The sequence below is a fragment of the Helianthus annuus genome, chromosome 2, assembly GCF_002127325.2.
Source record: "Helianthus annuus cultivar XRQ/B chromosome 2, HanXRQr2.0-SUNRISE, whole genome shotgun sequence".
Classification (NCBI taxonomy): domain Eukaryota; kingdom Viridiplantae; phylum Streptophyta; class Magnoliopsida; order Asterales; family Asteraceae; genus Helianthus; species Helianthus annuus.
In genome coordinates, this window is record NC_035434.2 from 161,127,971 (window position 1) to 161,200,059 (window position 72,089).

Consider the following 72,089-nt stretch of genomic DNA (forward strand, 5'->3'; position numbering starts at 1 on the left):
GGATCAAAGATTCAATGCCCGACCAAGCGGTATTTTATATATCGTACCCCAAGCCCGTATAGGGAAAATGAGTTAAAAGTATTTACCTGAGCAAGTACTGTCACAATAAGTAAGTGCAAATAGCTTTTACTGGATCTCCTATTCTGGAACGAAGGTTTATAATAACCTATTAGAATCCTAACGGGTCTTTAATTTAGCCTAAGCTTAGACCGGTTAGTTATAAAGAAAAAAAAGTACGGTTCAATCGCATGGAAGGCGAAGACCGGATTAGAATGTGGTTTTGACCCGACAAGCTTGCATGCTTGTTTAATGTGGGTAACTTAAACACATTCTGGATTTTGAGACAATAATGATATGGTTTGACCCGTTTCGGCTAAAATGTGTAAACTAGTTACATAAACCGATCCGAACGTGGAAAGTGCGTAAGGAGTAACCATATGAATCATATACAAGTTCCCTGAGTTAATACGCACTAAATATGTTGTGATATCAGTAATATATCTCCTATTATGCCCAAAGCGATTTTAAACACAAACTATGCCTCGTAAGGGCAATTTGGTCATTTAAGAGGGTATAAAAGAGTTTAATTTGTAATCTGAGTTATAGGTCTGATTTATTTAATAAATATACTTAATTTAATAAGTTATAACAGTAGGGTATTACATATATGTGAAATTTATTAATTATAACCATACTATGCACCGAGGGGCATTCTGGTAATTTCACATAAGCCTAAAAGGTCAAAACTGGAAATATGAGTTTAAAACTTTTCTTTACTGTTATAGTATAAAAATTTACTGAATAAATCAGTAGGTATTAAACCTTATATATATAAACTAGTTTTTATACATACTATGTCGTAAAAATGCCTAAAAAGGCGATTTGGAGCCATTTCCGGGTTTTTAAAGAAAAGCTGGTATTTTTAGTGTTCCAAAAGGCTCAAAATAATTTATTTATCATAACAAATCAGTAGAAAAAGGTTTGAGCTCAAAAGGATTTATAAAACTCATTTTATAGCCCAAAAGGGCAAAACCGACAATAACCGAATTAAGCTTAAAACTCTAAGTTATGCTCAGCCTAAAAATAAATAAAAATCTCTAAAAATCCCAAAATATTATTATATATCAGTGGGTATAAAGTTTGATATAAAAAATTGGGTTTAGATAGGTTATATGCTAATTGGGGAAGGTTCAAATGAAAACCACTAGTTATTCTGAAAACTCGAAAACTAATTAAAAAAAGCCAAAAAAACATACAAATTTTTTTTTATTTTTTTTTTTGCAAACCAAATTTCGCAAGTTCTTTTATATAAACAAAAAAAATTTTCAAAAAAAAAAAAAAAATTGTGTAGTGCACATGTGTAATACTGCACATATGTATTTGTACTACACATGTGTATTATTACACATGTGTACTACAATTTTTTTTTTTGAAAAAAAGTTTTTTTATATATAAAAACCAGCGATTTTTATAAAAAAAATTGAAAAAAAAAATTTTGTGTGTTTTTTAGGCTTTTTTTAGTTAGTTTTCGAGTTTTCACAATAAAAGTGGTTTTCATTTGAACCTTCCCCTATGCTAATTACGCCAATTAATTACTAAGAATGCTTTTAATTACGCTAATGAGCATAACTCTTAATCTAGACCTCAAACTGGTGTCAAATTTTAGGTATAAATCAGTAACTAAGATGTCTACTCTTTTACATTTTCAAAAATCACATTTTAAGGTCATTTGGGCATAATGGTCAACATAAGAGCATTTAACGGAAACTTGCATAGTAATTAGATCACTAGTGAACCAAGTCGTATAATCACAGAGGGTTATACTAACATGTAACTAGGTCCAAAAGAAGCTCTAAGGCAATCCTAAACTTGGCTTAAACGGGTCAGAACTGAAAGTCAAAGCGAAAGTCAAACTATGCGACTTTCGGTTCCAAACCGGGTCTAAACTGAAAATTGTCGAGTTGAACATGTTTAGACACGTTCTTACATTAATTACCCAGCTATATTAATGATAAAACAGGTTACATAGATCCTACATTGCTAATTATGTATTAATTTGAAGTAAAGCTTTTTGTTGACTTTTTAAAGTAAGCTTTGACTCGACAATTTACATAATTAGAGTGGGAATCTGAAAATACCCTTTTAAGGGTTTATTACCCACATAATTACCTACTTATAGGTATTTTTAATTCGAGATTTGACTGAGTAATTATTGTTTAATCTCGAAGTCAAACCTTAATTACGACGGTTTGACTTTTAGCTAATTAAGTAAGCTAAACTGAATTGTAAAGGATTAAGGACACTTACAAGAGTCCTAAGTATGATTAGGAACCTAAGGGAAGTTGGTTGTTGTCCAAGGAGCTCCAGAGATCAAATGAGAAGAGCTTGAATGAAGTGAACAAAATGTTACAACTTGACTTCTTTATATAGTGAACTAGAATGCTCAAGATCAAGACAAGGAAGTCTATGATTGTTACAAGATCATCCCAGGTGTCTCTATGATGCTATATACTGCCTATCATGCCCCTGATTTCGAAAACCACACTTCTAAGGCGGTGCAACAGGCTGAACAGGCAGCTGTCCAAACCTGCTGCCAACGACAGGCTTACGGACCGTAAGCCTAAGCTCTTGCGGTCCGTATGTTAGTCTTACGGACCGTATGCTTAAACGGTTGCGGTCCGTAACCGACCCTTGCTCAAATCGTCCAGTTACCATCTTACGGACCGTAAGCCCTTGGCTTTGCGGTCCGTATCCGATGACCAGAGGACAAAAATTTGAGATTTCATAGGCTTTGACCATGCACTTCTTTCCAATCCGAATCTTGTGCATTTCCTTTCAGCTGAGGGCCCCTCCTTTGCTCAGATATTGCATGCCTTGCATGCCTTTACACTCCTTTGGCACTTAGTGGCAAGTTTAAAGTGACAGATATTTCAAGAATTCATGCTTGGACATATTTTAGCTCAAGATTAATTCTTTCAATGAGAATTGTAAATTCCTAATTATTGTAGTAACATTGTAAAGAACCCATTTTCCATATAGGGATGGAATTTATTCATTTAGGAACAACCGGTTAACATATTAGATGTTTATCATAACGATTTAAGGTCTTGGGATTTATAACTTGGGTCGCTCAGAGGTATTTTAATAACATGTCGCCCTTGGGTCTTTCAGATGTATTTTAATAACATGACGCCCTTTTTAAATCCTACCATACATCCTTTATTTGATCCGGGTTCCTGACACGTTTGTCTTACATGACACGTGTCTTAATTTTATTGGGTACGTTTTTACGAGGTGTTACAAGCACAATCCCCTAATCGCACACCATGGCCAAGCATCCCTAGTCGCACACCCTTAGTCTGGTCGCACAATGTGTTGGGCCACACACTAGTTTGGGTCGGGCAGTGTCATGGACCGCACAACGGAAAACATGTCGCACACTCAGGTTGGGGTCGCACACTTGAATTATGTCGCACAGTCCATTGGGCTTTATGTACACTTGGGCTTTACAGGCTAGTGGACCGCACATTAGTCGGTGGGCCACAAACATAAAATCTGAACCGCGCAATGCAAGCAGGTCGCACACATAAGTGTGGACCACACACTCACTTTGGGCCTTGGACTGAATGGGTCGTACACTGTTAAGAATGACGAAACAAACTGTTAAGTTATTGTGTGGAACGTGGATTTGTGTTACGAACCCGTATGTGGCCTAAATGTCTAATATGTGTTACGTGATGATGTGTATAGCATGCAATATGTTAAATATGTGTTTTAATTGTATACGAATCTGATTGTCATTGGTAACCGTATTAGGACTTGGTTGATCAACTGTGAACAACGTAACATAACATATCGAGCAAAACTAAGGTTAGTTCACTATTCTTTTCCGAGCATGCGTCCCGGGGAGGGACAAACAAACTGATATTCCGGGGAGGAATATGTTTTACTGGGTTTAAATTCGATGTTGGATAACACACTCAAATCTATCACTTTAAGTCACATTTTACTACCGAACTAGTTGCCGGGGAGGCAACGTGTATTAGTTGATAGCGCTATTAGGCTTGGCAACCTCACACCGTACCAGGGAGGACGGGCGTGAACTAATGACCTTAACCACATGACCAATGATGATAGGCATTGGGGAAGGGCAAACAAACTGGCGCCATCTTGCAGTATCGAGTTATTATCAACATGCTTTTAAACTAAACATTTGGCAACTAAACGTTTTACAAAACTGTGAACTCGCCAGCTTTATGCTCATACACTTGTCTGCGTGCTTGCAGGTTGTTAGATACGAGGATGTGGAACTTGCTGTTTGGGATTGTTGGAGTGGTCATGGGTTGTGATACTTGGGAACACGAGACGGGTCTATTAGTTTCATGTATTTAAATTTTGAAATGTTTAAACAATGAATTATGCTTCCGCTGAACATATTGGGTTTTAAACTAATGTTTTGAGATAAATCATTTTCAAAGTATGGAAACATTTATTTAATATCCTATTATTAGTTCAATGTGATTAGTGGCTGGATCTTGGTACGTCACACGCTTCACGGGGGTTTCCGCATGTGGTATTTTGGGGGTGTGACACAACTATTCCATAATCAAATGTACAATCGGAGGCGAAATACCCAACTATTCCAGAATCTAAAGTACGATCAGAGTCGTCGACAACTACGGTGTTAAATCTGTCGCCGCCATAGACGGCCAAACCATCCAGCAACGACGTACCAAACCCATATTTATCTCAGTTTATCTCTCTTGATTCGTTACCATGGGAACGACACAGTTTCCAGAAAAGAGTAGATAGAACAAGCACGTGATGTATAGAGGTAGAGTAAGAAATTGAATACGAGAGAAATATTTAGAGAGCTGGATCAACCACGTGGGGACAAAGTCGGAGATGACATACTGCCATGGTTCCACCTGTTGTTGGGGGTCTGGCCTTTTTCTCTCTGGTTCGTCTATCTCTGTCATATGTTACATATTTGGGTTTTGTGAGGTAATGGTGGGTGAAAAGGACCGGTAAAAGGCCACAACAACACGTGGCTAAAGAATAGATAAAATGAAAGACACGTATAGTCACAGGCATCTTAGGCTGGAGGGTGTGGGGGCGCCACCCAAGCCAGCTGGGCTTCTATAGCGCCCACGACACTATCCGACCACACCCCTGGCGCTATGCCGGGGCGACATTGAAGGCTCGCGACGATGGTAACGGGCTTCATTCGCTTGGACCGAGAAGAATTTAAAGATTTGACCGTTTTATTTATAAATTAACACTATAAATACCCACTATTCTTTAACTTTTTCACCTCATTCCACTCACTTTCTCCCTCACTTTTTATACAATTCTCTTCATATTTTTAAAAAATTCTCAACAATGTTTCCCAACAACCCCAACAACCCATGGGACCCGACCAATCCGTTTTGGCAAAATATGCAAAACCCGACCAATCCAAATATATGTAGTTTTTTTAAGTATGTTGTCTTTTTTTTTTCTAGTATGTTATGTTTTTTTTATGACTTCGTAGTGTTTTTTTTAATGAAATTATGTTTTTTTTTTTAATTTTGTAGTTATTAAAATTGCCATTTAATTTTAAAAAATAAATATTTAAAATAAATAATTTGTTAATCATGACACGAGCTCCATCCACACCCTCCAAATTAAAGGGGGGCATGATAAAGCCCCCATGCTGACATGACAATGACGTGGATCTTAGTTGGCATGATAAAGCCCAAGGGGACTCCAACCACACCCCATAGCCTTAGTATACCAAGGTACAAAGACTAAACACAAAAGTACTACACCTATTTACACATGAAACCTTTGATACAGAGGTTACAGCCACTTTAACGCCAAGTGTATTACTAATTTATGGTTATATAATATAATATAATTATGCAACAGTGATGTTTTATAATAAAAATGGTGGACACACATGATATTGGAATTTAATTCCTTGTTACATTTTTGTTCTTGGTTGGTAACTAGGTGTTCACCCGCCGCTACGCGGCGGAAGTTTGGTAGTTTTTCCTCGCGTTACGCAACGTAATGGTTCTAGATGCCATGGTTACCTTTCTTGTGGTTGATTGCCTTGCATTAAAAACTAAATAAATATTACCCAACCTCAATGCTATTAAATTCAAATGAATAACAGAAAGTTGCAACTTGTTATTTTTTATGCATCAGGTAGTATGTGAAGCCAATGTTTAAGAAAAGGGTTCAAATGTTACATACAACTTAATTTGAATGGCAATTGATCTAAAAAAACTAAGAAATTAGCTTAAAGAAATAATGCATATTAACATAAAGAAACGATTCATATTTTAAATGCGTCATATTCAAATGTTTGTTGAAATGTAACATATCTAAGTAAATAGAGCAACTAAAGTCACAAAACTGAACTCAGTACCGGAATCTTAGAGAAAGTCTGGCTGATGCGTGTTGCCGGCGCCGGTCACCTATCCGGCTAGTTACGGAAGAGGACAGGACACGCGCCGGAAGGGATTGTCGCCAGAACACCGTCGTTCCTCTTTTGTACGTCGCCGAAACTTGATCGTACCCGCATCAGTTTTGAGATTAAAATCCTTACTTAAAATAAGAGTTTTGTTCCCATACTGAACTGATTCAGGCATAGGCATATGTAAACATTCTTCTCATAATTATTACTACCACCAAACACAAAAATCAATTGAAACAGTACACCTAAAAATATAGTTTGCCATATCATCTTTTCGTCTCAGCAATTTCTGCAACAAAACAACCAAAATTTTTTCTTAATTTGTACACAATCATTGTATAAAAATAATAATAAGCATATACCGATTTACACCACGATTTCGACTTGAGTTTCGATTTCTTCCATAGCACAGGCACTGAACCATCAACTCCGGGTCGGGTCGGATTTTGTCGCTGAAAACTCCTGCTTCTTATCCATATACGCTTTAGAAGCTTCCTCAGCGGTATTAAATGTTCCTAACCATATCCGTTTTCTACTAAACGGGTCACGAATCTCCGACGCCCATTTCCCCCCATTTTCTTAACCTAACTCCCGCCAATTTCTTCCTTTGCATCAGCGTTGTGAAAAGCTTCTTGCAGGGCATTTTTAATTCCAATAAAGTCTTTGTTATCCAATAATTGGCCCCCTTGTAGAGCCTTCACACACTCCTTGTACAACTTCTCCCTGTGGTTGTATTTCACAAAATGAACAAAGATATATTCAGTGAGACGTAAACACAAACAGCTGGTGTGCAGTGCAGTGCAAAATACGAACCTGAGAAAGTTGAAAGAAGAGAAACCCGCGTGGCCATAAAAAACAGCAGCAAAATAGAAACCTTGAAGGTCGTCGGTGTTATTAGCGACTATTACAGCATCGACTTCCATCTCGTCACGAGCACCCTGTAATTTGGCGGAACCCCATCTGATCCCAGAAGCGAGACCATAAGAAGGAGCGTCAATAGCAATCGCTGAGCAACGGCGGCGGTTTCTGGTAATGAAATTCGTGTTGGTCTTCTTGAAGTCGATCTTACTAAGGTTGGTGTTGGAGGTGTTGTTGAGAAGAAATCTTTGCAATCGTGGACTCCATAAAGCCATGGATGAGAGTGAGTTTAAGGAGAAAGGGGTATGTATGTATTGTTAAGAAGAAGTATCACAGGGAAGGAAGGATAAAATAACGGTGGTCTGTCATGGCTGTTGAGGTGTTAGGGTTTGATGAGATGTTGCATAGATTTTCCCTTTACTTTCGTATATGTGGGGAAAAAATCAAAGAAAACAAACTTCAGTGGTGAAAAGCCAAAACCCACAGAAATCCCTAGCGCAAACCAACGATGTTAATTGATATATATAACAATGTTGGTCTTAGTCGAGTGTCAAAATTGTTAACATGTTTAGATGCATAGTACATGTAAAAGGGTGAAGGGTATCTATCAAATTTTTGTGAATACGTACGTCAAGTGTACTTAAACGTCAAAATAGATAACATGTTCAAGCGTGAGAAAATACTTTCCGGGTACTTTGACATTGTATTATTCAAATCTTTCTATTTAGAATACACTTGACTTACAGTTTAGTCGTTTGTCCCTAAATGTAAACGAAATTGTTGTACATACAAGATTATAAAAACAAATAACGTTCGTTATATAACATGTTTAGGTGTGACCAGGAAAATATGATAACTATTTTATATGTTATCATTTATTAGTAACTAGTTGGATATGTTTATGTTTACACTTGTAGGGTGTCCACGCAATGCGGTGGGAACAACACTTTGTATTGTGGTACTTGTTTTGGTAGTTTTCTTATTTGTATAATATTTATTGTAGCATTATTGTGGTGGATATATATCATAAGCGAAGTCATGGGTTAGTCAATTTCATTGTGGTGTGCATGGTTACATCTGTTCAGTTATAGTTATTATCTTGAACCGAAGTCATTAATTAGTGTATTTTATTAACCAATCAAGATTGATGGCTTTTTATTTGGTTCGGTGTAATTTCAATTAATAGCCAAAACTAAACTTGGGCTACAATTTTTGCTTAGAAATACATGAAATTGAGACGTAGATACATGAAATGGATTTATAAATACATGAAATGGAAATATAAATATATTAAATGGAGGTATAAGATAAGAAATACATGAACTGGGGGTATAAAAGGTATAAATATATAAAAATGTGAATAACTAGTTCTGTTCAATAAATTTTGGTTAATCGTGGCTACACAAAACTGATAACCGGCTTTTGGTAAATTAAGTATTCGACTAATCGGTTTTCGGCTAATTGGTTATCAGTTTTGGTTGATTTCGGTTCGGTATCGTCTGTTTCGGTTAACAATTTAGTTATCGCTCACTCGTATACATTGTTAATCACATAACACGTGAATTTAAAAAAAAATATAGTTATGATATACTCAAATTAAATAGAATAAAATACTTATTTTTTTGTGTATTTAAAAAAAAATAAGATTAATGTACGAATAAGTTATGGACGTTTAAAAATACTGTAGGGGTGGTTAGTTTTTATAAGGAGATAAAATGTAAATACTAACTAATCATCTGTGATTTGGTTATATACGAGGGTATTAAAGTTGAAGGGGTAAGGTCCCAAAAACCTCATATCAAGTACTTGGGACCATACCACAACCTCACCTCTTAGCCCCTTTTTGACATTGCGCGGCCGCGCAGCTGGTCCTACAGAAAGAGCTTGGAAGAAAGATATCAGACAACACTTGCGCGCCAAAGGAAGTAAGCAAATCCTTGCGCCATTTCTCTACAGCAAAGGGATAAAAATCCCAGTAAATACTTCCGCTCAAATAATACCCAGACTTGGATATTATTTACTAAACTGATACCACATAGTAAGGAGTCACACTGGATTATGGCAATAATCTTCTAGAAGACTCAATCATGCACCACCAGACGGTTATAACCGTTTGGACACGTGTCATCACCTCAGGCTATCATGGATTCACGATCATGGCATGGAATTGGAGAGAAACCTCTACCTGCCTACTTTCCATGTGGCAATCTCCCAACCTTTGATTAAGATCGCGATCCGTGTGACAACACAATCCGATTAAGAGAGTTAACAGAAGAAAAATAACCGTTTACGGGGTTAGCATCTTCCGTTAATATTTCAGCAACGGGTTTTCCCGCCCAAAACCTCCTGGTTATAAATAAGAGAATAATTCAGGTATGAACCTCAAGTTACACACACTTCGTCAATACTTCTTCTTCATAAACACATACTTATTCTCACGCCGGAGTCGGGTCAAGGAGAGAACCCCTTTCTCCCCTTGACGAGGCTAACGGTGTTCTGTTTTGAAGTGTTCACCGGAGAAGGAGATCTGTTCAAACGAATCAGACGAGAGAGAACCCACCTTTTTATGCAGATCTAAACCCTCTAGATAATTTGATTTCGGTCGTTTATCTAGTGTTTCTTCATTGGCGCCCAATGTTTTTTCTCTCTCATCCGTTTTTTCTCGTTCTCGATTCATTCTCCTTCATCCTCTGTTTCCATATGACAGAGAATTCACCAGTTCACCCATCAAGTCCTCGATCTGAATTCAGGAATTTTGTAGCCCAAGATACTCAGATCGAATGAATCATGGAAATCAAAGAAAACAACAACCAGTTAGTGAAAAATGATCTGTCCGAAAGAACTCCGGCATACTGGTTCAGCAGATTCCAGATCGCTATAAAACAAATTGTCATACAAATCAACAGATCTGAATCATTAAGCATCAGATCTGATATCCTGACAAAGAGCGATAATAAAATCGACACTATAGTATTGGACCCACAGACACCTGGCCAGTGGGACATCCAATCTAACAGTTATACAGCGAAAACCCGAAAATCAGAAAATACCAACTGTCAGATACACATGATGCAAGGAGGTCCTTCACGAATGCCAAATAAACGAAGTCACAATCAACATTGGAGGGAACAGCAAGTTGTGCTTCCTGTTGTTCCTGGAGGTCCCCAGGAAGAGTGACCAGTAATTATTACTTGCATCTTCGGCCACTACAGAATGGATTATATGTTCATAGATCCGGGAAGCTCAATGGACATAATCTATGAAGACAAAGCACGTCTACAGACGGTCGATTTTCCTCTCACCGAATTCTGTAACGAAGCTGTATTTCCATTAGGCCAAATTGCATTTCCTGTGACTCTATCAGACGGCGAACATTCGCGAACAGTCACAGTAAATTTCATGGTCATGCCGGCAACGTCGCGCCACAATGTCTTGTTAGGAAGAAGATCGCAAAGAGAATTCAGTATGATCACTTCTATTCCGCATGCCGCATGCGGATTTCCAACAGAAACAGGAGTTACAATCCTATACTCAAGCAAGGAGGTCATGTACATCGATGATGAGCCACCAGCAAAAGTGGCTAAACCTTCAGCACCAAGTGAGCCGGAGAAATGGGTCCTAAACGAGGAATATCCAGAGCAGACAATCTTATTGGGACACGGCATTTCACCAGCTATACGAACACAATTGAAAGAATTGCTCTTAAACAATAAGGACATATTCGCCTGGTGCCCAGAAGATATGACCGGGGTTCCACGAGAGATAACGCAACATTGTCTAAATGTCAAACCCTCAGCAGAGCCTGTCGCGCAAGGGAGATGTAGTCTTAGCGCAGAAAAAGCAGAAGCAATGAACGAGCAGGTCATAGAATTGCTCGCAACCGGAATCCTGCGCGAAGTAAAGTATCACACCTGCGTCGCGAATCCAGTCATGGTCCAAAAACACAGTGGTGGGTGGCGAATGTGCGTTGACTTTAAAGACTTAAATAAAGCTTGCCCAAAGGATTGCTACGCGCTTCCAGAAATCGACAAGAAAGTTGACTCTTTGGCGTCTTTCCGATGGAAGTGTTTTCTCGACTGTTACAAAGGCTACCATCAGGTCCTAATGAAAGAGGAAGATGAGCATAAAACAGCCTTCAGAACCGAGAAAGGCATCTTTTGCTACACAAAAATGCCCTCAGGTTGCGTAATGTCGGGGCTACCTACCAGAGGTTGATGGATACAGTGTTTGGAGAAGACATCGGGAAAACAGTCGAAGTATACATGGATGACTCGTCATCATGAGCCACGAAGAGGAAACAATGCTCGAAAATATTCAGCGCACGTTCGATTCTTTGCGCCTTGTAAACTTAAAGCTCAACCCAACAAAATGTTCCTTCGGGATGGAGGAAGGAAAATTTATGGGTTTCATGGTAACCAGGGACGGCTTTAAAGTTAACCCAGAAAAGGTGCAAGCCATCCAGTTGATGCCATTGTGACAACCCTCACCAAATCCAGGTATCCGTACAAATTAACTAATATTAATTAATGCTTAATTACTGTGCTTGATTACAATTACGAACAAACTGCTTTTTGTTTTCTGATACATACATGTTCATGCAGCATACTGTATTACTGTCACTTCATTCATGGCATACAAAACTATAGTGACAAACTTGATGCACAAAAGCACAGTTAGCACAATGAGCGGATAACCCAGTAAGCATGCTGACATTGCCAGCACTAGACAGACATTGTCTCTGAGGCCAGTATGACCCGGGAATAGATTACTACACTGGTAGGGAGTGTAGGGAGGTGAGGATTATAAAACTGCATCACTAGGTGATAGTTATAGTGACCGGATGTGCCTAAGACAATGTTGTGGTATTTTATTTTTAAAACTTGAAGTAATGGATGAACATCATGGTTATACTTTCATATAGCTTTGTTGTGATTAAGCTATGGTATTAAGAAGTCACACCAAATAAACCCACGCTTCCGCAAAGCCAGGGTGTGACAGCAATCACATTCAACGATAAAAGAAATGCAAAGACTTGCGGGAAGATTAGCAGCCTTGAACAGATTCTTGGAAAATCATGCTGCGAAGTCTTATCCGTTCATCAGTACGCTACGCAACTGCGCTAAGAAGACTCATTTCCAGTGGACACCCGAAGTGGAAATAGCCTTCAAGCAAATGAAGGAATGTTTAATTGAACTGCCAACATTAACAACGCCTCGAGGAAAAAGAACCGCTAATCTTCTATTTATCCGCTGCGGAAGTTGCGGTTGGTGCAGTACTAATGGTGGAACGAGAAAACATTCATACCCCAATATATTACATCAGCAAGATGCTCACCGGACCAGAAACGCGCTATTCGATGATAGAAAAATTGGTCCTCGCTCTCGTACATGCATCACGACGACTACGTCGGTATTTCTCTGGTCATGTCATTACAGTTCTCACCAATTACCACATAGGGCAGATTCTATCCAAACCTGATATTGCGGGGTGTCTAGCTAAGTGGGTTATTGAATTAGGAGGATACAATATCCTATACAGACCACGGCCAGCATTTAAAGGGCAAATTTTAGCAGATTTTGCTACAGAGGTACCTATAGACAAGGTCCAAGAATGTGAAGCAATCCAAAACCCTGTTTCCCGTTTTTGATGACAGAGCCTGGACTCTGCACACAGATGGAGCTTCTAACGACGACGGAGCGGGAGCAGGTCTCCGATTGATCAGTCCGGATGACCACGAGCTGACATATGCGATACACCTAGATTTCCGAAGCACGAACAACGAAGCAGAATACGAAGCGTTTCTAGCAGGTCTTCGTCTAGCACTTAAGATGGGAGCGAAGAATCTTGAAGCTAGCGTTGATTCAAAATTAGTGGCTGAACAAGTTAATGAGCACTACGATGCGAAAGGTGAAGCTATGGCGCTATACCTATAACAAGCGCGGATGTTAATCAGTCAATTCCAGACATTCAAAATAAATCATATAAACAGAAAAACAAGCATGCGGACGCATTAAGCCAATTGGCCGCCACCAGCTTCAGACACTTAGTAAAAGAGGTGCGCATCGAGGTATTGTCCAATCCTTCCGTCCCGCTTGTTAGGATTGAACCCTACCAGAGGAACAGATAATGTAAAGCCAAAACCGGATCACATCAGTGGACTATCAATAAGCAGCTGCTTACACTTTGCTCTCCCCTTGACAGTGGTTTTCTAACAGCTGATGGACCTTAAGTACTGCTCAACTACAACAACTGATAAACCAAACTCTGATGATACTCCAAAGACTGCTGAAGACAAACTCTGTTGCTCTATCTACTGCTGTGTTCCAAGTACTGCTGAAGACTCAAGCACTGTTCATTCAAAGACTGATCACCTTCTGAAGAAAGCACTGATGTTCAAGTAATCAGTGCTTAGGCTATAACAGTGGAACGTGAAGCAGTAGTTATCTCTAGTATGTATTATGTTGATTATCAGATGTTGTATATCAGTAGTTTGTATAAAACAGTGTTTATAGTTTGTTAGGTCGTTAGATGTCACTATCATGGTGACGTCAGCTGAGGTGCATCAGTAGTTTGGTTTGCCTATAAATGGAGCGGTACTCTGTACTGTTACATTCGATTCGTTTTGAGTGAGTTCTCCTCCTCAATTCAATCCTTTCATCTTGTGCAACCAACTCTGGAGTATCAGGCTGAGGGGGAGTTTAGTCTGTAAGCTTGCTGTAATCATTTGCTTTGTATTGTAATCATTTGACTTAATGTGAAGCAATTGTTTATCAAACTATATTCTACTTTGATTTTGTTTACAAAGTTTGCTACTCATTTCCGCTGCACATACATCATCACATATGTTTTGAATGTTCTTTTTATGCAAACAAACACAATCAAGAAAGCCTCAGATCCTAACAATTGGTATCAGAGCTCGGACAGTCAAATTCGATCTAACAATCAATTTGACATAACAGTTCAGCTCAAAAATTCATTGATACTAAGGGATGGTTGTATTCAGTTGAAAAACAGAGTAACGAGTGAATCATGGTCAAAATGATTATTCAGAAACTCTGTATATCAACCAAGATGTCATATTACACACAAATCTCACACAACAAGTGTTATCATGCACATGTAACTCATAGTTTTCAGATTTGTAAAGTATCTGGTAAATTATGGGTTAGTTCGATTCCGTCCAAAATTGATTTCAATTGTTGTTTTGATATTTGTGATGTTTTGTCAAAATCTCTCATGTGCTCAAAGGCAGGTTGAAAACCTTCAAAAGGACCAAATCAACCGTGTCCAAAACACATTGAGAAAATAAGGTGTCAAAATTGTCCTAATCATAAGTAATGTGAGATCTGAAATAAACCATGCTCAAAAATGGTCAGGTTTCCCAAAACATTACTTCAAAAGTGATATTGGACAAAGTATGTTCAAAATATAATCTCCTAGTGAGTATTTCTGAACATATGAATAAAAGGGGGTAAAGAGGGAATAGGAAAATGAACAAATCTCGAAGTGTAGCTATCTCAAAACTTTTGAAATCAAAAGAAAAGAGTATAAGCATAAAACACTCTTGAGGTTACAGTTGGGTAAAACAATGAATTCTTACAACTGTGTGCATTCATCAATGGAGAAATTGTTCAGGTAACAATGGCATCACCAGTGATAGCTCTTAAAAGTAGGATTTACAATAAATTGTCAAGAAAATGACCCTAAACTATGGTCAAAATAACTTGAGAATGATATGATCATGAACTTAATTGATTAGCTATCAAATCCTTTTATTTTTCAAAATTTCCTTTAAATTTTTCTTAGAGTGTTTGTCTCTAAATAAAACCAGATATGTTTTACTTTTTATAAAATATATTTTGTACTTTTACTCATTTTTTATAGTAAAAGTTCATCTCTGGTTAGGATGTAATTTTCTTATTTTTTTGTGAAATTACTATCCTTAAAACTGATCAAAAGGAAATGACACTCATATCAAGGTCATGTTAAACTCAAGTTTGGTTTTCACTAATCAAAAATTGATTGCAAATTGATTTTGAACTGCTAGACACTCATGTTCTAGTTCAAGTAATTAGAACACAAAATGAGTAGGTCTAGTAGAAAAGTTTGCATCATCTGGGATGCTAAACCATTGTCTAAATAATTGACATTTGGCAAAACCTTGAACAAAATTCCTATAGATAACTGCTGCTAGTTTAATCTTGATAATCTACATCAAAAATGTATTTTGTTAAGAATAGCATCTCAAGTGCTCAACAGATGATAGACAAGATACTGTGCTTTCACAAAGCAAAATCAAGTTCTACATCTGAACAAGCAGATGCTAACATTGTTTGTCAAAAGTTGAAACACTGCTGCACTATCAGTTGTTGAAACAATTTTTTTTACCACTGTTTTTCTTAAAATGCTGTTGTGCCTCAACATCTGTTCTCTAAAGCCTGTCCACTGCTAAGAGTCAACCTCTGCTTCTACAAAACACTGATGTTTAAAATCTTTGTTTCATCCACTGATACATCCACTTTTTCATTTCATTACCGTTGTAACTACTGATGATTGTTCCATCAGTAGTTGTCAAAACAACTATCCTCCATTATTTACCATTTCATCAGGGGTTGGCACGTGGTCAGCTTTTAGCCGTCAGATCATTATAACCGCTCTCACATCAACATTCACCTTTTTCCTCCTAAATAAAACTCTGCCCTAAACACCAAAACAGGGTTTTACCATCGAATTGAATTCCAAAAGTTCTCTTCTCATAGCAGTTTCCCTCTCATAACTCCAAAAATTCTTCTTCAATCTTCCTCATCCAAAATGACGAAACCAAAATCGAATACAAAATCAAAACCATCATCTTCTTCCACAACAGCAGATGCCACTCAAATGGCCGCTGAAACACCGGAGATTCGCTGCAAATCTCCACACAACTATGTAGGTATATTCACAAAACCTACCGATAACCACACCTTCGACTCCATCCTTGACATCCTTTCTGCATCAAAGTACAAAACTTTGATAACAGCAGACGCTCCCATTTACCTTGATACCCAGAGAGAGTTCTGGAAAAATGCCACCCTTGAAAAACAAGGAGATATCATCGCCGCCATCAACTCCTCGATACAGGGTAAGAAGGTACAAATCTCTCCAAAATCCATCTCTGAAATCTTTAAACTCGATGATTTGAATGGAAAAACCTCATTTACTAAAGACGAGTTGATAAATGATTTCATGAACAGGGGCTATGCAGAACAACCAAATAGGGATACCCTACAAAAGGGTTACTTCCCTTTTGCACCCAGATTTTTATTCCACACACTACTCATGTGTGTTTCTAATAAAACAACGTCTTTTAATGAGATACCAACAAAAATCCAATGCCTGGGGTATGCAATTTTAAACGATAAAAACTATAATTACTCCCAGGAATTTTTTGATGATTTGGTAAAGAACGTTGATAATAAGGCATTTCTGCTATTTCCAAGATTTCTAAGCTACTATTTTGAACAAAAATTTGTAGAGAAAGATGCAGAATTACCCAAACAAGGTGTCTGTTTCAAAATAAATGGTTTAACAATAGAAACATTTTCAAGAATGATGGCACCAATAAAATTAAAAACAAAAATGCCTGAGCAGGTTTTAGAAACTGCCACTGATCCTCAGGCAACCTCTGCTGAGCCCACTGCTCCAGGTGATCAAAGCAGCACACCCACTGCTTTGAAACCCACACCTGCCACCACCAAAAAGACCAAAAGAAAAACACCCAGAAAACCAACCAAAACCAAAACAAAGGCAACTCTGGAAGATGAGGTCCCAGAGCAATTGCCAGTGACAGCACAAAAGTCACCAAAAACCACTGCTGCTACTTCCTCACAGCAGTTGGTAGAAAGATCTCAACCCCAGCCTCAAACTCCTCCTGCATCCTCACAAAAGGATCAGGTTGTAAGCACAGGGTCAACACAATATGAAGCTCTAGATCCACTCGGATCTATCTTCCACAGTCCTGATCCTAAGGACATGTCTCTTTCAACACCCATACCCTCACCAATCATATTGCCACCATCAATAATACCCCTGTTGCATGCAGTTGATATGGCACAGACACAAACCAGTTCCTCTCTATCACCCATTACTGAGAGTATACCTCTACAAGTGACTGGGTCTGATGCTCATACCTCTGCTACCCCAGCAACAGATGAGGAGGTTACACCCCCTGAGTTACAAGTAACTCTCGGAGGTAGTTCAAGTGGAGCAGCAACTACAACTGATGGATCAACAGATCTTCAGTTGGACAGTTGTTACATCAATAAGACTCCCTTGAAGGCAATTTCTTCCATGGCAACTTCGGTAACCACCAGTGTGTTAACTTTAAACACTGGAACCATCAAAGGTTTATCAAGTGCTGAAGAAATAAGTCCCCAGTACCAAGAAAAAAGGGCATCAATGGATGATTTTTGGGACTCTGTTCCTAAGTCACACATTGATACAACCACCACTGGTGGGGATTCAGATGATCCTATTAATTCAGGTGATGATTCAAAATATAATGAATTGACGGCCAGAGTTGAAAACTTAGAATCTTCTGTCGTCGAGATAAAAGATATGGTGCAGCAGCTGTTAGAAGCTCAAAAGGCCCAATCAACTGTTCCTCCTGCTCAAGCATCTGCTCCACAGGCATTTGCTGCAAATGAGCTATGGAACATCTTCCAACTAATGCTTGAAAAACAGCAACAAATGGCTGATAAAAAGCATGCTCTTCAAGTACAAATGCTGGCCAACATGGTGGAATCAAGATTCAAAGACACTCAAGCAGATATCAAAGCTATAAAGGCTAGCATCCAAAAGACTGCCCAGAGTGAAAAAGCTCCATCTACCATCTTCTTCATGGATGCACCCCTGGCAGATAATGCCAAAAAGGGGGAGAACATCAAGTTGAGAAAGAAAGGTATAGAAGATGGGCTGTACATTGAACCAGAGGAACCCAAAACCTCAAAAACTTCAACTCAAACAGCTGATACACCAGCAATTACAAAAACTACTGTCAGTAGCCAAACAGCTGTCATATCATCAACACACACCACCTCATCACATACCACCACAACCACTGTTCCACCACCACCACCTGTGTCTAAAGCACAAAAATCACCTTCAAAACCAAAAACTACCAAACCATCATCACCCCCTGCCAAAAGGCAGAAGACAACAGATGTTACAACATCTGTTGTAATGGCAACAGTGGTTGAAGCACTAGTTGTTTCAACTACTGTTTGTCAGCCACTGATCACCACCCAAACAACTGCCACAATAACCCCTGCTCAAAAGCAGAAGACATCTGCTGATACATCAGCAGTTGTAATGATAACAGCAGTTGAGACACCAGTTGTTTCAACAGTTGTTAGCCAGCCATCCACCACTGCTCTATCCTTTCCTATATCTCAACCTAAGCTCTTTAGCAGAAAAAGAAAGCCAATCACTGCCAATGAAGGGATACATGATCCAAATGCTGCACAGTATCTACTGGAACTTGAAGCCATTAAAAATGAGATGAGGCAGTTTTATACAGAAGAAGATCCCTCAAAAAGAAAATTCTCTTCACTCATAGGCTACATAGCACCAGAAGATATTAATGATTATCTCAAGATAAAGGCAAGGCAAGCTAAAGTAAAAGCCAAGGTTGACAATGAAAAAGAAAGTCTAAGCGAAGTAGGCATTGCTAAAAGACTGGAGTTCTACCTTACAAAGGTAAAGCAGATAGAAGAATTTGCACAAGAGCTAGAAAAGGAAAAGGCTGATCAAAAGAAGAAGTTAAGAGAACAACTTCTAGCCTTCATCATGAAAGAAAAGTTCTATCCTGCTGAAGAATCCCAGTTTAAAGAATGGCCATTAGTAGCTTTAAAGCATGAGGCTGAAAGGATCCAAAAAATCAAGAATGATCCTTCAAAGAAGAAAAATGCTCCAAACTGGAGTAAATTCAAAAAGCTCATTGCTGACCTCACTGCTGAATATAAAGGAAAGAAAAAGGAGTTAGTGGATGCTAAGATGGACACTGCTGAAGCCATATCAAAATGGTCTAGGCAACAAACTGATGAAGCCTATGAGAGGCTAAAGAAAAAGAAGAAAACTGCTTCAGATGCTTCAAAGAAAAGAGAACAGATGATGAAGCTTGAACAGAAAACTGAAAACCTCAAGACAATGTTAAAATCAGCAGACAGTCCTACAATTAGGTCAAAACAAGATGAAGGCAAACAGCTGACTGAAGAAGAGGTCTTAGAAAAGGAAGCAGAGTATCTCAAGGACACCATCTTAAAAATGGGTCTAAATGAAGACAACTCATCAAAGCTTCAAAACCTTTTTAAGAAGGTACTCAACAAACCTGCATCTCCAAACACTGCAAAAGACAAGACAGAAGTTGAAAGACAAGAGCTTATTGAACAAGAAACTGCAGATGATATAGCTGCAGACAGAGTCATTGAAGAAGCTTTCAATAGAATGTCTGAAAGTCTGCAGATGTTTTCAAGGCCATCATCCCTCAACTCATCTGAAAATAAGTCTCTCCCAAGAAACCCACTTGGCTTAAAAATACTAAAGTGGATGTCTGATCAAAAGACCCACGTATTGACCCTGGTCAGAGCCAATGGTGAAGTAAAGTACATATCAAGGAAAGAAGCACTAGGCCTTAGTGTTGAAGATTTGCAGGATCTCCTTGAACTTTCACTGTGCAGGGATGAGGATGACCAGAGTGCAAAGGAATTTGAAGCTGTATTCAAAGAACAAGCTAAGGCACTCTTGATGAGTAATAAAGGTCCTGAATAATGAAAGGTTTTGGCATTATATGTTCCAGGGGGAGATTGTTGGGATTGAACCCTACCAGAGGAACAGATAATGTAAAGCCAAAACCGGATCACATCAGTGGACTATCAATAAGCAGCTGCTTACACTTTGCTTTCCCCTTGACAGTGGTTTTCTAACAGGTGGTGGACCTTAAGTACTGCTCAACTACAACAACTGATAAACCAAACTCTGGTGATACTCCAAAGACTGCTGAAGACAAACTCTGTTGCTCTATCTACTGCTGTGTTCTAAGTACTGCTGAAGACTCAAGCACTGTTCATTCAAAGACTGATCACCTTCTGAAGAAAACACTGATGTTCAAGTAATCAGTTCTTAGGCTATAACAGTGGAACGTGAAGCAGTAGTTATCTCTAGTATGTATTATGTTGATTATCAGATGTTGTATATCAGTAGTTTGTATAGAACAGTTTTTATAGTTTGTTAGGTCGTTAGATGTCACTATCCTGGTGACGTCAGCTGAGGTGCATCAGTAGTTTGGTTTGCCTATAAATGGAGCGGTACTCTGTACTGTTACATTCGATTCGTTTTGAGTGAGTTCTCCTCCTCAATTCAATCCTTTCATCTTGTGCAACCAACTTTGGAGTATCAGGCTGAGGGGGAGTTTAGTCTGTAAGCTTGCTGTAATCATTTGCTTTGTATTGTAATCATTTGACTTAATGTGAAGCAATTGTTTATCAAACTATATTCTACTTTGATTGTGTTTACAAAGTTTGCTACTCATTTCCGCTGCACATACATCATCACATATGTTTTGAATGTTCATTTTATGCAAACAAACACAATCAAGAAAGCCTCAGATCCTAACACCTCTCAAACAAGTGAACGTTATAGAGATTGGCAACCCATCCTGGATGTCCCCGATCATCTTGTACTTGCAACACGGAACACTTTCGGAAGGAAAGGCAGAGGCTAGAAAGATCCAGAACAAAGAGATAAACTATGAGATGGCAGATGGGATTCTATATCGAAAATCATTCATGAGACCACTCCTGCGCTGTGTCGACAAAACCGACGCGCAATACTTAGTCAGGGAAATCCATGAAGGCTTATGCGGGATACACGCTGGACCGCGCATGGTAGTGGCAAAAATAATGAGCGCGGGGTACTACTGGCCAGGAATGCACATGGACGCGGTCGAATTACTACGAAAATGCGCAGCTTGCCAGCGCCACGCGCCAAAGACCCTCCGTCCAAAAAATCCGCTCGTACCAGTCACGTCCGCCTGGCCTTTCCAGCAATGGGGCATTGATCTTGTTGGCCCATTCCCTGACGCGTCAGGCGCAATAAAGTTTATTATTGTCGCAATCGATTATTTCTCAAAATGGGTCGAAGCTAAGGCATTAGCTTCAACCCACATCAATGGTAATCCGCAAATTTATATAGGAGCATATCATTTGCAGATTCAGATTACCATTGCGCATTATCTCCGACAACGACACCAATTTCGCATCGGAAGATCTTCAGAAGTGGTTTAAGGAAATGAAGATTGAACACAACTTTGCCTCTGTGGCGCACCCACAAGCAAATGGCCAGGTCGAGAGCGTCAACAAACAGATAGTCAATCCAGGATAATAGTTTCTCTCTCCCCAAATTTCCCCCATTTTTTAAACGTTAATAAATTTTTCATACGACATTTTTTTATAAAAATTGCACCAAAAAAACGAGCGTTTTCAATCTTTAAAACGAGTATATTATTGCTATATTTTCGATTTTTTTTAAAACTCAGTTGCGTAAAACGCAATGAAAAAAAAAACGTAAAAAATGACTTTTTTTCTAAAACGCAATGCACCAAAAAACACAAAAAGAAAGTGTACTTTCTAAAACGCAATGGACTGAAAACACATAAAAATGTGTTTACCTAAAACACAATGGACTAAAAACACTTCAAAAATGTGTTTTCTAAAACGCAATGGCCAAAAAAACACTTCAAAAATGTGTTTTTCTAAAACGTAATGGCCAGAAAAAACATAAAAATGTCTTATCTCTAAAACGCAATTGCCTAAAAACACAAAAAAAAGTGTTCTTTCTAAAACGCAATGGACTGAAAACACAAAAGAAAGTGTTTTTTTTTTCTAAAACGCAATGAACTAAAAACACATAAAAATGTGTTTTACCTAAAACGCAATGAACTAAAAACACATAAAAATGTGTTTATCCTAAAACGCAATGGATAAAAAACACACGAAAAATGAGGTTTTTCATTCTTTTGTAAAACGCAATGGACAAAAAACACGAAAAATGTGTTTTTTTGTTTTGTTATAAAACACAATTATGAAAGCAATAGATTAAAACGTGATAAAACACCATGAATTGGTTTGTTTTATAAAACATAAAATAAAAAAGCAATAAAATTAGAATCATAAAAATATAATTTCCTTTCAATAAACTAACATAAAACGCAACAAAATTTATAAAACACAATAAATGTTTTTCTTTTACCTAGATACTGTTCACACTCGACCCTCATTTTTCTGATCTTTCTTTCTCTCTCTCACACGCAACCACAAATCCCTAAAATCCTTTCTCTCTCCATGGTTTAAAACAAAAATCCTTCTTGAAGATCTGGCATACCTTTTCACTCAGCAGTTTTGGTATCTTTGTCTTGATGGGGATTGGAATGAAGTCTAGTTTTATATTATCATTGTGGAAGAGATCAGATTCCTTTCTCCCTCACATAGTCAAACTTGAACACAAACACAAATCAGTTTATTTCCATAAAACGCAATAAAGAAATTCCGGCAACGCTGCTTCTGTTCTCTCCGTCCAACACTCCTCTCGTATTTCCTCTCTCCGTCTTTCAGATCTCGATCTACGAATTTTTTTTATCAGATCTGATGAAGTTCGATTGAGATTAACGAGTGTGGTGTTCATTGTTGGTGTGTGTCGCCAGTTGTGGATTGGTGGTGAGGTATAGAAAAGAAGATGGTGGTGGTGGTGGCGGCGGTGATGGTGGGGGGGGGGGGGCGAAAATTGGGGTTATGGTGGTGGTGGGTAGTGATGGTGGTGTGGGATGAGATGAACATAAAAGATATACTGGGTGTCTTTAGATATAAGACGAATGTTTGTATTGGACTAAAATACCCTTCTCATTTGTATTCTTACTTTGCCACGTGGATGGTTAAGATTACTTTTTACCATTCCTAGCAAGATTAAACTGCTATTTGATCCTCTCCCTACATATGAATTCAAAGAGCTCATATTTAACACGTTTATTAAATCTAAAGTTTTAATATTATATTTATATTGATTTTTTTCTAAGTTGGTTTTAGTTGAAAATGGATATGATAGTCGCTGTCGTACCAAATCCGACAATGAACAACAATATTAAAAAACATTTTTTAATCATAAACTATATGAGTATCGATATGGACTAACCGAACCGATTTCAACCGAATATTGGTAACAATATTGGTAGTATCATAACCAATATTTTTAATGGTATTTGATTGATATGAAACACGTGTCGATATCCTTTTAGGCATATGATGATTTTTTTTTTAGTTTTTGCTTTCAGTTGTTATAGCGAGTGCCGGTACCGAACCGATACCAACTAAGTTCTTGCCGCATAGCGCGGGGAAAAACCACTAGTTATAATTACTTTTAACTATATTTTGTTTTTTTTCTTATCTATGTTAAAATACGATGTTTGATAAAGTTCGGAGTATGTCATTGCGACACACCTGTCTTTATCTATGTCCACATACAAATTTTACTTAAAACTGAGTTGTGGGTATGTATAAATGCACAAGTGGTCAAAGCACATACGCAAATATTATTAAAATTATGTCACATTAGTTTTTAATAATGTAACAAAACGTTTAAGAAAATTCAGAATATATCGTTGTGGGATGCTTATTTATATTTACGATTCAATTAAAGTTCTATTTTTTGTAGTATAAGGTTTTATAAAATTTCAAATATATCGTTACAAACTTTTATATACGATTCGATAGAAGTTTTATTCAAATGAATCAAATATAGTTGACTTTTTGTGGCTTTTTACCGTGGCAAACCATACCAATATCGTCCAAACAACAATGGTACCAACATCATATAACATCTAACATCGTTTATTTTTATTTCTTTTATAAGATGACGTCGTTTACCATTTTTGTTTTTAGTAATAATATAATATAACGCTTTATAAAATTCCGAAAATATCGTTGCCATTCAATAAAGTTCTATTCGAACATATCAAATGTAGTTGATTTTTTCTTTATCGTCACAAACCGAACATATATCGACCAAAGAACATCAACACCGATACCGTATTCTTTTTTTTACCGTTTTCTCGATGTGATAGTATAAAATTTGTTGAACAATAGTATAAAATTCATTGAACAATAGTTGTATTCACATAATCACAACAAATTATTTTTTAGTATCATAATGCGGTATCGAGTGCCGGTACTGTACCATTACCGTGATGAACCAAACCGGTATTCGTTTTTATGATTTTTAATCGATTAAAAAATACATGTTGATTACTATACCGAGTGCCAGTATCATATTATTATGCTATTTTAATAAACCGAACCGATACCGACCAAAAGCCCGCCGCAACGAGCAAGCAAATACCTAACAACTTTTTTTATGTTCATTCCCTAACCCCCCTGAGATTCACTTCAGTCTATTTCTACTCTCAACTTCACCGGAAAATCCAACACCACCGTGACACCGTCATCACTCATTTCCGGCCGGCGGCCACGGAGGAAACCACCGCAGCTCAAAATCACACAAACATAATCACAAAATCACACATTCTTCGAATCAAATCACAGTTTTCAGACTCTCAAATTCGCCGTTGGTGGATCAATCTAAGGTACGCGTCATCGTAGATCCAACTTCTCGATTATATACAAATTCTAGCTAATATGAACGAATTGATGCGTCGTAAATTAGGTTTACGTAGTTGTAATTCGAGATCGAAGCTTGATTCAGGTGTAATGTAGTCATTAATCGTGTTTGTGAATACTTCACGACGTACTGTTGTGTTAATTGTGTAGGAGTTGATACTCAATATACGTTAGGTCAAAATTTTACAGACAGAATCACATAATTACACATTATTTGGATTGCATCACGGTATTCTGACTCTCTTCTTCGTATATTATACAAATTCTAGTTCAGAAAAATGAATAGCTGCATCGTAAATTAGGATTAAGTAGTTGTAATTTGAGATCTAAGCTTGATTCATGTATTGAATTTAATTTCGATATATGCAGTTTTGAATCACGCAGTAGTTGTAAATAGTGTTTGTGATAAATTTCATGACGTACTGTGACGTTGATTATTCCGATTTTTGTTGCTCATAGTTCCAGAAGTGTAATAGTATACGTTAGGTTTAATAATATTATACAGAGGTGATGATAAGATTCGACACAAGAAGCTCAGAACTAGTGTTTTTTAGCATAAATGTTTGCATTGATTAATTGAAAACGTCACTATTGAATTCGATGAACACTAGTGAAGTCTGAAACAGATTTATATCGGTTGTAACAAACATGATTTGTAACTATAACAGTATAGGAGCTGATAGTCTGATACTTGATGCAGGATAGGTTTAAAAATTAGGTAAAGAGGGGATCATCATCATCATACTCAGTATATCCCACCAATAGCAAAAGCTAAGGTAGGGTCTGAGGAGGGTGAGATGTAGACAACCTACCTCTACTCCATAGGAATAGAGAGGCTGCTTCCAATGAGACCCCCGGCTCGATAGGTAAAGAGGGGATGATAATTTAAATTGATAAGATTCGACACAAGGAGCTCTGAACGAGTGTTTTTGTAGCATAAATGTCTGCATTTGTTGATTTCAAAACATCACTATTGTATTTGATAAACACTACTGAAACATATGTATACTGTTTATAACTAACATGATCTATAACTATAACAGTATAGGATTTGATAGTCTGATACTCAATAAGATTCAACACAAGAAGCTCAGAACGAGTGTTTTTTACCATAGTTATTAAAGGCGTTAGGCGCACCCAAGACGCAAATAAAGCGTGGGCCTGAGAAAAAAAAGCGCACAACAAAAAAAATTAAAATATTTATGTATATTAGAAAATTAATACTATTCTTCAAATAAAATAAACTAAAGCTATTATATAACATTTAGTATCGTCTATTTAGTACCAAAAGTTATAAAATGCTAGTTTATTAGTGTAAAAAAGTAGTTTCATTAGATAAAAGTAGAAATCTAGCTGTAATCTTGCCGGAATTTAGAGAATTTGGCCGGAATCTGCGCATGAACCATCCCATGGAGAATTAAAGCGCAATTGCCTCGACTTAAGGCGCAATTGGCTCCCCTTGCTAGGAAATTGGGCCTAGGCGCAAGAGGCGATGGCTTTTAACAACCATGTTTTTTACTTCTTGGCATAAATGTCTGCATTTATTAGTTTCAAATGTCACTATTGTATTTGATAAACACTACTGAAACAGATTTATATTGGTCACAACGAACATGATCTATAACTGTATACAGTATAAGAGCTCATATTTTACATGTTCTTTGCTCATAGTTCCATAACTGTAACACTATAGGAGTTGATAGTCTGATACACAATACATGATAGGTTTAAAAATAGGTAAAGAGCTGATGATAAGATTAGACACAGGAAGCTCACAACAAGTGTTTTTTAGCATAAACACCTGCATTTATTTATTTCAAAACTTAACTATCCTATTTGATAAACATGAAGGAAACAGATTTATATTGGTCATAACGAACATGATCTATTGATCTATTAATTTTGTTTGGTTGTGCTTGAAGGATGCAAGTTTAAGGGAGGATTTTGTGCCTGTTAATCCAGAAGATGGAAGGATTCAAGGCTAAGTTCAGATTAGTGACTGTCGCTGTTCTTTCTATCGGGATTGCTCTGGTTGCCATATATGATTTATTGAAACCGATTTCGAATGGTTGTGCCATGACATACATGTACCCGACCTACATTCCAATATCAGCCACAGAAGGTTTGTCTTCTTCGAAGTATGGACTATATTTGTATCATGAAGGGTGGAAACAGATCGATTTTAACGAGCATCTTAAACAACTTAATGGAGTTCCTGTTCTTTTCATCCCTGGCAATGGAGGTAGTTACAAGCAGGTGAATTTTGTATATTCTGATATGTAATTTAGCGTCGTTTCCTTTTATTTTTTGTCCTATTATCATTTAACTCTGGATTTTATAAGATTTTTTCAAGGAAAACTTGAATTTATATTAATACAACAAAAGAGGGTGTCTGGATTTTATAAGATTTTTTCTAAGACATAACATCTATTTTTTATTGTTATTTTTTTCTTTTTGTGTATTCAACCCTTCAACTTTTAGCATTGCCACTTACACCCCCTCAGCTTTCTAAAAACTTTGTAAAATGTCATTTTGACCCCCTCGAGTTTTACGTGCTGATTTTTATGTACGTGGGTCAAATATAAAACATTTTCATGCTTAGTTTTATGTAGGTTTTTGGTTGGTCCACGTTTTGTTCTTGGTTGGTCTACGTTTTGTTTGGAAACGAGTTGGGTCAAATATAATATGTTTTCACTAGGCGGTATAAATTCTAGTGACTCTGCCACAATGCGTGGTGCCATTCTTTAATACTATTTTCTTACGTGCTTATTTTTAAGTACGTTTCGTTATAAAGCCAAGTTGGTTTACGTTACGACGTAAATTTTCTCGGTAACGAGTCATGTCAAATATAATACGTTTCGTGCTTATTTTCATGTGCGTTTTCAGTTGGTCTACGTTTTGATGTAAATTTTGTTGAAAACGAGTCGGGTCAAATATTTGACGGTATAAGTTCGAGTTACTTTAAGTTTCGATGCCGCCGCAATGCATGGCGGGTCAAAATACTAGTTTAAATGATTTTACGTCATATCCACAAGATATGTTGCTTGTTACGAAGCACTCTGTGAATTGGGCCTTTTTCAAGTTTCAACTGCAAAAACTTTATAAAGTTCCTGTATATAGTATGTGTCTTCATCATATAGGTTGATCATTTAACCACCTATCTCAAAGATATCTAACATGCATTTTTATTCTGAATCAATTCTCACAGGTCAGGTCATTAGCAGCAGAATCGGACAGGGCTTATCAAGGTGGCCCACCTGAACCTATGTTGTACCAAGAAGCGTCCTTAACGCTTGAGGGAGTAGAGATGGATGACATCAATGTTCCGATATTCAACCAGTATAAACGCCGGCTTGACTGGTTTGCAGTAGACCTTGAAGGTGAACATTCTGCAATGGATGGTCAAATACTTGAAGAACACACAGAATACGTAGTATACGCGATTCACAGGGTATCAATTTTATTATCCTCACCTAAAGCCCCTATAATAAGTTATTTGAAACAGATTGAGGAAAATGTAAGAGTAAAATATAAGAGTAAAATGCCATTTTCGTCTCTGAGGTTTGGCCACTTTTGTGACTTTCGTCCAAAGGTTTGTTTTTCCACATATGGATCCAAAAGGTTTGAAATTTTCCGATTTTCATCCAACTCGTTAACTCCGTCCATTTTTCTCCGTTAAATGAGGGGCATTTCCGTCTTTTTAGACATTATTTATTAAAATAAAAAACACTATAAGAAATAAAGATCCACCTCTGTTGACTTTCTCCCCACCCAAACCCTTTAATCATCACAAAAAATGTCTAAAAAGACGAAAATACCGCTGAATTAACTTAACAAAATGTATGGAGTTAACGAGTTGGATGAAAATGGCAAGATTTCAAACCTTTTGGATCCAGATGCGGAAAAACAAACCTTTGGACGAAAATCGCAAAAGTAGCCAAACCCTAGGGACGAAAATAGCTTTTTACTCAAAAAATAAAGTGATGTTCTTTTGTAAATAAGTTTAAATTTCCCGCTTCTGCTTGTAGATCCTGGATCAATATAAAGAATCTCGAGATGCTCGAGTAAAAGAAGGCGGTGTTGAATCTAGTAGTCTGCCTAACAGTGTCATACTGGTTGGCCACTCGATGGGTGGTTTTGTTGCAAGAGCTGCAGTTGTGCACCCTAATTTGAGAAATTCAGCCGTTGAAACGATTCTTACACTATCAGCTCCACATCAGTTAGTTTTCTTGATCTTTCTAAAATTTTGTGCATCTGATAGTGTCATAAATCATAATTGTACTGTAACTAGTAAATTGCCCCGCGCGTTGCTGCGGTGTTCTGAAAAAAAAAAAAACGGCAAAACGTAGACCAACTGAAAACGTACATAAAAATAAGCTCGGATACATATTATATTTGACCTGACTCATTTCAGGAAAAAAAAAATAAAATTTACGTCAAAATGTAGACCAACCTAAAACGTACATAATAATAAGCATAAGAACATATTATATTTGACCCGACTCATTTCCTGGAAAAAAATATGTTGAAACGTAAATCAAGGTAAAAGTATACAAAAAATACAAAAAGACAAAAAAAGAAAGAAAAGTCAAATTCCTGTTCACAAAAGTTGGTAATTGTATTATATATTTTTTTGAATGGCAAAACTTACTTCTACCTTACATTACACCAATTAAATAAATAACTTCCATTGCCTAGATTTGAACCTACCTAGGATCTCTCCTCTAACAGGCACGGGCCTTTACCAAGTGGGCTAGCCCCACATTGGCAGTAATTGTATTATATATAATTTTTATTTTTTGCAATTTTGTTCCAGGTCACCTCCTCTAGCACTGCAACCATCATTGGGTCACTATTATGAATACATAAATCAGAAATGGAGAAAGGGTTACGAGGTCCAAACCTCACGAGCAGTTCCTCAGCTATCTAGAGTGATTGTTATCTCCATTTCTGGTGGTGGTAATGATTACCAGGTGCTTATTTGTTTTTGTAAATTTGTTTGCGTATTTTGATTTATGTGACACTAGTTCCACGCTTCATCATAAGCATATAAAGGTTGCAATTCAATCAGTTAGCGAACATGAACTTACCATAACGTGGAGAACCCTGTTAAAACTACACGCATAAAGTGTGTAAAAATTGCTTGTATCTCCACTCTTTTTAAGCTTTAGTGTGGAAGAAGTAATTAGATCTCAATATTTCTAATCTCCACTGTTAAGTGTGGACCTTTTTAATATCCACAGTTATGTATTACGTGTATTAGTATGCAGTTAATATTATTTGACCGATATATCACCGATTTTCCCGATATTCGTCTTTCTTCTTGTTGCTCCTATTAGTGTAAGTCTTAATTGTTAGTGTTAAATGTTAGTGTTTTAAGTCTTAATCAGTTCCTACTTGGTACAATTATTAGTGTTTTGCAAGTTGCAACAAGTTAATTTGTTAATGGTAGGAGAGTATACGGAATTGTTAGTGTTAAATTGCTAGATATATAAATTTGGCATGATATTAAATTACGGATATCCCACCGCGATAACGGGATATTTCAAATATCGGCCCGTGGCCGATATCCGATTTTTTACCGCATTAATTGTTTAGCATGTTTATAAGTGTGGAATTTCTTTTTTAGTATTTTCATACGCTTATGAGTTTGAAATCTTTACTAGTTTTTAACTCTTAAAAACTTGAAATATTTCTACATACTTACAAATGCGAGAAAGCATCACACGAAGATTTCACTTTCACACACTTGTTGTAATGCATTGACCATTTGACTAGCAGCATGATTTATTCTTTAGGTTTTCTTGATGTAGATAAGAACAAAACTGGAATCTGTTGATGGTATCGTGCCATCTACCAATGGGTTTATGATTAGTAGCATGGGGGTAAAGAATGTATGGCTATCAATGGAGCACCAGGTTATCTTATGGTGTAATCAACTTGTTGTGCAAGTGAGTCTTTTTCCTTCACATTTTTCCAAATTATTATAATATCATAAATGGGTCTGATCTGATAAATGAGTTTCAGGTTTCACATACTCTTCTTAGTTTGGTAGACCCTGAAACGGGTCACCCAATTTCTGGCACAAGGAAAAGACTAACAGTATTTACGAAAATGCTTCAAAGTGGAATGCCACAGAGTTTGTTGAGGCAATCTGATCATCATCAGCAGTTGCCACATCATCCTTTGCAGAAAGAGAGAAATAATCCGGGTACGTTAATACAATACTTCTATTTTACTTTTCTTTTTTAGACAGAAAAGTACTTACTGCCGAAAAGTCAAAAAATTTAATGGTCTTAAGGTAAAAAATCTGTTTATACTTTATATGTAGGGGTGTGAGTTTCTGACACGGCCCAAACCTAACACGAAATTCGCGGGTTTGGGTTTAGTGTAAACGTGAACCCGCGGACCCGTTTAGCTGAACGGGTCAGGTTCGTGTCAACCCGGTCGGGTTGGCGGGTTGACCCGTTTAATCCCATTTATATTATATTTTAATTTTTTTACAATATGTTTCATGTCATAAATCATATTGGGTGTGTATTTAATGCCATAATTATAACTTAAAAAGAGAAATTGACATATTATATACATTTGTATTGTTTTAAGTAAATTTTAATTTTAATATATTGATTTGCGAAAAAAATTAAAAAATATAAAATTTGGGTTTAACGGGTGGTGTTCGGGTTCATATGTATGACATGATTTTTGGGTTCCGATTCGGGTTAGTCTAAACTTTTTGGGTTCGGGTCGGGTTGAACCTGCCAACCCACAAACACGACCCGTTTAGCATGGACCTGAAAGTCTTGAGTCTGGCAAGTTCCTCATATTGTGTGGCTGCATTATTATTGGCTATCATGCTGGTTAACTGAGCATGTGATTTTTGGGTGTTTAACATAAAAATGTTAATGTTTTGTTTATTAGATACTGTAAGAGAATTTGTATTGCATATCCTGTTGGAGTTGATTTAATCATCTCAATCTCAAAAAAATGAGTGATTGAGCCCTTTTTTGAATGTTAATATTTTGTTTATTAGATACTGTAAGAGAATTTATATTCCATATCCTTTACTATCACTATTACTTACGCTTAAATTGCATTTGGCATATAACACCTAAGAAGATTTTCAAACAATATATTTATTGAAAAACTTAAGCTAGTATGTGTGAAATCTAGTGAAAAAGCTTAGAATGATACTCATATGATCTAGCTACCCAACATCCTAACATTAATATTTGTCAGCAGGAGTTGTAGTTAAGTTTCCTAAACATTTTTAAAAAAGAGCTAAATGCTATTTTAGTCCCTGTGGTTTGGGCCATTTTGCCAGTTTAGTCCAAAGGTTTCATTTTTCGTCTGTGGGTCCAAAAAGGTTTCACCGTTGCCATTTTAGTCCACTGGGTTAACTTCATCCATTTTTTCTGTTAACGAGAAGGGCAATTCGGCCATTTTATATGGAATTTTGTTAACTAGAAGGGCAATTCGGCCATATAAAATGACCGAATTGCCCTTCTGGTTGACAAAAATAATGGATGAAGTTAACCCAGTGGACTAAAATGGCAACGGCAACGGTGAAACCTTTTTGGACCCACATGCGAAAAATGAAACCTTTGGACTAAACTAGCAAAATGGCCCAAACCACAGGGACTAAAATGGCATTTAACTCTTTAAAAAATTATAAAAAGACATAATTTTGCTAAAATGTTGTAAAGTACATAGATAGTCCCTGTGGTTTTTCAAAATTTTGGATTTGGTCCCTACCTTTCCAAAAGTACACGGATGGACCCTATGGTTTGCACTTTGCAACACATTTAGTCCTCAGCCAACAAATATAAAGGTTTTAGGAGGTCCAAGTTAGGGACTAAAATTACAAAGTGCAAACCATAGAGGCCATACATGTACTTTTGGTAAAAATTGGGGACTGAATGCGTTACAAAGTGCAAACCACAGGGACCATCCATGTACTTTTGAAAAGCTAGGGACCAAATCCAAAATTTTGGAAAACCATAGGGACTATCCGTGTACTCTACTTATTGTTATAAAAATGCTAGACGCTATTAGTGCAGACTGCAGACAAAACCAAAAATCAAAAGCCTCATTTAATCTGGGAAAGATGGAGTACTTTTTTACGTGTCCAGTTGATGTGGTACTTGAACTTTGACATTATAGAAGTATAAAAGATCATTTGTTTGGCCATCCAGGATCTGAGAAAAAAGATTTTCCAGCATGTCCCAGTAAAATTCAATGGAGTGTTGAGGGACTTGAAAGGGATCTTTACATCAAGACACCAACGGTAACTATTTTAGCAATGGATGGCAGGAGACGTTGGTTGGACATAAAAGAACTGGTTAGTCATTACTTTGCATATTTTTATAGGTTTTCACTTTGTTTATATATAAACAGAATAATGATGATCTCATCATTTTGCCAAGTTGGACACATGTCAATCAATTAGGCAGGAATTAGTCTTCAGTTGGAAATCAATTAAAGTTGAAGATGTCATCCAATAAAATTAAATAATTATTGGACATTAACACCCTTTCAATTATTAAGTAATTACCTAACGTGTTATAAATTTACTCCTATTATGAATTAGAGTTAATTACTGTTTTCGTCCCTGTGGTTTGTCAAAAATCACTATTTCTGTCCATTAGTTTAAAAATTGCGATTTCGGTCCCTGTGGTGTCACTTTCGTAACCATTTCAGTCCACCTCGTAACCATTTCAGTTCCTGTACTTAACAGAATAATGGATTGAAATGGTTACGAAAGTGAAACCACAGGGACTGAAATGGTTACGAAAGTGAAACCACAGAGACTGAAATCACAATTTTTAAACTAATGGACTGAAATAGTGATTTTTGACAAACCACAGGGACGAAAAAAGTAATTAACTCTATGAATTACTTACCAAAAACTTACTAGCTGTCACTTTTCTATTGTTAGTTAATGTCTTGTGCACACACAACACCCATATTAATGTACTATGAATATATTCGCAAAAAGTGTAATATTTCTTTAAACAGATTATCACTTATATAATAACTAATTATTATATTCACTACAAGTGAACCTAATATTGACATATTATTGGCTTTCGTTTCTTCTAAGATCTCATCATATCAGATATAACACATATTCTTAATAAATAATTGATGCTTGAGGTGGCAATATAGATCAATTTACTTATTGGAAAATGACATTCATTCTTTAACATCTGGCTAAAAATTTTAAAGTTACGTTGGACATTTGCTTTAGTGACATTTTGTGGTTTACCATATAGTTTCTTATCTTACCTTTCTCACAAAAATATTAAAATTTTCATATATCAGGGGTCAAACGGAAGAACCAGCTTTGTTCTTGTGACAAATCTTCTTCCCTGTTATGGAATTCGACTTCATCTTTGGCCTGAAAAAGGAACTTCTGGTTCAGATTTGCCTCTTAACAAAAGGGTTGTAGAAGTGACTTCAAAAATTGTTCAGATTCCTTCAGGACCAGCACCAAGGCAGGTACTAAAACCCTTACCTAACATGTTAATCTTTAATCTTTTTTATCCTTTTTGTTGCTTTCTTATATTATACATTTACTATGAATCATTTTTCACTTTTAGTTACAAAGCATATTAATGTTCAAAGTGGCAATTAACTATATATTAATTTGCAACTTTGAGTTGCATTGTTAGTTGTAACTTACTTTTCACTTTCATCTTTGGTCCCTATACTTTTCATCTTTTACAAATTTTTCGTTTTTACGTTTTGGTCTAGATTTTATGAGTTAACACGCCGCAACGTGTGTGCGTGTGGTTCAATGTTTTTACACATATTTATGTCCCGTTTAATGGCCCCGTTGTAACACACGGGTCCTAGATCAACTTAGTCATTGTTTTCTATGTTTTACGTTTCACGTGTGTGGTTCAACGTTTTTACGTCTACTTTTCTTTTCGTTCGGGTTTAGTTTTTTTCGTTCTTTATTCTTTTTCTATATGGGCTTTTCCGGTGTTGGTGGTCGCTGGCCGTGGTGTTCCATTGGTGCTACTTGACACGGTTTTACGCTCTTGCAACGTGTGTGTGTTTTAAAATGGGGGATACAAAGTTTTTAGCTAATAAATGACTGGGTTAAATGAATTAAATAGGTTGAAAGTCACCCAAAGTAGATTTTAATGCATACAACCTCCTAATTCATTTTTATTAAATATTTAGCTTATTATTGTAATAACAGTAAACATATCGTTTATTATAATAAAACCAAAAAATAGACAAAAATGTTTGCGGGTCAGCCAAACCCACCCAACATGTTTAACACGCACTAAAAATAACTCGTCTTGACCTGTTATCCAACCATCCAACCGGCTAATCCCGCCACCTCTACGTATTATATTCACCTGATTTAGGCAATTGCTGTGTTTCTGATGGAAAATCTAAAGTTTTAAGCTGTGCATGGTGTAAGTATCATTTGTGATGAGCTTTTTAAATTGGTTACATACCTAAGTGTACTGTACTATTGTTATGTCTGTAGATTGAACCTGGAAGTCAGACAGAACAACCACCACCATCAGCTGTATTTTGGTTAGACACCAAGGATATGAACGGTTTCAGATTCCTTACAATCTCAGTTGCACCAAGCCCGGTAGTGTTTTCTTTAACATCCAATTATTATCGTGTATTTTGTATCCAGTAGCTCCCCTATATAAACTATGTTGAAACCTGAGTTGATATTCTGATAGAAAAAAAGTTTTTAAACTGAACTGTATCACATAATAAATTGTTTTCCAGCACTTAATATGTCCTTGTGTCCTAATGTCCTGTAAAGCACACCGAAGAAGATTTCAGTTTTGTCTTGTATTAAAATTCTTTCAACTTCTTATTAGAGATGAAGGCATAAATATTGAGATATTGTGAATAGGGATGCATACGAACCAAACGTTCAACGAACAATTCGTGAATCATTCAGCAGGAAGTTTGTTTGTGTTCGTTCGTTTAATAAATGAATGAACACGAACAAGAAATTCTATTCATTTAGTTAAATGAACAGACATGAACAAAGGCCGCGCTCGTTCATTTATGTTCGTGAATGTTCGGTAACGTGTTCGTTTATGTTTAAGTTCGATAGTTTATTAGTGTTTTTAGTTTGTATATTTTATTTAATTACTTCAAAATTCCGGCAAATAAAATATATAATAAGTATAAGTTTATTATATATTATGTTCATGAACACTTGTTTGTATTAGTTTGTTCCCATTTGTGTTCATGAACATTAGTTTGTGTTCATGAACGTTCGTTTGCGTTCTTTGCCTAAAATTAACAAACGAACACGGCTCGTTCATTTCCTTAACAACCTGAACATAAAACCTTGTTCGGTAAGTGTTCATGAGCAGTTCGTGAACACATATATTCCTTAACAAACGATTCGTTCGGTTTGTTTGCAGCCGTAATTGTGAATACACAATTAGAGTTTTGACTGGTCAATGTGCTTGATTTGATTTGAGTATCAATTTGGAAAAATACAATTCACATGATATTTTTAGCTTAAAATGACGAGTCCTCTGTATTTATGCCGTAGTACTCTAACATGAGCGACATGTATTGTTTTTCACTCATGTAACATGTGTTTGGATAACATGCGGACAAATAATGATCTATTGGAATTTAACTTTGTTTGCATCCTATATTTACTGTAACATTATTATATTATATTTGTTTATAACGAGCCTTGATTATTTCATCTCTTTTATCGAGTAACAATGGGTTTTATCATTAGTCAGGGACTAAAAAAACTGAAGTTTAATTGTTCAGAACGATCTCATTATGCCAATGGTTTATTTGACAAATATATACTCACTCTCATATTTTCTCTGAAGCAACTAACAATTATTGTATATATAAAGACTGTTTCAGGGAGACCTCCACCTGCAGCTTCAATGGCAGTTGGGCAGTTTTTCAACCCAGATGAAGGGCGTAAAGAGTTTTCTCCTAAATCGTTGCTTCGGTCTATGTATTCTCAGAAGGTTAGTACTTTCTAGAACTACATATTACATATAAATATATAATTTATATATACACTGCATGAATTTGGATTTTGCCTTTTTTTACCGCTTGGATGGCAATACGTGTGCAGTTGGGGTTGGGAGGTTCGCATAACCTATAAACTGAACCAGTACAGAAACAGATAAATTAATCCTGTCGTAAAGGTGTTCTCTAACTTGGGCACGTGTACCTGATTATCTAAACAGGTCACACGGTTGGCAGGTTAAATGGGTAGTAAATAGGCTGATCAGGTCAACAGGTGGTACCGGGTCAAATGGGTTGGTGGGTTAAACGTATAGTTTATAGTGTAACACCTTTTTAATTCTAACTAGTCTTAAGCCCCCCGCGTTGCGGTGAGGGGGGCGTAAAACCATGCTAAGCTGCAACTGAACGACGACCAAAAGTCCAAAACAAGTAAAAAAACGTAAAATAAAAACACGAATTTCAAACACCAACTAACTCACCTGACGTAAAACGTAGACGAAGTTGAATATATACGGACACATATTAGAAAGTCGAGTGGGAAAAAAAAACTGAGGGACCAAATATGACAATTGACGGATCAAATCCGGAAAAAGCGTAAAAAGAACTAATAAAAAAACTAAATTCATTTAACTATTGTGGCAAAATTATAAAAAAAAACTAAAGTTTTATTACAAAAATGAAAAACCTTAAAGTTTATATGCAAAAAAAAAAAAAAAAAAAAACCACATAAGACAAAAAAATAAAATAAAATACTAGTCCTCCCAATGTTGTGAATTAATATATATATATATATATATAGATAATTTTATATGGGTTGGAAAAAGTTTAGCCAGGTTAACATGCGCCCGGGCCATTAATTGTATAAGCTAGTCACAGCAACCCATATTTACTACCTGAATTCGTTTAGCCCTAACTGATCTCGTTTATCTTTTGTCTGGCTTGATGTAATATTGTAATTCCAGTCCCCCTTATGTTCTCTTTTTCATCTGCTAAACACACACCTGTCTCTTATGAGGCTTAGATGTTAGATCCACCCCTCATTTCTTCATTAGATATTGATATGTAGAAGTGGGTCCACTGGAATTAAAAATTTGCAGGACATTTTCATTAAGGAAGATCATCCTATTGTAATGGATATTACATTCAGTATCAGCTTAGGGCTTTTGCCTGCCACAGTGTCTCTCGTAACTACAGGCTGTGGAATAAAAAATTCAGGACTTCCTGTCGAAGAAGCTGGAGATATCGATAATGGCAGTAAGAATCTTTTTTCTTGCATATTTTTTAAAACTTAAAATATTTTATTATCAATTTATCATTGATGATACGCCTGGCAACCTTCCAGACTTTACTGTTTGTTGCTATATAATTTAGAGATGGCAATACAGAACTGGCCAAACCTCAGGAACGAAAATGACATTTAGAGTTGTAACAAAGTTGGTAACCTATTATGCAATTACCTTTAAATAACTAAAATACCCGGGTCGATTTAGAGTCATGTGCAATAATTGTTTTCTTAAAACCTTTAAATTGTTACTCTTTCTCATAAACTTTGTGTTGATGGTTACTCCTTTTTGATATTGAAGAACTTTGCAAGCTCAGATGCTTTCCACCTGTCGCCCTTGCGCGGGACCCTACGTCTGGTCTTCACATTTTTCCCAATTTATATTCTCGCACAATTGAAGTGGACTCATCACCTGCACTTTGGACCTCTCAAGGATCTGAGAAGACCAATGTTTTGTTACTGGTAAAGTTGACATGTTACATGTATACAGTATCTGTTCGTTTATATAATTAAACAACTTTTCAAGTTTTATTCTAAAGGTGATTTGTATGCAGGTTGATCCACATTGTTCCTATAAATCTAGTGTTGCTGTTTCTCTAACTTATGCTGGTCGAAGATTTATGCTTTTATACAACTCCCAGGTAATTTTTATAAGTCTAGTTTAAATGCTAGATGATTACTTCTTTAACCGCTAAAAATTCTCTCCAAATGTGTCAAGTGAATAAGCTCTTAGAATTCGCAAGATCAATGATCGCTACTACAATGCTATATATTTACTTCTTTGACATTTTCATTTGCTTATGAATGCTTGGCTTTCGGGTTATATCTTTTAAGGAAAATTGGATTTTAATAATCCTAGCTTTAACATATTGGCCGACAATAGTCCCAACTAAGGAAATGTTTTGTGACAGTCCTAACTTTTAACCTATTTTTCGTCAGCGATCCCACACTAACTAAAAGTTCACCCAATTAGTTTTTCCTGACGTGGACTACCTATCAAAACTTTGACTTATTTGCCACATAAGCAGTCCACGTTAGCGAAACTTTGACTTTTGCCACATAAGCAGTCCACATCAGCAAAAACTAGCTGGGTTAACTTATAGTTAGTATGGGATCGCCGAAGGAAAATAGGTTAAAAGTTGGGACTTTACAAACCATTTCTTTAGTTGAGAGTGTTGCCGGCCAATATGTCAAAGTTGAGATTATTGAAATCCAGTTTTCCTTTTTAATGTACGAGACACCCAAAATTGCTCTATCCACTAATTTAACATATAGTGATATCTAATTCATTATTTATATATAAAAGAATTTAAAAAATGGAAAATACTTTTTTTGGGCCAATCAACCCATCCATCTTACCACCTATATTTTTCTCATTGTGTGTAAGGAAAAGAAAGAAAATAGTAAAATAATCTTGCTTTGTAATCAAACTAGTGGATTACCACCCGTGCTCTGCAGCGGGTTCGAAATGTAGATAATTATAAGCAAATCGCTAGAGTTGAAGTTGTTTGATACTTTGATGTTTTAGTTAAGCGGCTAAACATGTCATTATTAAAGTTGATGGGCTAAACATGTCATTATTGAAGTTGAGCAGCTAAAGTCGTTTATTATTAAAGTTGAGGAGCTAAAGTTGTTTGATGTAGTTAAGGGGCTAAAGTGCTAAACATGTCATTATTAAAGCTGAGGGGCTAAACATGTCATTATTAAAGTTGAAGGGCTAAAGTTGTTTATTATTAAAGTTGAGTGGCTAAAGTTGTTTTAGTTAAGAGGCTAAACATGTCATTATTAAAGTTGAGGGGCTAAATTGGGTTAATGCCAAAGTTGAGACTTGAGAGGCCAAAGTTGGCTGATGTGACAAAATAACATATTTATAGTTTATAATTACCTCATAGCTTTCTGCATATTTGTTATTTTGATTTTTAGCGACTTGTATTTATTAATTAGCTTATTTACCATAGCGGACTTTTATGATGCAGATTATTGGTTTATCATTTGCGGTAGTATTATTTGCTCTAATGAGGCAAGCAAATGCGTGGGAGCTTGATCTACCTGTTCCTTCATTGCTGTCTGCAGTAGAAACAAATCTACGAGTGCCACTACCATTCCTTCTACTTACAATCTCCCCGATTCTTATTGCTTTGCTTTATTCCTGTCTAAATCCAAAGTCGTTTCCTCGAGTTGGTAGTTTCTTTGTTGTCGCAATGATTTGCTATCTAATAGCAAATGGGACCGTAATTATTTTGATATTAACCACACTGATACTTTCCCACGTGGTTGCTGGAATACATGTCTTCTTTAAGACAAGGTCAGTCCATCTCTCTCTCTCTCTCTCTCTCTCTCTCTCTCTCTCTCTCTATATATATATATATATATATATATATATATATATGTACTATATTATAATACATACAAGGACAAAAAGGTAATTTTACATAATTTCAAGAGTTTGTAATTACAACTTTTAAAACATACGGTACGATCCTTTAAAACATATATATATATATATATAGTGAAAGTGTAAAGTACAATATTGCTTAACGTACGAGCGTACACTGTGACATTACGCATGTTGTAAAATTCAAAACCTTAATCACGCATGTTGAAAAACCATAATCACGCATGTTATACTTAGGTAATGAAGCATGTTATAATTATGTAATGAAGCATGTTATGGTTTTCAACATGCTTGATTATGTCTTTTCAACATGCGTGATTAGGGTTTTGAGTTTTACAACGTGCATAATTTCACATCATACGCTCGTACGTTAAGGAATATTGTACGTTAACCGGACTCTATATAATTTAAAATGACATCATAAAAACAAGCTTTTTATTCTCTTTAATTTGAGTACGGTATTGCTATAGTACTTTTTTTAATGGAATAATGGATTTTAATAATTCTAACTATTTGGTGTTGGCCGGCAAAGTCCTACCTTTTCACATATTGTAAAACAATGGACCTTTAGTAACAAAAAAGGAAAAGGGAACAAAAAGAAATTAAGGTTTTGTTAGTAAAGGTCTATTGGTTTACAAAATGTGAAAAAGTGAGATCATCACTGGTTATTTTTGAAGTTGGGACTGTTGCCGGCCAACGGCTAATAGTTGGGATTGTTAAAATCTAATAATCCTTTTTTAATTTAAAAACACTAAAATGTTATGTGATTACTGGTTTCTGTGTTTCTCGCCGCATCGCGCAGGCACCCCTCTAGTATATATATTTGTGTGTGCGCGCGCGTGCGAGTGGGTACACTAGGTGGGCAAAAAAAACCGGTTTGTAAAAAAGAACCCGGACCGGTTAAAAAAGGGTTTTCAAAAAAACCGGTTTCAACCCGAATCGACCCGGCGGTTCGTATTCCCGTAGTTTGAAACTGGTTACAACCCGGACCGGTTGTAAAAAGAACCCTTTTTTTGGTCCCAAACCGGTTTTAAACCGAACTGAATCGGTTTAACCGGTTTGGGGTTTGAACCTTAGAATCCGGGTTTAAAACCGGATCGGTTTGAAAAGATCTGTTTTTTGTACTCTCACATGTCCTCTGTTGTTTACAACTTAAAAAAAACCCGGTTTGGTTAGTAAAAAAAACCGGTTTGTACACCTCTAGGGTACACACACATATGTACATATTATGTTAATAATAATATGGTGCATTTGATCTGTTAGAGATGAACGTAACCAAATCGATCCATTGCAGGTGGAGATGGCGGATACTCGATAACTCCACTAGTTTTTTCTCATTTAAGGTAATTGTTGGTTTCTAGCGTTCCATCTATTGCTTCTAGCCCTCTCTAAACTTATTCCCTTTTTCCTTTTCAATTATTTTCCCACGTTTGGATACTATCTAAAAATCATTAATCCTCACTGCGTAACAGGTGTTGAGAGTTATAAATGCCAATCCGTCATTGGCTACATCATTGCTTGCTATTGCTTTGGTCTGTTTTGTTCATCCAGCTTTAGGTCTCCTTATTCTTGTACTCTCACATGTCCTGTGTTGTCACCATGCATTATGCAGGTAATATTCCAAACTTCTGTTCCTCTTGACTAAATGGCAGTCTGGTTCGCCGGCGGGTAGTTTTTGTATGAGTCGAAATGGGTCAGATTGACAGTTGAACCGAACCTCTTTTCCCCATTTTCTAAAATAAATAGTTAGCGTATTAGCTATGATTACCAAAACTTTACAAAGCGCTTTTTTGCATAATGCGTTTTATGAGGTGGTATCTTTTGGGTGACTGTTGGCCAATTTGACCCATTTGTACCACTCACATTAGGGTCTAATGGTCATTTTCATTTAACATATATCTTCCTCTTGAAGTCACGGGTACTTTTTTTTAGTTATCAAGTGAAAATGACCATTATGCCCTCATGTGAGTGGCACGTGTTAAGAGTTAACAAAAAAAGATTAACTGGGTTAGGGCAAAAGGACACTGCATGATGAGAAACTATAACATAAAGGACATCCAATGTAATTTCGTTACTTAAAGGACAACGCTTACAATTTTGCTCAAACTTAAAGGACGTAAAATGCAATTTACTCTTTAAATAAAGCATTTTACGTTACCAACCAACTCGACCGCCCATCTTGCTACCTCTAGTATTTTTAATTATTTTACGAGTCAAATATTCTTTTTCTGTTATAGTTATTTTACAGCATCCAGTAAGGCTCGTACTGAAGATTTTTACGGGTTTGGAAACGGCGGGAAATCGTCCATTTTCAAAAATGATAAATCCGAGGAGGGATTATCGGGGGATGAGAACAGTTCCAACAGCCCAGATTCTGCAAAAAGTTACGGTGACACACAGCTCGAGATATTCCACCACCGCCACGGCTTGCTAATCCTGCATCTTCTTTCTCTCTTGATGTTTCTTCCTTCACTTGTTGCTTGGTTGGAGGTACATTCCATAGTTCCCTAACAGGTTCTTCGGTCAAAACAAATAATTTCTTATATGAGTAAACACTTTTTGTCCAAATGTTTTAGATTTTATGAAGAGTAAAATGTCATTTTTGTCCCTGAGGTTTGGTCAGTTTTGTAACTTTAGTCTAAAGGTTTGTTTTTCCGCATCTGGATCCAAAAGCTTTGAAATCTTGCCATTTTCATCCTGCTCTTAACTCCATCCAATTTTTCTCAGTTAAGTCAGGGGTATTTTCGTCTTTTTTGTTAACTTAAGGGCAATCCGGTCTTCTTCACTTTATGTAAAAAACCAACTACCCTGAAAAAGACTGAATTGCTCTTTAAGCTAACAAAAAAGACAGAAATACCCCTTACTTAACGGAGAAAAATGGAGCTAACAAAAAAGACGGAAATACCCCTGACTTAACGGAGAAAAATGGATGGAGTTAACGAAATGACTAGATTTCAAACCTTTTGGATCCAGAAGCGGAAAAACAAACCTTTGAATGAAAGTCGCAAAACTGGCCAAACCTCAAGGACGAAAATGACATTTTACTCTTTTACGAAATAACAGTGTAAATATGACCATGTTATTTATTTTGTCCAAAACTTCTATTTTTATAATACTAAATAATCTCAACTATGATTAAAAGTTATTGTAAAAGTCCTTTAATAGTTTTAAATAGTTTCTTATAAAAAATTTTGTATTTGCAGAGGCTAAGCATGGGCCACAACTTCCCATGGTTCTTGGATTCCGTGCTTTGCATGGGTGTCGTCCTCCACGGTATCTGTGACTCGAAACCCGAGTTTAACGTCTTCTTTCAGATACCGGGAATGAGAGGGTATGAGATAAGACAAGGGTTTGTGTATCTGATTGCGGGGTATTGTTGCTATCTTGCGGGTTTAGATTTGGCTCCTTACAAAGCTTTCTATGCAATGGCTACCATAGGAGCGGTATCGTTTTTCTTCAGGATTTTAGAAAGAAACCGAAGGAGTGGAGAGGTGTATTATAGCAGTAGAAAGCATTCTCACCGACACTAAAAGCGGCCGTAGTGTTTACAATAGTGAGTTGTAGTAGTGTTGTACTATGAATTTGAAAGGCTACAGTCCCCAAATTTTGATGATTCTGAGACTATTTCTCGAGGTTTTTTTTTTTTATTATAGAGAACAGATTGTAAGTTGTGTATGATTCTTTGATATAGCCGGCGTTCACGGTCCAATTTGACAAGATTTGATAGAAAAATCTAGGTTTTGTGTGACGGTTGTCGAATGGCAAACCAAATTCGCTAGTTGAACGGACCAGCCAAATCAACCACAACGGTTTGGCAGTTCGAATTGTTTTTTTTTTTTCTAAAGAAAAAGAAAGCAAAATCGTAGGTAAAGCCGGTAGAGGTGTACAAAAAAACCGGTTTTAGAACTGAAACCGGGAAAAAAACCGAAACCGGTTTTTTTTATAACCGGTTTTACAACCGAACCGAACTGCCGGTTGTAGACCGATTAGGATTCTTGATCTGAAAAACCGGCTAATAACCGAAACCGGTTTTAAAAACCGTTTTTTTTTTTTTTTGCAAAAACCGGTTAAAAACCGATCCCAACCAGTTACACCGGTTATTATTTTGGACTTGAAAAACTGGTTAGTCAATAACCGAAACCGGTTTTTGAAAAAAAAAACGATTTGTACACGTCTAGGTAAAGGGTCGGTTTGGGTTGCATGGTCGTTCTAAGTTCCAACTACAATGAGCACGATACCGAACCGGTACCGAAAAAAGGGAAAAGTGGGTACCGGTACCGAATATACCAGCATTTACCGGTGTTTTCCCCGTAAATACATGTACCGGTACAGAAAAACGGGAAAAGTGAGTACCGGTACCAAATATACCCGGTACCAAATGCTCACCCCTAGTTCCAATCCATGAAAATCGCTTAAGTTGCTTCAAACTAACGGTTTGATATGTTTTTAACAGTTTATTAAGACGCTGATTTGATTGCTAGTGTTGTAGGGGTGCAGTCGGTTAGCAACTACTACACTAGGATCAGAAACTGAATAGGAAAAAAAATATATAAAAACAAAATTTGATAAGAACATAATTTTAAGCACATTATAATTCTGAATTCCTGCTAAAAATGATGTATATGCTTGACTCAAAACAAATGAATCAATACACTCGTATTCCAAATGACTAATCCCAAGCACTAGGCACACCACCGCCACCACTATATCCTCCATATCCACCTCCACTGTTACCACCACCATAGCCACCGTATCCACCACTGTTACCGCCACCATACCCGCCATATCCACCACCACCACCACCGCCGTATCCACCACCACCACTATAAGAGTTATCCTTTCTAAAATCACGACCACCAAACCGCCCTCCAGACCGCCTGTTCTTACCGCCACCATACGATACCCGACTGGCATAACGAGTGAGCCACGCGGGTACTTCTTGATTAGCTTCTTGCATCAAGTCTGCTAATGATTTTGCTAATGACAAGTTGTTTTCATTAAAGAAAGCTGTAGCCAATCCCGTCTTGCCAGCTCGACCTGTTCGTCCTATTCGGTGCACGTAGTCATCAATGTCGTTGGGAAGGTCAAAGTTGACCACGTGAGAAACGTGTGGGATGTCTAGACCACGGGCTGCCACATCAGTCGCTACAAGAATCGGTGTTTTTCCGCTTTTGAATGATCTCAGTGCTTGTTCCCTTTCCTGCCATTTAAATTACTAGTTTAAAAACAATGATTTACTAAATGTCTAAAAGACTAAAATACGCCTTCATTTTTGGATTTCAGCTCATTGCGAGTAGGAGTGTAAACGAGTTGAGCCGCTCGAAATCAGCCTGTTGAAAGCTCGAATCGAGTGAAGCTTAAATGAGCTCAAGAATCAAGCCAAGCTTCACTGGGTCGCAAGCCTATTTTTTATATAATTTTATTTAATATATATAATACTATTTACATGATAATAATATTATCATATATTGAATTGTGATAAAAATGACTAAACAATATATTATGTTGTATGTAAAATTATACATAAAAATGTATAAAAATTAATTATAAATGTATATAAATAAAAAAACTAATTAATAATAAACGAGATGAACTCGAGCTTTAAAACTACTCACAACTCAAGCTCTCGAGCTTCAGAAATAGAGTTTAAAATGAAACAAGCTCGAGCTCTCTTTAGCTTCAACGAGCCAGCTCGAGCTAAAGTGAGCTTGGGTTCGGCTTGTTTACACCCCTAACTGTGTGTGTGTGTGTGCGCGTATGAGAGAGAGCTAGAGAGAGATGGTCCAACTTACCGGTTGTGTTCTATCACCATGAATTGTAGTAGCAGGGAATCCATTACCGTACAGCCAATGTTCAAGTGAATCGGCTCCCTTCTTTGTCTCGACAAAAACTAATGTAAGAGCTTGCTGCAAATAAATATTAATATAAAGAACAAATCAATTGCAAAATTTCATATTAGAGACCCAAAATGTTTTTTGTCCAAAATTTTGTTTATTTTTAGAACAATAACTGTGTCAACCCATCAAACCCGCCAACCCGTTTACAACCCCTTAAACCTAACAATCAGTTTGACCCACTTAGATAATCAAGTTGGCTCGTGCTCGGGTTAGGATTCAACTTTTCGGCCAGATTAAGTAATTGGGTAATGTTCGGGTTGGGTTATACAAACCGGCACTAGTAGCTTTGACCCGTTTGATGTAATTCTTTTTAGCTCATTCGCATGTAAACGGATGAGCAAAGTACACGGATGGTCTTTGTGGTTTACCAAAATTTTAGATTTGGTCCACAGCTTTTTAAAAGTACACAGATGGTCCCTGTGTTCGCATTTTGTAACGCATCTAGCCCCCAGCTTTTTCCAAAAGTACATGGATGGTCCATGTGGTTTGACTTTGTAACACATTTAGTCCCTAACTTGGACATGCTAAAACCTTTAGAGATTTGTTGGTTGGGGACTAAATGCGTTAGCTTTACACAGTGCAACCCACAGGGACCATCCGTGTACTTTTGGAAAACTAGGGACCAAATCCAAAAGTTTTGGTAAACCACAGGGACCATCCGTGTACTTTACTCTAAATGGATCCATATGACCAGATAGTGATTATGCACATGAATGAAGATTAAATAAAAAATATATATATAAAGCGGTACCTTTCCATGAGAATCATTTTCCTTCTGAGCATGAAGGAGGTCCATAAGATGGCTTCTTTTGTCAACTTCTTGAACAAATTCCACTCTTTGGACAATCAAATCGGTACTTGAACCAACACGACCCACCGTTAAAAATATGTAATTTGATAGAAAATCAGATGCCAGTCTCTGTTCAGATAAAAAAAAATCATAAGTTCATCACATAATAGGAAATAGACGAGAGCAAACAATACAATGTTGGTACAAAAATTCAGCCATAGAACATAATTATTCCCAAAAAGGGTGAACGTAACTGATAATCATTAACGAATATCATCTTCGAACAAAAAATAAACACGGGGTCAAATAAGTACCAAATTCTGGATTTTATTAATAATATCCTAGCAAAAGTTTATTAGAAAAGCATAAACCAGATTAAATTATTTACTAGTCAATTCTAATCACCATAAACCATCATCATCCTCATCATCATCATACTCGGTAAATCCCACCAATAGCAACACTAAGGTAGGGTCTGAGGAGGGTAAGATGTAGACAGCCTTACCTCTACCCCGTAGGAATAGAGAGGCTGTTTCCGGTGAGACCGTCGGCTCAATAGTAGTTTTGCATCAAGCCTTGGACATAAGGCACATAACACTCAGCAATTAAGACAAAGGCCGAATAGTGCATGCACTCCCTTGTCTTTCGGCTATCTACGCCACCACATGATGCATGATTAACCATCCCCCTCTTTTAATGTTATTTTCACAAAATTAGTAAAATAACGTTAAAATTAGTGCACTTTCACTTTTGTCCCCCGAGCGCCCACAAATATATACATTATATGCACATACCGCAAGCGGGGCGTACTAATCACCATAAACCATTGATAGTAAATCTAGTCAAGAGAACTTTTATACTTTCGCTTCCTTGATTATTGTATTAGACAACTTGCTACATTCCCAACACTTGGGGGCCGTTTGGTTCACAGAAAAAAATGTAAGGGAATTGGAATTGAAAAAGGAAATGGAATTTGAATGGAATCCAATAAAAACTGATAAGGTGTTTGGTTGGTAAATTTGTTAATGGAATTAGAATGCAAAAGTTTAAAAGACAATATTACCCTTAAATTAAAACACCCCTATAAAAATCTACAATGGTCTGCTTTGCAACACTAGCATGGTTCTACTTCGTCCCTAAATTCACCAATCAATATTTTTGTTTTATATTTGCATAAAGAAATTCACAAGTCCCTTGGTTTCGATTTCATCTTTTGGATCAGATGCGATTAAATGGAACACAAGAACTCATTTTGATAAAAGAGAATTCTTTTGATTAAGAAAAGTCATTCGATTTTAATAGGAAACAAGTAGAAAAAGAAATCAATAAATTGATAGTAATCTAGAAATATATAACATAATCATGAATCGATCTGGAACGGTGAATAGTGAACAAAAAGTTAGGAAGAAAGTAATAACGAGTTTTTGGTAATTAGTTAACATTCCAAAGGAATGTTGAGAATTCCTTCCATTATGTGAGGGATTGTCGAAATCCGATAAATGGAGAAATTAATTCCAAATGCAATTCAATCCATGCCAACCTAACACAATTTTTTATGGAATTAATTCAAATTCCTCTAAGTTCCACGAACCAAACGAGCCCTTGGGTTTCTAATTTGCACTTAACTAGAAGTTGTTTGCTAAAATCGAAAAAAAAGAAGAGTAAAATACCATTTTCGTCCATGAGGTTTGGAATGTTTTGCGACTTTCGTCCAAAGGTTTGTTTTTCCGCATTTGGATCCAAAAGGTTTGTAATCTTGCATTTTCATCTGGCTCGTTAACTCCATCCATTTTTCTCCGTTAGGTCATGGTTATTTCCATCTTTTTTGTTAATTTAAAAAGCAATTCAGTCTTTTTCACTTTATGTACAAGCATTTAGCATAATGTACAAGTATTCGAAAGACCAAATTGCCCTTTAAGTTGATAAAAAAGACAGAGATACCCCTGACTTAACGGAGAAAAATAGATGGAGTTAACGAGCCGGATGAAATGGCAAGATTTCAAACCTTTTGGATCCAGATGTGGAAAAACAATCCTTTGGATGAAAATCGCAAAACTGGCCAAACCTCCGGGACGAAAATGGCATTTTACTCAAAAAAGAAAAAAAAAATTAAAGAACAACCAGCAAACCTGGATTTCTTTAGGAAATGTGGCACTGAACAACATTGTTTGTCTTTCTCCTGGTGGAGGCATGTCTGTTTGCTCGACTATTTTTCTTATTTGAGGCTCGAATCCCATATCCAACATCCGATCAGCCTCATCAAGAGCTAGATACCTTATCATTTGCAATGACACTTTTGCCCTCTCCAATAAATCAACCAACCTTCCTGGAGTGGCGACGAGAATATCAACTCCTCTCTCGAGCTCTCGTAACTACACATGCATAAGATGCCATTAGAAACCAGTAACGCAAATGATTAAAATATTAAAAGATTTGCAAGGATAGAGACATGAAACTAGAAGTAACAGGGATGGGTCACGAATACAATGTATAACAAGCATTAGGGCTGCAAAGGAACCGAACGAACACGAACAAGACCTTGTTAGTGTTCATTTGTTAAGGAAATTTCTGTGTTCACAAACTGTTCGTGAATACTTACTAAACGAGATTTTCTGTTCGTGTTCGTTTGTTAAAGAAATAAGTGTGTTCGTGTTTGTGTTTGTGTTTGTTAATTTTAGGTAACAAACGCAAATGAACATTCATGAACACAAAGAACGCAATCTAATGTTCATGAACGCAAATGAAAACAAACGAACACAAACAAGCGTTCATGAATAGAATATATAATACGCTGCTACTTATTAAATATTATATATATCGGAATTTTGAAGTATTTATTTAAAATATTAAAATTCAAAACACTAATGAACCATCGAACATAAACGAACATGTTACCGAACGTTCACAAACATAATGAACGAACACAACCTCTGTTCATGTTTGTTCATTTAACTAAACGAATGAGATTTCTTGTTCATGTTCTTTCATTTATTAAACGAACAAACACAAACGAACTTCCCGCCGAACGGTTCACGAACTGTTCGCTGAACGTTTGGTTCGTTTGCAGCCCAACCAAGCATGGTTGGTGATCCACATTCTATATACGCCCATTAACTGGAAAAAAATATCGGGGTGTTAACGATAAGCACTGTGTATGGAAAATGTTTATACACTAATACACATATCCACAGATCTGGTAAAAAAAAGTCACTTTAACCCAAAAAGAAAAGATATACACATATACCCTCCAGTCATGTTAAAAGTTGCAGTTAATCATCCGCATAACTACTAACTAATATAAATATATTAAGAAAAAGAGCACTTTAATCAATTAATACGCGTCCGTTTACCACTTAAATACAAATCTTCAGTTCAAGTTACCTGTTGATTAATCGGCGTTCCTCCATAAACAACCACCACCTTGACACCTGTCTGATACGAAAACTTCCTTGCCTCCTCGTGTATCTGCATGTAACGCAATATACATACGTCAACTTAGGAAATCATCGAAAAAACATAAATAACGAAAAACATAAATAATGTTAAAGATTTATTCATAAATAAAAACCTGGCAGGAGAGTTCTCTTGTAGGGGATATAATTAACGCAAGCGGAAACACAGCCCGGGTCCCACGTGGTCTCTGCGGAAATTGGCCCCGCATAATTCCACTGATTATCGGAAAGCAAAACGCTGCTGTTTTCCCCGACCCAGTTTGAGCACACGCCATTAAATCCCGACCCGCAAGAGATATGGGAATCGTATAACGTTGAACAGGTGTCGGTTTGACATATTTGCACCTTCTAATATTATTATTCAGAGCTTCCCCTAAGTCTATCTCTGCAAATGTATTAACCGGAGGTGGTACGTTTTCACCACTCGTTTCCACAGGAATATCCTCGTACGCATCGAAATTGATACCGCTGTTTTCCTGCTCTGTTTTAATCTCTTCAGAACTGTCGATATCGTCATTACCGAAAGGATTAACCTCCACGTCTCTACCGCCCCAACCACCACCTCTATTTCCCCAACCACCGCCACCGCCACGACCTCCAGTAACGTATCCCGACCTACCGTTTTCATACCTAGGAGCAGCCCATCGTGAACCACTCGTTTGCCCGCTTTGTCCTGACCTATCGTTAGTAGCCAGTGCAGAACCCTGTGATGCAGCTGAACCAGCTACTTGACTGGATGCAGGTGTTCTGTTACGAAGATGAGGCGGAACGTAAGCAGGCTTGCTGGAAGCCGCTGTAGCCCCACCAGCCCCGTTGTTTTCAGAACCCGAAGCTGCGTTTTCAACCGCGTCTGCCCATGAAGTTCTCATGATTACTACTACCGATTCGCAACGTTACTGGCAATACCCGTCTCTGACCTAAATTGACAGATTTTTCCAGATAGCTTTAAAAATAATAGATCAATCCCTGAGCACATAGAATAAAAATCAAAACCTAAAATGCAAATAAAAATCCCTTATAAACTCACCTACTTAATATCACATATATAATTACTACTTAGCTACTTATATCTTGCAAAAACACATAAAAACTACCAAAATTTCTACAAAACCGTCAATGCATCATTGCACAAAAAGGCTCCTTCAACATATAACGCAATCAATTGCAATAGTTACACAAACTCAACGATATGAATCGAGTTATCCACAAACAAACATATACATACATACATATAACAAAAAGGTCCAGATTCAAGACTCAAAAGATGAACCATCAATACAGTACATCCGATCGACAACAAAACGATAAAATCAAACAAATTCGCAAATGTAAGATGATATGCTATGCATACTATAAACAGTTGTAGAGATTTGCAAACAGAAATCAAAACCTAAAATGCAAATTGGCATCCCCTATAAACTCACATACTTAATATCACAATATCACATATATAAGTACCACTTAGCTACTTAGACCTTGAAAAAACACTTAAAATCTTCCAAAACACTTTAAAACGATCAATGCATCATCGCACAAAAAACCTCCTACAACATCTAACGCAATCAATCAAAGTTATCACAAAATCTCAACGATACGAAGCGATTTATCCACAAACAAACATACACACATGTACATATCTACATATAGGCATAAACATTAAACAATACAGTACATCCGATAGACAAAACACGATATAAACAAACAGATTCTCAAATGCAAGATGATTCGCTCTGCATACTATAAACATTTATAGAGATTTAGGGGGTGTTTGGGGTTGAGTTTTGAAAATAGATTATGCGTTTTGAATAATCAGAATCAGATAATTAGCTGTAACAAAACGTGCTGCAGAAAGATAGTGTTTGGATTTGATTATGTTGTTTGATATCGTAATAATCAGATAATCAACTATTTGAGTGTTTGGCAAGTATATATATTTCAAAAAAATAAATAAGTGAAAACGTAAAAAAACAGTTTTTGGATTATCACGTTTTCCTGCAGCAAGGGGTGACCTACTTATGGATTATCACGTTTTGAACTCTACAAAACGTAAAAAATCACTTTTTATTAATTTTTTACCAAACACTCAAAATAGATTTTTTGCGATTTCAAAACACAATAATCAAATAATCAGGTTGAAAACGCAATCCCAAACACCCCCTTACAAACAGAAATCAAAACCTAAAATGCAAATAAACTCACCTACTTAATACCACACATATAATTACTACTTAGCTACTTAAATCTCACAAAAAACACATAAAAAAACCTCCGAAACTCCACAAAACAATCAATGCATCATCGCACATAAAGCCTGCACCAACATCCAACACAGAATCAACCAAAATTATCACAAAATCTCACCGACACGAAGCGATTCATCATTTCCTCCACAAACAAACATATACGTACACACAGATTCAAGTCTCGAAAGATGCATAATCAATAATTCAATAGACTACATCCGATCGACAACAAAATGATATAAACAAACAGATTCGCAAATGTATGATGATTTGTTCTGCATATTTGTAGAGATTTGGATTGAGAAATTGAAGATGAAGACACACCTTTCGTGCTAAAGTTGAAGATTATGAGAGAGATTTTGCATCAATGGCGTGAGAGCAGAAATTTAGGAGAAATCAGAAACCCTAAAAATGGGGGTGGAGCAGAAGAGATATAATAATATCTTGGGACATTTGAGAGAGAATATCGGGTGTGAGATTTTAGATATTTCTTTTACATGGATTTAGGCACATGAATGTTGTTGTTGGATTCATTGGGTTGCCTATAGCTTTTTGGTGGTGTGAAAATTAAGTTACATCTATAAATTCTATTCATACTTGGTTAATCTAAGTGTTTTAATTATTTAAAACAATATTACATGTCACTTGTTGGTGTGAAAATTAAGTTATATTTTTTAATTCTATGGTTAAATCAAGTGTTTAACATTTTAAAACACTATTACATGTCATTTTAGGGGTTGTTTGTTTCGGCTCTTAATGGTTCAGATCTCTTACTGGTTCAATGGTTCAGACTGTTTGTTTCACGAACAAATGTATGAATAGTTCAGACATTTGTCTCTAAATGGTTAAGAATTATACTGAGCTCTTAATGGTTCAGATCTGTTACTGGTTCATCACATAATGGTTCAGACTGTTTGTTTCGCGAGCAGATGTTTGAATAATTTAGACATTTGTCTGAACGATTTAGACATTTGTCTCTGAATGGTTAAGCCTTATACTGAGTCTGAATGGTTAAGACTTCTTATCTGAATTGGTTAGACATTTGCCTCTGAATGGTTAAACATTATACCGGCTCTTAATGATTCAGACATCTTACTGGTTCAGCACTTACCCATTCAGAAGTTGTCAAACAACCTCTTAATTTGGTTTGATTTACAGTTAACCGAATTTACAGATAATTGTTTGTGTTTTACGGCTTAGATTTGATTGATTTTATCGTAAGATGTTAATGTACAGGTTTTTATGTTATAGTTGCAACGTGTTAGATTGTTTGTTTTATGTTTTGTGTACATAAATTTGTCGGCCCTCCTTGTGCCACCATATCCCTTTCTTGTCACATTTGCTCTCTATTTTAGCTCCTTTTTCTTCTCTCTTGTAAACCTATCACTCTTTGCCTGTTGCTTCATCCCTTTCTTTTACTTTCTCGAAGAACTATCAAAGGTTTCATCATTGGCTATAACAAGTCAGTTGTTTAATTTTGTTTTTCCAATCAAAGTTTTATGGGTTTTGTAGTCAATTCGAGTTGTGAGTCTTGGTCTAGATCACTACTGTTGCAAAGGGAAATTTTCGATCTGACTATTCCGGTTGTCAAATAAATTAATTGTTGTTCGATTAACAACCTGTGTGGTTTGAACATCAGTCTTCACTCTTTTGATATTCATGAAATCTATTGAGACATACAAAAAAAACATGTTTGTGTTTTTGGATTATCTTAAGTTTTTCTTACATTTATTTCAATGTTCTCGTATAGGTTTATAAAAAAACATCGTTGAGGCTAACAACTAAACCTAACCAAATTGTGCATACCCTGACAATGTTTGTGTTCCCTACCGCATCGCTCAAATTTGACAAACAAAAGATCTTTTTCAATGAGATATAAACACAACTCAAAACTCAAAACTCAAACTTGATCAAGCACATAAGGTGCGTTGAAATATAAACATGCAAATATATGATTAACCACATGAAGTTATGATTCACCTCCTGACCTCGGGTGGATTTAACCATCAGTGTGCATTAAACATGGAATCATGCTAGAAAGTTATATAGTAGGGAGATTAGAAACACACCTTTAAATTTTTAAATTTTAGTACTTGTTGTAATTTGATTTCTTGTTATATGTTGTCGTAATTTGCTTTCGAACAATGTACTTTGAATTTAGTAATGAAATGAAATATTGATTTTAAATACTTTTCGCAAAATAGTGTTATAAAGTCTCTTACAATCTCGTTTTCATCTCACTCTGATGTTTCCCCCATTGATTGGGGTGTGACAGCAACCAGTGTTCCTGCTTCCGCAACGTTTGACCGTGGCTGTTTTCTTGTGGTGGCCAGCACAATCGCACGTAAGCCATATATTTTTAAGGGCTGGTCACTAAAGGTTTTGTTGTAGATTGTGCGTTTAACCACTATGGTGTACCCGTTGTCGCATCCGATGGCTCTACACCAGCCCACCAAATCTTCCATTCTATCGAATTTCTAATGAAACACTAAGAGGTTATAAAACAGTTCTATTAAACGCACTGAAAATAAACATATAAATAAATGTTAAACCTAGTTTGTGTCAAACTCATTAGGTTCCTCGTCATCGTTTGGACCCACGGGCGACGATCCTCCACTACCGGAAGGTGGCGGATCACTTCCAACATAGTCACCAAACCCAAAGTTGTTGGGAATTCCACCAACTTGATTACCCTGATAGCCATCCAAACCCCACGGCTCTTGACTTGCATCCGACGCAAGACTTAGTTCGAATGCAAGATTTAAATCAAAGAAGTCACCTTTGTCATAACACTTTGTTCTATACGGGCCGTATAACCTTATACAGCCGTATAGTGAAATTAAGATTTTAAAATGTGGGATTATTAGCTCGTGAAGAGATATCACAATATATTGATGTATATGTTTTTGAAAAAAAATTGAATAATGTTATCGCACATCTAAGTTTAAATAAACGGTATGTTAAAATTACGTTGTTTTAGTTAATCTACGAAATTTCTTAAACCTTCTCTCATTGAGAGCCTTAGATATAATCACCAACACACGATCAAGATTCAAGAGAGGCGTGCTGTAACAGTTTTGATATAAATTGCTGAAAATAACATGATTTTAAGATGTTTCATTGTACTCTTTTAGAAATAGAAGAGGACCCATCACAACCATATTTAAAAAAAATGTATTTAAACAGACACTAACTTTATGCTCAAATGTCAAAAACGTGTCATCATTGCTAAAAAAATATGTATTTAAACAGACACTAACTTTATGTGAGGATTTATTGGAGTCTCATTGACAAATCGTACGTTTAAAAGAAGAAGATTGTGCAAGGGATCAGGGTCATCCCAGAGAACTCTCTGGAGTCTTATGCGAAAAGGAAAAATAGACCCCGTATTTTCAAGTAATCATGTGTTAACTCCAGTAACAAATAATAAACAAACAATTAAACAATTTAATATAAAAAAAATAAACTTAAATAAACATTTTAATATAAAAAAAAACAATTTAAAAGTAATAAAAATAAATCAAAGAAAAAAGAAACTTACAAATGAACATGAATATCTATATGTATTATGCGACAAACTCAAGATTTTTAGAACTTTATTTTTTATTTATGTTTGAGCTTTAGGGCCCCAAGCTTGAACAAATGAAAAAAAAAAAGAGAGAGAAAACAGAATGTTGCAATGTCTTGAACCAAATACCCGTATATTGACACGCAAGCGCAGAACCTTTAGAGCTTTAACAATATTAATGTTTCATTTGGAATGAATTTATATAACGAAAGAAAAAAAGCTTGGGCCCTAAAAAATTTTGGACTCTGTTCGGTGGCGCATTTTACACACCCTCTTAGACGACCATGCAAGGGATCATTATGATAGAAGGTTGGTGTATTTGGAAAGTAAGGAACAGAAAGGTGTTTTCAAACAAGGATTGGAGTGTTGAAGAGATTATGGAAAACATTACAGCGTATGGTGGTTAAATCATATTTTGAAATGGAGGCAAAATCATATTTTGAACTGAAGGCAAAACCATAGTTTGATTTGGAACTCAGGGCAAAAGCGTAATTTTTAAGTGATGGCAAAATCGTAATTTTAAGCTGCGGGCAAAAGCAAAATTTTATTTTGAACTGGGGCGAAATCGTAATTTTAAACTCGGGGTAAAATCGTAATTTGGTAGGACCATAGCTGGGGCAAAATCGTAATTTTAAGCTGGGGACAAAACCAAAATTTATTTTGAACTGAAGCTAAATTGTAGTTTTAACTATTATATACGAACTTTAAAAAAATGGCTTGTTGGTTGCCGCCATCTTTGGCCAATAAAAAAACAGAACTATTCCTCATTAGAGAAAATGTAAATAAAAATGGCTTGTTGATTGCCGCCATCTTTAGCCAATAAAAAAACAGAACTATTCCCCATTAGGGGAAATGTAAATGTAGTAAATAAATAAATAAATTTTCTCATTTCTCTAATTCTTTAATGTTACATTATCTCTTCTGTTTTTATTTTAAAATGTACAGAAATATGCATAAATTGTATAATCCAGACAAAAAATTATCAATACCATATTTTTTTGGGGAATTGGCCTGTAATAATCCCACCTAGACCTAATTGGCCATTAATAATCCCACCTCAGAATATTCCCCCCACCAGTCCCACCTTTCACCTATTTTTCCTATAATGGTCCCCCGTTAAAAAAACTTAACGGAGTTAAGCTTTTTTCCAAATTACAAACAGATTTTTTCGGGCTTTTGATCAGAACGACGATACGAGTCCATTGATGTAACACTTACTTCGAAATGGTGCTCCAAGTGACTTGATTTTGGTTAATTGGAAATTTAAACAACCGAATTGAAGCGTCGTTTTCATCGTTTGGAGCACCGTTTCGAGACAAGTTTTAGATCAGTGGACTCGTATCGTCGTTCTGATTAAAAGCCCTAAAAAATCTGTTTGTAATTTGGAAAAAAGCTTAACTCCGTTAAGTTTTTTTAACGGGGGACCATTGTAGGAAAAATAGGTGAAAGGTGGGACTGATGGGGGGAATATTCTGAGGTGGGATTATTAATGGCCAATAAGGTTTAGGTGGGATTATTAATGGCCAATTTCCCTATTTTTTTAAAAATAAACTTAACATACTGAAATCAACATCCAATCTAGTCAATTTATATAAGGGGAATTGGCCTGTAATAATCCCACCTAGACCTTATTGGCCATTAATAATCCCACCTCAGAATATTCCCCACACCAGTCCCACCTTTCACCTATTTTTCCTACAATGGTTCCCCGTTAAAAAAACTTAACGGAGTTAAGCTTTTTTCCAAACTACAAACAGATTTTTTAGGGCTTTTGATCAGAACGATGATACGAGTCCATTGATGTAAAACTTACTTCGAAATGGTGCTCCAAGTGACTTGATTTTGGTTAATTGGAAATTTAAACACCCGAATTGAAGCGCCGTTTTCATCGTTTGAAGCACCGTTTCGAGGCAAGTTTTACATCAATGGACTCGTATCGTCGTTCTAATCAAAAGCCCTAAAAAATATGTTTGTAATTTGGAAAAAAGCTTAACTCCGTTAAGTTTTTTTAACGGGGGACCATTGTAGGAAAAATATGTGAAAGGTGGGACTGGTGGAGGGAATATTCTGAGGTGGGATTATTAATGGCCAATAAGGTCTAGGTGGGATTATTACAGGCCAATTTCCCTTTATATAATAAACAGTATATTGGTTTTTAACTAAATTTTTGTTTGTGGATATAAGCCTTTGTTTTTTTCCTTCTCCATAAACTACCAAAAACAAGAGGCATTAGGCTTTCTTTTTACTAATTAAGATCATCACTAAGCCATCCTTTTTTGCTCACTGGCGTTGATGTGTTTTGAAGCTGACATTTATTTTCATGAACAACACAATTTTCCAGACAAGAGATTTGCGACTACAGACCGCTACAAATCATTTCTGTAAGAGGAGGCAAAAAGAGAAGGGAAAAGAGACATCCGTAAGAAGAAAGATTAATGGTTGACGTGGAGTGTGTGTAGGGGGGGGGGAGGGGGGCTATGTTCTGTGAGCACCCAAAATTACATATAATCTAATCTATAATGTACTATGTTGTATACATACTCCTGGTACAACGGTACACACCCTACACCTATATCATCTTATTTGTAAGTTCTTAATCGTATCTATACATATTCAGTTAACTAGCGTCGAAGACTTAACTGCCATTAGGGTTTATCATAGTGAATCCATAATCAACTTTTTAGTTAAGAGTTAAATGCTTGGTTGTGTAAGATTAAATATTTTATATTATATTTAATCTAGTAGCCATTATAATCATTTACATTATATGGATCAAAATATATAACAATCCTATTAAATAATTAGTTGGTAATTGTTGATGGGCCTAATTACCCTTATTAACTAATTAGGATTTCCTCCTGGATGCATATATAAGGAGACTTATGTGGAGGTTCTAGGGTTAGACACATAACCTAATTACTCTCATAACATCAATCGACCTCCTCTCCATAATCGATTCCCTTGTCGGTTTCTCATCATCACCATCATTAGATTGCACCCTAAGGAGGAACCAGATCAAGCTGACAATCATGTCAAATACTATTGCTGCGTCTACATCTGGATTCTCTGTTGGCCTGTGCTGATGCAATCAAATGTATGTTTTCATGTTTTCCATTATGTCTAAACAGAACTGATCAACATGTGGTATCAGAGCATATGTTGATTAGTCAGTTCTGTTTTCGTATCCATTATTCTGGGATTGAAATCTGGAAAACAGAAGTTTTGAAAACTCAATAAAACTCACGGCTGTTTTCGGGTCATATGTGCCGAAATCAATGTTTTTCGGGAAAATAATGTTTTTTAAATGACTCGGAATCATAGTGGTAAATCTTAATTGTACCGAAATCTGTTTAAAGCCTTAAAATTCAGGTTTCGGGTTCCAGAATCATGTTTTTATTTTTAGGGTTCATCATGTTTTCTTAGGAAAATTCGAAATTCCTTTATGTTTTGGAATATAATTTGGATTTTTGAGTGTTATTTCCCTGTTTGATCCAATTTAATCTGTTAAGTTTATTCGAAAACTGTTAAAAGATATACAGTTATAATTTTCGAAATATTATGATAAAATTAGATCATTACTAAAACAGGAAACCATATCTCAAAATCCCTAACAATTCGAATTTTCGGTTATGTTTTCACATTAATAGCTGTAACAGAAGTTTCGAGATAAGTTTTAACCACCCGAGACAAAGGTCTCGACTCGAGACCACAAGAACTCGACTCGAAATCATAAGTGTTCTCAAATGTTTATAACTCGAGACAACGATTTCGACTCGAGATCATAAGGTCTCGACTCGAGACCACTGAGGTTTCGACTAAGGGCTTAAATCTGTACAACTCGAGACAAAGGTCTCGACTCGAGACCATAAGGTCATAACTCGAGACCATAAGATTGCGACTCGAGACCATAAAGGTCACAACTCGAGACCATGGTTGCGACTCGAGACCTCATAAGGAGTCGAGATCTCATAATTCACAGCAGTCGAGACCATGATTACGACTCGAGACACTGAGGTTGCGACTCGAGACCATTAATGAGTCGAGACCTCATAATGTTATTAGCTGAGTCGAGACTTGACTCGAGATCTCACTCGAGACCTCATAACTGACTCGAGATCTCATAACTCAGTTCGATCCGCGCTAACAGGTGGTTTGCTACTAAATAATTGGTTTTCTTAATTACTTAGCCAATTAATAAGGATCAAATAATGTTTTACAAAACCAAAATGGCTTAACTTGAATGAGCTTCTGATGTATCACTTATGGCCAAGCTGATTTGATGCATCTATTTATCGTTCAAGTATTACGAAAGCTATGTTAAGTGTGCATCATAAACATGAATGTCTTAATATCTAGCCAAAGCTGATTTAATTCCTTCATAGATGGCATACTTAACGAGTGCATAACTAAAGTGATTGTTTCAATTTCTGGCCAAAGCTGATTTGTTACAACCACTTTGCACACATGCTTAAATGATTACACTTCTGGCCAAAGCTGATTTTTCTTCGTTTAAGTAGAACTTTAAATAGTCTATTATTTTGATGTTAGTAATAGACATATCACAACCTCTTCACACAATGATCCTTATATTAATGATCCTTAATTAATTTTTATGATCATTTCGTCTGCCTTATTTTTTTAGTACCCATAATTTTACTCACTGTAATTTTCTTCTATAAATCTATATCTCATCCACTCTAATTCTTAAACCTAAAATGTTTTGCTTTATTTAAAGTTTCTATAAGAATTAGCTCTTAAATTAAATCCTTGATTATCTCTTAAGACACGATAATCCTATTGCTCTCTTCTGATATAAGTACTACAGAAGAAAAGTAGAGCATGATGATTAGGATAAATCGAACATGATGTCTCTTATGATAATCAATAATAAGTGATGTCACTAAAGTTATTCCAGATTAAGTCTTTCCTAAGACTAATCTATAATTGTGGAATAATCACTAGAACTCCTAAGATGCATGCCTTCATTTAAAATTCTAAATTATAAAGTTAAGTGGTATATGTGAATACATTATAATGTATAATACCATGACCCCTAAAGTTAAGGGCTTACGTATGGAAATAAGTACATTTTTCCAGTACATTACATACTAAGATTTTCACTTGTACAATTTGATGCCTTATAAATCAACTATAACACTCAAAAGTACCAAAGTATAATAAGTGTGTTGATAAGCAACATATGTACAAAGAAATAAATGTTTGAAGCTAGAAAATAAGATGTTATTCACCTTACAACCACTAATAGTTTAAAACAGATTGTTCTAAGGTCCATAGATAAATTACAAGTGCAAAATCCCAACTCTAGGGTTCTTCAAGGGAAAAATCTCACTGCATAATTACGCCATTAGACTAGGCATAAGCAACGAGACTATCCATTACTCTAAAGAACAGTTGGATAAGTTAATTAGGTAGTCATTTCCTAATGATATTTAAGTCTGATAATTTTAATATTCCAATTAACACATGATTAGTTGACTCTAGTTCCATACGTTTCTTTACCAGAATTCGACAAATAACTAACATGAGAGTTGGTGACAAAATTAATTGTTAAGGCTATGAGAACCATAATAAGCAGTCTTCTAACAACGCTTTTCGATACCTTATATATTCTGAAGATTAGTCAGAATATAGTATCATAATTAAGCAATGTTATGAATATTGTGAGGTTTGCATAGTCAACATAAAGTCACACTTACCTTAAACTATCATTTTATTTGTTCTAAATATCTGGATTGAAAATTACTAAGATAAAACTAGATGATACCTTACATTTTCACAACTTTTGTTATCATGCAAATGAGAATTTGACAAAAGGAAAATGAGACTTATAAATTTCATCCATTATAACCAAGATTCATAAGAAATCATGACATGGTTAATAAGGCTGATTTTTTCATTTAATCTCATTCTAAGTGATTTTAAATCATGATGTTACAGCCCTAAATATTACTTGGCTTAAGGAATAAGTATGGGTCCATCATAAGTCATTCATTGACATTCGTGGAACTTATTCCAAACGGAATATTCAGACATAATTCATAAATCATTTTAAAGACTATCAACTTGTATCTAAATTTTGTCGCACATGGCACACGGTCTTAGAAGAAATCTATTCATATGTATACTTAATAAGATTTCTATTAAATATGTCCCTAAAGTTTCTTATGACATTTGGACATTAAAGAAATCAAATAAAGTCTAACATATATATGATAGGTTCCCACATCACGTAGCTCATTGAAACTTCTCTTGTAGCATTCTAGAGATATTAAAGATTAGTGGGAGCATTAAGTGTCTTAGTAATAACTTGCAATAGTTGCAAGAGGTGGGGGAGTGAAAATTTCACATTACCTCTATTTGCACCTCTTGTACAAGACACCGCTCCATCTCGACACTGTTCTATCAAAACTTGTCTCCTTAAAATTTAATGCTACTCTTACAAAAGTTTCATTGTTGCTTAATTGTGGGCACACTTAGATTTCTTACCTAAACTAACATAATCCTCAACAAGAGAAATCACAACGACTAACGTCATTAATTTGTTTTCTCTATTAGAATTTGTTGGTCGTTACATATTGACCATAAGCATGCTGAGTTCCTAAAGTTTTCTAAGGTCAGTGGGAGCAGTCAAAGTCCTTATCATGACTTGTAAGGAATACAAGAGGCGGGGGGAAGAGTGTCATTAAATTTCACTCCGAATTTAATTCCGATTACACCTCTTGTACACCATACTGTACCAACTCCTACAAACTTAGAATCCTGAAAATGTTAGCAACCTAACCAAGAGCTAATCCATAAAAATGAAACTTCTAATGAACCCAATAATCAACTCAGGAGGTCATCTAGGTTTAAAAACCTACTAACTTTGATGATTACATAACCTCCCTAACTGAAGTTGAAATGGATTATGGAAAAGTTTACTGATCCAATCTCTTCTAATTAAGCCATTAGTGTCAATCAATCTTCTAAATGGAATAAAACAGTTTTCTAGTAAAACTGATTTTATGTGTTCGTATAACGTTTGGCATTTGATTGAATTACCTAAGAGTGTTTATAACTAAACTAAATCCTGATAAAACGTTAAGACACTAAGAAGCATGATTGATTGTCAAAGGTCATACTTAGGAAGAGATAAATTATCAAAGTTTTCTTTGAGGATCATCACTGTTCTAGTAGCTTATAATAGTTTAAAGCTACATTAGATGAACATCAAAAACAATTTTCCCTAACAAATGGCTGGCATATTTACATGTTCATAAAACAACCTGAAAGTTCCAAACTGAAGGTTAAAGAACACTTTATTTGTAAGCCAATAAAATCCATGTATGGGTTAATGCAAACATCATAATGTGATGAAATCTTAACGTAATTATTTTCATCAACAATCAAGTGGATTAATGTACCTACCTCAAAATGAGTGGGATCGACTAAGATAAACTTGCCTATATAGATGATATTCTTTTGACAAGTATATGTTACATAAGTCAAAGCATTGTTAACACAAACTTTGATATAATAGATCTCAGAAATATCTCTTACGTGATTGATATCATAACATACCGAGATAGACCCAATGGGACATTAGTTTCGTTCCATAAGTTTAACATTAAATGGGTCCTTACATATGTAACAAACAATATTGCTTTCCTTCAGAGGATATTAGGATAAATGAGATTATTTATTTACGCTTCATTAATTGGAAGCCTTATGTAAGTTTAAGTCTATACTCGTTTAGATATTACTCACATTGCAACACACTAGATTTGTCTAGATTAATGTGAAGCATCTAATGGAGTACTACAATATCTTTAAAAGAAACGAGAGGCTAAAATTTGAAGAAAAAGTGAGAACTAAAAAACCGGTTGATTACTTTAACTTTGTAATATTCAAAGATGACAAAATGTAATGTCGGGTATATCTTTATGTCAGCAGACAAAACCTATCTCATGGAGGAGTCATAATGGACTGATATCAACAACCTAAATTATAACGACATAATATAGTCACTAAATGTTGTTGGAAATTTATCAGTGGACTCATAAGTTTATTAACTCCATATAATTAATGTTTTGAAGAATTAGTGTGATAAAGTCAGCTACCATGACTCCTTGAACAGTAACAGTTCGAGAGGTGCTGCATTATATTTCGATACGCAATTAATTATTCGTTTATGAACGAATTGAGGAAACTAAGTTTTGTATCGAATACATTCATGATATGCTTAAGGATCCTATAACTGAAGGGCTATTACCCATAAGTCTTATTAAGAGAGCTCATAGACGGGTATTAATTGATGGTCATGCGCAATTGCATATCGTACTATGAATGACTAAGTATTAGTTAATTTTTCTCATCGGTTTGATTTTGTATGTCTCTAAGAATATGTCAAGTCGACATAATGGCATATAGACAAATAAAGTTACAAATCAAACAAAGGGCTTATGCATATTTTGATCATGACGATTAGGTTTTAAATTAAGGCTATAGTATGATTAATGGGGGTCCTGAGTCGCATAATGATTCAACGACTGTATTTCTCTGCTATAGTGCTTGTTTAAGGCTAAAATGAGTGTTAACTCCTGATCAGGCTTATCTAATACTCATAGTAAATGATTATTCGGCTAAGTGGGAGAATGTAAGATTAAATATTTTATATTATATTTAATCTAGTAGCCATTATAATCATTTACATTATATGGATCAAAATATATAACAATCATATTAAATAATTAGTTGGTAATTGTTGATGGGCCTAATTACCCTTATTAACTAATTAGGGTTTCCTCCTGGGTGCATATATAAGGAGACTTATGTGGAGGTTCTAGGGTTAGACACATAACCTAATTACTCTCATAACATCAATCGACCTCCTCTCCATAACCGATTCCCTTGTCGGTTTCTCATCATCACCATCATTAGATTGCACCCTAATGAGGAACCAGATCAAGCTGACAATCATGTCAAATACTGTTGCTGCGTCTACATCTGGATTCTCTGCTTGCCTGTGCTGATGCAATCAAAGGTATATTTTCATGTTTTCCATTATCTCTAAACAGAACTGATCAACAGGTTGGTCCTTGTGGTTTGCAAAAATTTCATACTTGGTCCTAGTGGTTTACTAATTACACGTGTGGTCCCAAAAGTTGTCAAAAATGAACTCGGTTGGTCCCCTGACCTAACTTCTATTAAATTTCTCAGTTAATTATGTGTGAAATAACTATTTTACCCTTGAACAATTAAAAGAAACAAAAGAAATATATAAAAAAACCATCACCATAGAGACCATCTCTACATCTCCACCATCACAAACCATCACCACCTTCACAAATTAAACCCACCTCCAATAATATCCCAACCACCAATGGAAGCGTCTCTGGCGATTGTTTCAAACTCCGGCGACGACCAACCACCAGCAGTAAATGTCGGTGGTGCTGAGGTTGGTGACGACGTTGGGTCAATCGGCGGTGGATCTATGGAGGTTGGTGACCGGAGTTCCGACAGAAACCGGTGGCCAAAACAGGATACCGGTGGCCGAAACAGAAAAACGAAACCACCACCACCTCCACCGTCAACCCGCCACCACCGTCACCTTCAACCCACCACCAAACCTCCACCAAACCACCACAACACCTCCTAATATATTCTCCCCCAATTAGGTAAAATAAGTAGGAATTTCACATCTGAATCATATTCTGGGGTTAATTATCCAAAAAGCCCTTTGATTTGAGGCTGTTTTGGGTATTTTGGTTGATAAGCATTCTGACAAACCCAAGAAGAGTGGCAGCAGCAGCAGCAACAGTAGCGATGGTCTCGAAGAGTTGGAGATTGTGCAACAGGAGAATTTGCCGGGGACCTAATTAACTCAATCAAAAGCTGAAGAAAAATAGTATTCATTAATTCGAAATCCCCAGGTATCTAAAAATGGACCGTGAATCCCGTGCGTTGTTTGTTGTTGTACAGAAGATTGTATATACCTCAAACTTGCATGTATTAATTATAATATCATCCTAGCATTCCATTTTTGAGACCATTGGAGTTTGGAACAATCGCCAAAGATGTTTCGTTGGTGGTTGGGATATTATTGGAGGTGGGTTTAATTTATGAAGGTGGTAATGGTTTGTGAAGGTGGAGATGTGGAGATGGTCTGTGATGGTGATGGTTTCTTTATATATTTTTTTATTTCTTATAATTGTTTAAGGGTAATATAGTCATTTCACACATAGTTAACTGAGAAATTTAACAGAGGTTAGGTCAGGGGATCAACCGAGTTCATTTTTGACAACTTTTGGGACCACGTGTGTAATTTGTAAACCACTAGGACTAAGAATGAAATTTTTGCAAACCACAGGGACCAACCAAGCATTTAACTCTTTTAGTTATGTGTTGATGTTTTGTTCACTTCATGGGCGGAGCTTAGTGTAGGCCAAAGTCCCCCCCCCCCCCACACACACACGCCGGTTTTTCACTTTGTTGTGTAAATTTTACCAAAAAACTCCCAAAATTTCTATATGTATTGAGTCACCCTTCCTTCCTATTTATTTCTTTAAACTTTAGGTCGATATGTCAACCCCACCCCACACACACCCCCGTGGTTAACTTGTAGGTTTTGTGTTTACTAGTATAGTTGTTAATGTTGAGTTGGTTTTGATCATAGCATAGTTTAACTAAAATAAGTATAGCGTAGTTTAACTGAAATAAGTGGTGTGAGTTTAATGTCCGTGATGTAGTCTTACAATTTGTTAGGATGTTTTCTTGAGTTCCACGTGTTTACTTGCTTGTCTAGTTTCTTTACTTTTATTGGAGTTTTGCGGTTAAAAAAAAGTTGTAAATTCTCACCGTTCTATAAAATGGACCTCTCATTATGTCATTTTGAGATATACACACATTATTCAACAAAAATTAATAAAATAGAATAGAGGGAAAACGACCCTCATTGTATATTACATTAATAGGTTATACTACTTACTAATTACTAACTAGCTAATAAATTAAAAAAAAAAGTTTCTAATAAAAATATCCATCTCCATTAATTTCTTACATAATGGGCTAGGATGGAAGATTACTAAACTGCCCTCACTCTAACTAAGAGGATGGAGAGGAATTGCTTGAGGACGAGGGTAAAAGAGACATTCTCATCTCCAACACTTTCTTGTGAGAATTAGAATGTTTATGGGTCACAAAAGTGGGACTCTTTGCTGGCCTATATTCGGGCAGCAGCCTGCCCGACTTGTACCTCACACCACATGCATTACACAATGTTTTTGGTCCTCGTGGTCCTGCCCGCCATTGTGGGGTTCTTTGTGATAGACAATGTGTGCATTTCCTTCCTTGCCCCTGCCCGCTACCCCCTTCCGCCTGCCCGAAACCGGTGCTATAGGGAGTTGTACATTTTTTATGTAAAAGCAACTCACTCTTGGCTAACCAACATGATGGGCTTCTCTTTCTCTTGCTTCTTGCCTTGCAAGGTACAACTAGTTTAAGCATGGAATGCGGCTCTTTCGCTTCGGGTTTTGGTGATGTGGTTGTACCTTGTGCAGTGGAAGTTGTACTCTGGGTTTTTGTTTCTGGTGGCATACAATTCCCAATGCTTGATAAACAATCCTCCACAAAAATTGATAGCCATTCCATGTTAACATCACCTTCTTCCTGTTTTCAAGGGTACAACATTTAATGCATTGGTATAGTACGAGCCGTTCAGGCTCGAGCCAACATAATTCAGGCTCGAGCCAGTAATAATACGAGTAGACTCGTGATATTTTTAACCGAGTTAGAATTTGAGCTCGTATTCGACTCGCCTCCAACTCAACCGAGTCGACTCGAATTTTCTCATTTTTAATGATTTTGTAGGTTTTTTTTTCATAAAAGCTATAAAAAATGAAGTAATCTATACAGGCTAACAACCAAGTTAGTTTAAAGGAATATTGGATTTTAATAATCCCAACTATTCGCCGTTAGCAGCCAACAGTCACAACTTCAAAAATAACCACTGGTAGTCCCAACTATTAACATATTGACCATTAATAGACCCTGACTAACAGAACCCTAACACCGTTAGTCTTCTGTCGCTGAAAAACCATTTTTGACCAGAAAAAGGTTTCTAAAGGTCCTATCTAAGGTTACAAAGAGGTTTGGGACGAAGATGTTAAGTTTTCCATCCAAAAAGTTGAGTTTTCCGGCCAAAAAGAAGTTTTCCGGCGAAAAAAGGAGTTTTCCGGCAACTTCAATAATTGGGCCTTTTACTAGATAAACTTCCTAAGGTCCGTAATAAGGTTACAAAGAGGTTTAGGACGAAAATGTTGAGTTTTCCGGCTAAAAATGAGTTTTTTCGGCCAAAAACGTATTTTCGGCGACCAGAGACTAACGACGTTAGGGTTATGTTAGTCAGGGTCCATTGGAGGCCAATATGTTAATAGTTGGGACTGCCAGTGGTTATTTTTGAAGTTGAGACTGTTGGCGACCAACGACGGATAGTTGTATATTATTAAAATCCAATATTCCTACTTTAAATTATACAAAATTAACTAGAGGTAAAAGCTTTAACAAACTAATTTATACAAGCCACCGACACGAGCTATTTAAACAACTCTAACCCGAATATTACATAATTACATAGTTAATATTTGAAAACAAAGAGGCAACTTTTCTTTTTAAAAAATGTAAAATATTTCTTGCATGAGTTACAAATACTACTACATGGTTGTAACAAATGTACAAGCGAGTAAAGCACAAGAACCAAAAGGCTTTTCGGCTAGCAGTATTAAGGTGTTTAGTAAACGTGTTCATCCCTAGCTAATGGTTAAGAGTTCAAGTCATAATGAACATCGGTGTAAATTTAGAGTCAGTTCACTAAGTGTGTGAGTTAGCCGTTAAAAAAAAAGAAATAAAGCAGAAGAGAAATTCATATGAAGGGTACCATGGAATGACCGGAAAGGAGGTCATCAAGGCTGCAAAGAAGGTGTTGCTCCGGCTGATAGTTAGCCGGAATACCGCCGGAAAGAGAGATATTCTGGCAGAAATCCATAGTAGAAGAGGTGTTGTACCAATGAGAAAATTTTTGGAGCAAGAATATTATATAATGGAGTAAAGCAAAAACTTTTGTTTTTTTTTTGTGTCGGCAGATAAATTGATAAAATGCAGCAAAATTTAAAATTTGTCAATCAAAGAGAAACCCCACATGATCATGATGTGACTCTCGCATACAACATATATACATTCAAATGAAAACCACTAATTAATGTGAAAACTAGAAAACTAACTAAAACCCACTAAAAAGAAGGGAGAAAAGACTTTTAATGAAGGAGGGGTAAAATTGGAACAAAAAATATATAACTTTTCAAACATTTCCCATTTCTCCATACGTTATCATTTTAAAACAAAAATGACACCATAAGATCACAAATTTTCTTATCTTTCATTCAAGTATATTCGAGCATATTTTTTATGACATAAAAAAAGATTTATGGTGTCGTCTTGTTTTCAATACTATTATTATAGTAGTGCACATGTGCAATATAACATGTACTACAATGTGCATTACATGCTTAAAATTAGTTTTTTGATTCTAGTTTAGCTTTTAGGGTTAGTTTTTTTGGAGGTTTAGGATTAGGATTAGGTTTTTGGGTGTGGGGGGAGGGGGGTTTAGGTTTTTGGGGGGTGGGGGGGGGGTTAGGTTTTTTTCGGGTTTATGTTTAGGGTTTAGTTTTAGGTTTTCGGGAGGGTGGGGGTGAGGGGGTTTAGGTTTTTTTTTTTTTTTTTTTGGGGGGGGGGGGGGTTAGGCTTTTGGTGAGAGGGTGAATTTAGGTTTTGGGGGGGGAGGGGGTGGGGGGTTTAGGTTTTTGGGGGGTGTCGGTGGGGGGTGGGTTAAGTGGTTTAGGCTTTCCGTATTAGTGCACATGTGCAGTACAACCAAAAAAAATTTTTTTTTTTTTTTGAAATTTTTTTTCCATATATAAAAAGTAGCGATTTTTCTAAAAAAATTGTAAAAAAAAAAAAATTGTATGTTTTTTAGGTTTTTTTAGGCTTTTTTAGTTAGTTTTCGAGTTTTCACAATAAAAGTGGTTTTCATTTGAACCATCCCCTAGATACATATACATACATATGCATGCAAAGTAATATGATTTGTGACTGGTGCAGTTTTGTTTTTTTTATTGCATACTTATTATTGTTTTCACAATGGTGGTAACATGACATTATATCCGTACTCGAATAAAGGAACATTTTTGTCTAGCAAACAATTTTCTTTTAATATTATGTTATTTTAATTTTAATTAATTGGCAAAGAAATAATAATTCCATCTTCCTAAAATAGGTCGATAATAATTCAAAGTCAGTTATTAGCCAATAATAATCCGATCTCGTTCATTTTTTTTTGGTAAAATAGTCCACCGTTAAAATAGCTTAACGGAGTTAAGTTTTTTTCCAAATTACTAACTGATGTTTTAGGGCTTTTAATCAGAACGATGATACGAGTCGATTGATGTAAAACTTATCTCAAAATACTGCCCCCAACCCACGAAAACAGTGCTTCAATTCGGGTGTTTAACTTCCAATTAACAAAATTCAAGCCATTTCGAACACAATTTCGAGGTAAGTTTTACATCAATCGACTCGTATACTGGTTCTGATCAAAAACCCTAAAACATTGGTTTGTAATTCAGAAAAAAAAAACTTAACTTCGTTAAGCTTATTTTAACGGCGGTCTATTTTACAAAAAAATTGGACGAGGTCGGATTATAATTGGCTAATAACTGACCTGGAATTATTATCGGCCAATTTCAGAAAGATGGGATTATTATTTTTCAATTTGTCATTTTAATTTTATAGTTTCTTTTCATGTTTTATTATTAAATTAAGTTTAATTAGTGGTATTCCTCGAGCTTTGCAATGGGGTTTCGTTCTGTATCAGTTTGGTTCATTATGTTATCAGTTCGGTTTCATACGGTACATGTATGACACTGGCACCCAGTATAACAACCAAAACAGACATGCTTGACAGGATATCGACAATCGACACGTGTTTTACAATAATCGATAACTACAAAAAACGAATACCAATACTGGCACTAATGTTGATCGGCTAGTATCGGCTCGATTCGTTACTTACCGTTACCGTACAGACCTCACTATAGCTTATAGATTGCCACATCGAGTCAACGAAAAAATGTATAGGATACCGGTATTGTTCGGACGGATCATCCTCTAAGAGAGGACCATCACCATACCCATAGCCTAAGTTTCAATATTTTTACCTCTTTTTATTTGTCTATTATTGTGATAGTGGACCCTTACTATTCCTATTATATTGCTTGCTTAATAATAATAATAATAATAATAATTTAATTAATTCTTCTTCATCTTGAGCACCAAATTTATAATTATAATCTATAATGTAAAAATGCTCGTGATTTAATTTATGTTG

At 36.1% G+C, this 72,089-nt stretch overlaps 4 protein-coding genes across 6 annotated transcripts; 1 reads left to right on the forward strand and 3 right to left on the reverse strand.

Annotated features, from left to right (window-relative positions):
• Positions 1–6,343: 6,343 nt before the first annotated feature.
• On the reverse strand, positions 6,344–7,690 carry LOC110907256 (protein phosphatase 2C 57-like). Its single transcript, XM_035985150.1, has 3 exons — positions 7,277–7,690; positions 6,826–7,186; positions 6,344–6,752 (listed from the first exon to the last, which is right to left on the reverse strand). Exons 1-2 carry the CDS (start codon positions 7,594–7,596, stop codon positions 7,048–7,050), a joined length of 459 nt encoding a protein of 152 aa, XP_035841043.1. The 5' UTR covers positions 7,597–7,690; the 3' UTR covers positions 6,344–6,752; positions 6,826–7,047.
• A 17,066-nt stretch (positions 7,691–24,756) lies between these two features.
• On the forward strand, positions 24,757–44,409 carry LOC110926146. The gene is made up of 19 exons (XM_022169906.2): positions 24,757–24,989; positions 26,946–27,279; positions 28,232–28,474; positions 29,052–29,242; positions 29,840–29,996; positions 30,837–30,974; positions 31,051–31,234; positions 33,219–33,364; positions 34,348–34,524; positions 35,531–35,641; positions 36,900–37,019; positions 38,121–38,277; positions 38,607–38,767; positions 38,860–38,946; positions 40,282–40,610; positions 41,995–42,043; positions 42,173–42,312; positions 42,938–43,190; positions 43,904–44,409. The coding sequence occupies exons 2-19, from the start codon at positions 26,989–26,991 to the stop codon at positions 44,228–44,230; spliced, it is 3,261 nt and encodes a 1,086-aa protein (XP_022025598.1). The 5' UTR covers positions 24,757–24,989; positions 26,946–26,988; the 3' UTR covers positions 44,231–44,409.
• An 837-nt stretch (positions 44,410–45,246) lies between these two features.
• On the reverse strand, positions 45,247–53,590 carry LOC110926154 (DEAD-box ATP-dependent RNA helicase 37). Of its 3 annotated transcripts, none has more exons than XM_035985154.1 (7): positions 53,407–53,590; positions 51,176–51,805; positions 50,769–50,814; positions 49,517–49,759; positions 47,349–47,516; positions 46,493–46,606; positions 45,247–45,900 (listed from the first exon to the last, which is right to left on the reverse strand). In XM_035985154.1, the coding sequence occupies exons 2-7, from the start codon at positions 51,706–51,708 to the stop codon at positions 45,370–45,372; spliced, it is 1,635 nt and encodes a 544-aa protein (XP_035841047.1). In that variant the 5' UTR covers positions 51,709–51,805; positions 53,407–53,590; the 3' UTR covers positions 45,247–45,369. The 3 variants fall into 3 exon arrangements, with proteins under 3 accessions (XP_035841047.1, XP_022025609.1, XP_022025603.1); XM_022169917.2 differs by having other exon boundaries at positions 50,769–50,852; positions 50,956–51,756; positions 53,407–53,589; XM_022169911.2 differs by having other exon boundaries at positions 50,769–50,852; positions 50,956–51,805; positions 53,407–53,589.
• A 13,966-nt stretch (positions 53,591–67,556) lies between these two features.
• Positions 67,557–69,783, reverse strand: LOC110926171 (GATA transcription factor 9). The gene is made up of 2 exons (XM_022169928.2): positions 69,585–69,783; positions 67,557–68,317 (listed from the first exon to the last, which is right to left on the reverse strand). Exons 1-2 carry the CDS (start codon positions 69,690–69,692, stop codon positions 67,754–67,756), a joined length of 672 nt encoding a protein of 223 aa, XP_022025620.1. The 5' UTR covers positions 69,693–69,783; the 3' UTR covers positions 67,557–67,753.
• Between the last annotated feature and the right edge of the window lie 2,306 nt (positions 69,784–72,089).

Bases quoted from the DNA above. Each gene is read 5' to 3' on its own strand.
- LOC110907256 (XM_035985150.1), bottom strand. From the start codon at position 7,596: ATGGCTTTATGGAGTCCACGATTGCAAAGATTTCTTCTCAACAACACC. The intron at 7,187-7,276 runs GTTCGTATTTTG...ATACAACCACAG, and splicing joins TCTTCTTTCAACTTTCTCAG to GGAGAAGTTGTACAAGGAGT.
- LOC110926146 (XM_022169906.2), top strand. From the start codon at position 26,989: ATGGAAGGATTCAAGGCTAAGTTCAGATTAGTGACTGTCGCTGTTCTT. The intron at 27,280-28,231 runs GTGAATTTTGTA...CAATTCTCACAG, and splicing joins ATGGAGGTAGTTACAAGCAG to GTCAGGTCATTAGCAGCAGA. The intron at 29,243-29,839 runs GTTAGTTTTCTT...ATTTTGTTCCAG, and splicing joins ACACTATCAGCTCCACATCA to GTCACCTCCTCTAGCACTGC.
- LOC110926154 (XM_022169917.2), bottom strand. From the start codon at position 51,708: ATGAGAACTTCATGGGCAGACGCGGTTGAAAACGCAGCTTCGGGTTCT. The intron at 47,517-49,516 runs GTTTGCTGGTTG...TTATCTGAACAG, and splicing joins CATTTCCTAAAGAAATCCAG to AGACTGGCATCTGATTTTCT. The intron at 46,607-47,348 runs GTACCGCTTTAT...ATTTATTTGCAG, and splicing joins AAAATGATTCTCATGGAAAG to CAAGCTCTTACATTAGTTTT.
- LOC110926171 (XM_022169928.2), bottom strand. From the start codon at position 69,692: ATGGATTTCTGCCAGAATATCTCTCTTTCCGGCGGTATTCCGGCTAAC. The intron at 68,318-69,584 runs GTACCCTTCATA...CCTTGAAAACAG, and splicing joins TCCTTTCCGGTCATTCCATG to GAAGAAGGTGATGTTAACAT.